General features: G+C 44.0%; 9 protein-coding genes and 1 non-coding gene across 11 annotated transcripts in view; 4 read left to right on the forward strand and 6 right to left on the reverse strand.

The window, feature by feature from the left end:
- The window catches only part of LOC101786715 (DNA helicase INO80), an 11,455-nt gene extending 1,393 nt beyond the window's left edge, over positions 1-10,062 (reverse strand). The window contains exons 1-21 of the mRNA XM_004984301.4: positions 9,812-10,062; positions 8,437-8,521; positions 7,489-8,276; positions 7,202-7,402; positions 6,999-7,109; positions 6,446-6,831; positions 6,248-6,356; positions 6,089-6,169; positions 5,773-5,939; positions 5,544-5,669; positions 5,263-5,424; positions 5,129-5,186; positions 4,781-5,011; positions 4,469-4,615; positions 3,801-4,349; positions 3,336-3,593; positions 2,878-2,985; positions 2,182-2,276; positions 1,927-2,083; positions 469-669; positions 89-217 (exon numbers count right to left, since the gene is read on the reverse strand). Coding sequence (XP_004984358.1) covers positions 89-217; positions 469-669; positions 1,927-2,083; positions 2,182-2,276; positions 2,878-2,985; positions 3,336-3,593; positions 3,801-4,349; positions 4,469-4,615; positions 4,781-5,011; positions 5,129-5,186; positions 5,263-5,424; positions 5,544-5,669; positions 5,773-5,939; positions 6,089-6,169; positions 6,248-6,356; positions 6,446-6,831; positions 6,999-7,109; positions 7,202-7,402; positions 7,489-8,276; positions 8,437-8,521; positions 9,812-9,901 — 4,239 coding nt within the window. The 5' untranslated portion in view covers positions 9,902-10,062. The remainder of the gene's footprint in view (positions 1-88; positions 218-468; positions 670-1,926; positions 2,084-2,181; positions 2,277-2,877; positions 2,986-3,335; positions 3,594-3,800; positions 4,350-4,468; positions 4,616-4,780; positions 5,012-5,128; positions 5,187-5,262; positions 5,425-5,543; positions 5,670-5,772; positions 5,940-6,088; positions 6,170-6,247; positions 6,357-6,445; positions 6,832-6,998; positions 7,110-7,201; positions 7,403-7,488; positions 8,277-8,436; positions 8,522-9,811) is intronic.
- Positions 10,063-13,243: 3,181 nt separating this feature from the next.
- Positions 13,244-17,350, reverse strand: LOC101752574 (nuclear/nucleolar GTPase 2). The gene is made up of 11 exons (XM_004984302.4): positions 16,999-17,350; positions 16,632-16,765; positions 16,235-16,364; positions 15,782-15,942; positions 15,586-15,687; positions 15,379-15,483; positions 15,163-15,291; positions 14,940-15,080; positions 14,288-14,388; positions 14,047-14,104; positions 13,244-13,858 (listed from the first exon to the last, which is right to left on the reverse strand). Exons 1-11 carry the CDS (start codon positions 17,249-17,251, stop codon positions 13,547-13,549), a joined length of 1,626 nt encoding a protein of 541 aa, XP_004984359.1. The 5' UTR covers positions 17,252-17,350; the 3' UTR covers positions 13,244-13,546.
- Positions 17,351-18,936: 1,586 nt separating this feature from the next.
- Positions 18,937-21,795, forward strand: LOC101752989 (nucleolar protein 56). Its single transcript, XM_004984303.4, has 8 exons — positions 18,937-19,227; positions 19,311-19,525; positions 19,704-19,861; positions 20,011-20,198; positions 20,287-20,539; positions 20,690-20,838; positions 20,942-21,094; positions 21,211-21,795. Exons 1-8 carry the CDS (start codon positions 19,023-19,025, stop codon positions 21,546-21,548), a joined length of 1,659 nt encoding a protein of 552 aa, XP_004984360.1. The 5' UTR covers positions 18,937-19,022; the 3' UTR covers positions 21,549-21,795.
- Positions 21,796-22,275: 480 nt separating this feature from the next.
- On the reverse strand, positions 22,276-26,502 carry LOC101753388 (SAC3 family protein C). The gene is made up of 8 exons (XM_004984304.2): positions 26,187-26,502; positions 25,900-26,000; positions 24,579-24,800; positions 23,749-23,967; positions 23,530-23,615; positions 23,206-23,302; positions 22,691-22,783; positions 22,276-22,606 (listed from the first exon to the last, which is right to left on the reverse strand). The coding sequence occupies exons 1-8, from the start codon at positions 26,401-26,403 to the stop codon at positions 22,451-22,453; spliced, it is 1,191 nt and encodes a 396-aa protein (XP_004984361.1). The 5' UTR covers positions 26,404-26,502; the 3' UTR covers positions 22,276-22,450.
- A 7,470-nt stretch (positions 26,503-33,972) lies between these two features.
- On the forward strand, positions 33,973-36,099 carry LOC101753800 (probable E3 ubiquitin-protein ligase RHC1A). The gene is made up of 2 exons (XM_004984305.3): positions 33,973-34,131; positions 35,006-36,099. Exon 2 carries the CDS (start codon positions 35,066-35,068, stop codon positions 35,921-35,923), a length of 858 nt encoding a protein of 285 aa, XP_004984362.1. The 5' UTR covers positions 33,973-34,131; positions 35,006-35,065; the 3' UTR covers positions 35,924-36,099.
- Positions 36,100-37,726: 1,627 nt separating this feature from the next.
- Positions 37,727-41,326, reverse strand: LOC101754195 (nascent polypeptide-associated complex subunit alpha-like protein 1). The gene is made up of 4 exons (XM_004984306.4): positions 41,152-41,326; positions 39,346-39,421; positions 38,301-38,431; positions 37,727-38,215 (listed from the first exon to the last, which is right to left on the reverse strand). The coding sequence occupies exons 1-4, from the start codon at positions 41,221-41,223 to the stop codon at positions 37,877-37,879; spliced, it is 618 nt and encodes a 205-aa protein (XP_004984363.1). The 5' UTR covers positions 41,224-41,326; the 3' UTR covers positions 37,727-37,876.
- Positions 41,327-44,325: 2,999 nt separating this feature from the next.
- On the forward strand, positions 44,326-50,040 carry LOC101780950. The gene is made up of 5 exons (XM_004986929.2): positions 44,326-44,787; positions 45,877-45,986; positions 46,063-46,434; positions 47,582-48,284; positions 49,465-50,040. The coding sequence occupies exons 1-5, from the start codon at positions 44,553-44,555 to the stop codon at positions 49,530-49,532; spliced, it is 1,488 nt and encodes a 495-aa protein (XP_004986986.1). The 5' UTR covers positions 44,326-44,552; the 3' UTR covers positions 49,533-50,040.
- A 1,482-nt stretch (positions 50,041-51,522) lies between these two features.
- LOC101754588 lies at positions 51,523-52,707 on the reverse strand. Its single transcript, XM_004984307.2, has one exon. The coding sequence runs from the start codon at positions 52,508-52,510 to the stop codon at positions 51,992-51,994; it is 519 nt and encodes a 172-aa protein (XP_004984364.1). The 5' UTR covers positions 52,511-52,707; the 3' UTR covers positions 51,523-51,991.
- A 2,705-nt stretch (positions 52,708-55,412) lies between these two features.
- Positions 55,413-55,484, forward strand: TRNAP-UGG. The gene has a single exon. It is a non-coding gene; the product is annotated as a tRNA-Pro (tRNA).
- Positions 55,485-56,742: 1,258 nt separating this feature from the next.
- Positions 56,743-60,320, reverse strand: LOC101754996 (superoxide dismutase [Cu-Zn] 4A). Of its 2 annotated transcripts, none has more exons than XM_004984310.3 (8): positions 60,163-60,320; positions 58,619-58,706; positions 58,429-58,530; positions 58,227-58,322; positions 58,002-58,033; positions 57,831-57,906; positions 57,180-57,233; positions 56,743-57,043 (listed from the first exon to the last, which is right to left on the reverse strand). In XM_004984310.3, the coding sequence occupies exons 2-8, from the start codon at positions 58,692-58,694 to the stop codon at positions 57,021-57,023; spliced, it is 459 nt and encodes a 152-aa protein (XP_004984367.1). In that variant the 5' UTR covers positions 58,695-58,706; positions 60,163-60,320; the 3' UTR covers positions 56,743-57,020. The 2 variants fall into 2 exon arrangements, with proteins under 2 accessions (XP_004984367.1, XP_012698421.1); XM_012842967.3 differs by having other exon boundaries at positions 60,037-60,297.
- Positions 60,321-62,451: the final 2,131 nt, after the last annotated feature.

Here is a 62,451-nt window from a genome sequence, read left to right on the forward strand (position 1 = left end):
TCAGGAGACCGCAGGTACACAGATCAAAAAAGAATAATGACTCTTCAGAGGGATATGATGTAGCTTCAAATGTATTTCACACATGTACCTTTTTGTTGGTTGCGTTATCTTGATCTACAGCTTCTGCAGTAGCATCATCCAAGTCCTCTAGTGTTAAATCTCCTTCTTTGTCGACCTTGATGCCCTTCGCTCGTCTTTTCTTTTGTCGATCCTTTGCCTAAAAGGGTAAATGGAGAGGGGAAAAAAATATTCTCACAAGACTTTCCCATTGAATTTAAATATAACTTTTTTGACAAAAAGAGGGGAAAATGGCATTATACACTAAAAAGAAGTTGGTTCTAGAAGCCATTGTTTCAAGGGACGCAGACCAGTATTTTCATAAATAAGTCTAACGGACAGGTAGAGTTTACGAAGGGTATGTGCTACAGGTGTAGTGACAAAAAAAGGGAAATGATACTGTAAAGTTACCTGCATGGATATTTCTTTCAACTTATGTGCAATTTGTGTGTCATCAAGAAGTAATGAAACAACATCCTCTTGTCTCATCAAATGATCGTCCTGGACATGTTTCCCCTTCATGACCAACTCTTGCACTGCATTTTTCTGCTTTGCTCTTTGCAATATTTTCTCCTCAATAGTATCTTTGCATATAAGTCTATACACAGTTACCTAAAATTGCATATTTCAAAGAAAATATAAGGAATTGAGCTATTATAAAATGTATTCCCACAAACAACAAAGAAATTTGGTTCCAGAAACAGTCGAGAATACAAATGGTTACAGTCAACAGTTTGCCAGGTAGCACCAACAGACTCGCTGCTTCTATGTTACCAGTTAATTTGTAAAACTTTCTGGAGCAGAACCCCTCTTCCAAACAAGCTAAGAGGACTTTGATAAGGATGATTGCTCTAGGGAATTAAATCATGGGGGTTTGATATAAATCCTCCATCCAAAGTCCAAACAGGCCCTAGATTCGGAACTATAGTTTGCAACATTGCAATGTTGTAACCCAAATTGGAACCTCAACATTACAATAATGCTGGCTGCAAATCAAGTACTACACTTAAGACATTGAGTCCACTATGCTACTACCGTCGTTATTATAGGATAAATTGAGGGAAACCTAGTTATCGACTAATGAGTAACGACAGTGCTCTCTTTCAAACGTTCAATTCCTATATAACTGATCTTTATTACAATGAAATGCTTAAAGGTGAAAAGTGACAACCAATGAATTAAATAGATTCAGTTCATCAAAGCCCCTATATCAAGTCTAGAACAGCTACTGGTCGCAAATACTTCTTGTTTGGACATCAAACTTCCAAAAATTGACGATCTATATACCCTTTTAAGCACATATACATTGAAAAACGTGAAAACCATGTATAAATTTTCCTCGAAGAATACCTTCATCACTTTGTCAGGTTTTATAAGCATATTACAACAGGAAAGCATTCAAATATAAGCTTTGCAGATCGCATCAATATCCGAGACAACAAATATTTGCTAAAAGATATGCTTTGGAATGCTATTGTAAGATTTGACAGGATTAACAGTTAAGTCTGACTTTGTTAAAATCGTCTATCTAGACAGAGTATGTGTATTATTCAGTCCATGCTTGCCTTTTAGAACAATGCACTCTAGGGCAAAAACAGCAAGATAGAGTGGTGGATACTTCCAATATAAACTGAATGGAAGGAATGATGACTAAAAGTGGACACAAGAGTTAAACACCTCACGCAATCTAACTTTTTAAATGTGAAACAAGCTAATCGTAAAATAATATCATACAGCGGTTAGTCAAATATCTGAAGCACTAATGTTTTTCATGGTAAAAAGTGTCCTAAAGGAAGTTCAATGATCATTCAAAAACATAAAAATGGTAGTCAAGGAAATAAAGTTAGCAGGAACTGAAGTTTCAGTTACCTCTTTTGTCTGACCAAGTCTGTGTGTTCTATCCATTGCCTGCTGATCTTGAGTTGGATTCCAGTCAATTTCATAAAAAATAACTGTATCAGCAGCGGTCAAATTTATACCAAGCCCGCCAGCTCTTGTGCTTAACAAGAAAACAAATACATCATTCCTACAGAGAAGAAAACATTGGTTAAGGCCATGATTCAACAAGGTTATATCATCTTATTGCAGCAGTTCAACTTGCCACCTAACCATTAATACATTTACCTATTCTGGAAATCTCGGACCATGTCACGACGGTCCGAGATTGCAGAAGACCCATCAAGTCTGAAGTACTTGAATTTTCTGAAATTCATGTAATCCTGAAATAAAAAACATATAATTATCATAATTAGAAGGATGAAACTTTAGTGTACCAGACTCAAAAGTACTTTCTTCACGAATAATGGACAGACATATCATTTTGCTGGTAGGGTTTTCAACTTTGCTGAAATATTTAGAAGTCTATTTTCAGCTCCTTAGCCAATTCAAAATGTTGGTATTAGAGATAGTGGAAACCAAATCAGCTACCATGCTTCTAAACATCATTAGGATACACATGGTTATGTAACCTTTAGCTACAAAAGGTATATGAATTATTGACTTTATCCTACAAAAGATAGCTCGTAGATTTATCTATTTGCATAAATATTTGTAGACAAGACGAATAGTCAAACCAATGAAAAAGTCAATGGTGTCGTATATTTAAGAACAGAGGTAGTACTAATTTCTGTTGAGTCCTATGCAACATGGAATGATCCCAAAAAAATGTAATTTGCATGATTATCTATCAATTAAATGTATCAAGATATTAGTTCTCATTCAATTTATTCAACTGAACTACTCCTTGGAATTCTATCTGCAATTTTGTCCAAAGAGTTGTACTTTAACAAGAACTGGAATGCATAAAGAAACAAGTAATACCTCAAGGATGTCCAACATTTTAGTCATCTGAGCAAAAAGGAGCACACGATGACCTTCAGCTCGAAGGCGCCGTAATAGCATATCTAAGGTGTGGAGCTTCCCAGAATCCTGTCATTAAGCACTCCATATTAGTAACAAGGTACCAAAATTACTAAAGGAAGGTGGAACAAATACAGAGATGAGGGCATTTATGCTAAGGAGTTCAAATGTTCTAACAATCTAAGCAGTTCGAAAGGCACCTCAAATCCACATTGATTTAAATGATAACTTCAGACCTCCATTTGGAACATTGGATGGGGGTTTCTTCTAAAAACAATGTTTTGTTCAAATTTAACTAATCTAAGGAATTGAACCAAATATCCAAACAGGCCCTAAAAGGGTGATGAATATATGCAGGTAAAAAAATAAACATAAACAACAATATGCAGCATAACACAATAGAAGTGATGAAAACTTACAGTGAGCATTTTAGCTGGATCAAAATTACTCATCGGCGGAGAAGACCCAAATATCCTATAGGGTAGCTGCAGCATCGGCTCAAGTATGGGCAAATCAGTATGTAGTTCTTGTATCAGAGGATGGAGACCAGCTGGTTGTCTAGGACCATTGAACTCGGAAGTACGAGCAAATCCCAGGAACAGTTTCTTGGCCCAAGGATCATGCATCTCATCGGTGAACTTGTAGGCAAAATTTCTATCGGCACACCAAACATTTATCTGGCAAAGGGGAGGGGAGGGGGGAGGTGTTAATGAACACTGGCAATATTTGATAAAACAGATAGATTTAGTAATAACAACTACTACTTGGAGGTTACAAACTTTTAACATTAGAGCTAAAATGTATTCAGAGATGATCACACACTGATGACCTCATGCAATGCACTATCCAAAAGAAACCAACATGGATAGGACAAATGGACTCACAGGCGGTGCTCTAGCTGGCGGAATAAAAGCATATGCTGAACGAAGAAGCCTTATGTTCGATGCAAGCCTGTCATGATGAGAAAGCACCAGTGCTTCATATGGGCAATCACCTGGGCCAGTTCCAATCTTTGTTCTAAGAAAACTGGGTTTGGTCTTTGTAGAAGAAAGCAATCGAGCAACTGCACGAATGCTTGTGGAATCATTCTGACTAAAGACATCAGGACCTTCTGAATCAATGAATGCATCCATAATTTCATCAGTGTAGTTCCTATTCAATTGCATTGCTAAAAATGCTAGTCTCTCAAACAATGAAGAAGTGGCCAAGAAGGAAGCTTCAACTGGGGATATATTTGATAAACGCGTAAAGCCAAATACACCAGATGATAGAACAGACACATCTGATGAACTAGCTTCTGGAATGGCTGAACAATGGATATTGCTGGGCAAAAATATATTAAACAGCCTGTTCAAATATCCACTCCGAAATCCACAGCCGTTTCCAGAAATTTCCATGTTGCGGATGATTCCCTCATACACTAACTTTGGAATCTGAGAAGATTGTGGTAGATAGATATTAGCATATTGTTTGTGCTCATGGAAATATATGCGGGAGGTTGTAAACTGCATGTCCAATAAAAAACAAAGGCAAAGATAAACAGAAACTATACCTCAAACGTTATAGGATTTCTCTTGCCGGCATAATATACATCTTGTAATTCCCCAAACGGGGGAGAGAGAAGTGAGTTTGGGATATCAGCAAAGTAAAAGTAAGAACTTCCCTCATTGCGCTCAAACAGCTCCGGGTGATTGCAGACCTGCAGAGGAAGAGCATCCAGTTACAAACAGAAGAAAAAAAAGAGAGAGAGAGCCAAATTTAGCTAAATTTACATTAGGGAAGGAATTACTTTTGGACAGTTGGGTTCATATAAATGATTTTCCACATGATCAAAAGTGAGAAAAGTATTATGGATATATACTACCTTCCGTAGCTGCATGACAATATTCATCAGGCTAAGTAACTTCTTATCATTTAGATTGCCGCGACTTCCATCAAGCAGCTCATTAAGAGATATCTTATTTTTTATGGCTTGATAGAAGACTTGCTGACGAGAACTCAATTTGCAGGGGACAATTTCTTCTTTCTTTTTGGTCATTTCAGCGATGACATCAATCTTAACCCGGCGCAGCATAAAGGGCTTCAAAATTGCATGCTATAGAAATGGAGAAGTGTCATTATAATCTTACAAGGATAACAAATTGTACCAAACCCCCCCCCCCAAAAAAAAAAAATCAATAAAAACAATAGAAACAGTATGACCACATCTTACCAGTCGACTAAGCTGATGTTCATTCAAAGCTCCCCCATGCTCAGCATGACCCTCAATACTGGCAAGCCAAAAATATCGTCAGCAAGTCTTAAGGATGGACATAATAAAGGTAGAACTACAGCAAAGATAGGTACCCCTTTGAGAACCACTCGTTGAATTGTTCATGGCTGTCAAATAGTGTGGGCATGATGAAATGAAGAAGTGCCCATAACTCAGCCATATTATTCTGTATCGGTGTCCCAGTGAGCAGCAAACGATTTCTACAGTTAAAGCTCAGCAATGTCTTCCAGCGCTGGCTGCAGCAGAGCGACGCAATTTGTCAAGCAAGGGAGGTATATAGGAGAATTCCAGAATAAACCAATGAAGGTTGGCATGAATTGGAGGATTTTTTTATTTAAAAAACGTGTAGAGTCACCTGCTTGAACTTTTTATAGCCTGGGCCTCATCCAGCACCATGTATTGCCACTTAACACGTCTCAAAAGCTTCTCTTCATTCACAAGTATCTGATAGTTTGTAATAAGAATGTGGAAGCTAGCATCTCTGTAGAGTTAAAGAGAAAAGTCACATGATTAGACATTCATGTTATGGACCTTTCGAGGAAAAGAGCCACCTGCATAAGTTTGTGCCCTAGCCAGCAACTTACCTGCGATAAAGACGCTTGGGGTTGATATTCTTCCGGAGAACTATCCTCTCTGGGCCCCAGTAAGGAAGTATCTTTAGGTCAGGGCAGAATCTAATCAACTCCTCAGCCCAATTATTCACAACAGATGCAGGAGCCACCACAAGAAAGGGGCCCCATATATTTTTGTCCTGCGTGATATACCAATGTCCCAAGCGAATGGTTAGTGTGCTACAGGATCGGTCACAAATGTCAAATAAATCATGTTGTATTACAATAACCAAGCACTAGCTTGACTAGTGGAAAGATAGCTTTTAGGTTAAAAAACAAATTTCCCAACCTCAGCCAAATGAGACAGGAATGCCATAGCCTGAACGGTTTTGCCAAGACCCATCTCATCAGCAAGAATGCCATTCAACCCCTGCAACAATTCGAAATTATTAAGTGAACCGAACACTCATACCAAACGGTCAGAATGCATCAGCTGTTAACAATTTACCTGCTCATAACAATTAACCAGCCACTGTAAGCCCTTTAACTGATACTCTTTTAATACACCCTTAAACAACTCCGGTGTCTGCACAGATGACTTCTCAGGCATTGTTGAACTAAAAATAAGATAGCAGCAAAGCAATCAGTTCTAGATAACTCATTCATAGTTTAAAATATTGAACCAAAATTTTCAAACAGAACTTACGGGTGTAATAAATCAATCTTGCTTGGGTCCATGCTAGATGAATCATCAGTTGGAAGACCAGACTCGGAAGTCTGACGAAGCCTCACAATTTCACTATCAAATGCATTTGTCTTCATCTTTTGTTGAGAGACAGCATGCTGAGCTGCTCTCAAGGCCTCTCGCTTTAATTGAGCCTCCTCAGGATCTTCTTCCTCATCTTCATCAGGGACATCTTCCTCATCAGGCGGTGCTGAGGCACCAGTCTTGTTTTGCATGAAATGACTATAAAGCTCTGTTTGTGAAAGCAGAAAGTTTAGCCTCTGTTGCTGTCTTTTTGCTTCACGTAGCTCCTCCTCACGCTTCAAAGCTTCAGCAGCTTCTCTTTCTTCTTTTTTCCTTAACTCATACTGATAAGATGGGGAAAACATGAGTGTCATAATCCGAAGGTGTCTTGTTTTGAAGACAACTAAAGGGAGAGAATATATATCGAACTTGATGCAAATAATGAACAGATAATAAAAAGAATTAAGAAAGCAAAAAAAAGTTTTAGCAAGGGTAAGGGATAAAAGAAAACCTGCTCTTTGTCTACTCTTTTCCAAAATATCAGCATATCCCTAGCCAGCTTCCTTGTACGTATTGCAGCACATCTCATCAGTTTCAGTGATCGGCTTACTTTGAGTTTTACCTGGATATTTCAGACATGCATACAACAAGACTGTAAGCAAGAGCACATGAAAATTTTACAGTACAGGGCAACAACATGGATGGGTAAAATACCTCCCGTTGGCAACTATCAGAGAAGCGCTTCGCATCTACTTGCCGTTTCTTCAGCAAAGCATTGAAATTCCTGTGATGCTTTGGGATGCTTTTGGTAGCAAGAGACTGCCATAGTTTGTAAGTTTTTTCGGCCTCTTCTTTCACGATTACAGAAGGTTCCTTCTTTATTATTTGCTTCTTTGGTAAGCTACGCTCGATAATCTGCATTCATGATATGGCCATGGTTAATAAATACAGAATGTACGAAATGCAAATAAAATTAAATCAGCTAAGAGCCTAAGACCAACCTCATATGTATCTCCTTTTTCCAAGACTTTAACATAATGAACCTGCAAATTGCCAGCTTCTGATATAATAAACCTCCGTATTCTCCCAGCTGCTCCTTCTGGGATTGCAAAGGGGTCCTCAGTAACTTGAAGAGAAAATTTCTGCACCTTTACCCTTTCCTGAAGAGATTCAAACTGTGGCAGAGGTTCAGATAATCCACCACGATTGGAAGCCTCGAACTTTTGGTCAGTACCAAGCATTGCTGCTAGGGTGCGCAAATCTAGCATGCCCTTTAAGAAGTGTTCCTCGACGCGTATATCAGAAGAAACAGGCAGATTAAGGGATGATGCTAACTTATCATAACCCTCCGGAATTGAATAGCGTATATTATCCCCCATATCTAAATAGGTGGAATCAAGGGACGCTACAAGCTTATTAAAACCACCATGGGTTTTAATACATTCTATCCCACTGTACTCATGTGAGGCTTCTACTTCATCCAATGTTGCAACATTCCTGAAATCGCTTCTGTGCTTCATAGTTTTTTTACCACCATTTTTGTCTTTTATTTGGGGACTTGCCACACGAGGAGGATCAGAACCAAAAGCACCCTCCTTGAACTTTGACCTCCTGTACTTCTGGACATGTTCACTGAGCATTGTACGGTAGTGCTCCTCTGTTATTCGGTTACTATATCCATCTGCCTCATCATCATCACTAGCACCATCCAGATGCCTTTTACGCTTCCGATGCAGGCCATGGGAAGCATCATTTATACCGTTGTACTGATCCAACAAAGATCCATGACCTAAAAAGGAAAAGTTGAATAAGAAAGATGGTGCACAAAGAAGCATGGCAAATGGGTAACAGAACTACTGAAGCTGCACAACGGATTTCAACAATGAGCAAGTTCAAAACAACTCTTAAACAATGAGCAAGGTCAAAAGGTAAAGATAAAGGTGGCCAACCTTCGCTGCTTCCACTCCCATTCGGGCTGCTATGCCCATAGCGGGCAAGATCTTCTGGTACAGGAACCCTGAAGTTCAGCAAAGGCTGCAACAGTATTTTCAGTACAACCCATCATCAGAATGGCATTGGTAAGATAAATAGGCCAGAAAGACGTGTCTACTTCACGAAGTTCAAAAAATTAAGAGAACAGCAGTGTTACTCTATGAAATTCTAGACTACCTGACACCAAAAGGTTAAGGAGCCTACACAGATGACAGATCAAATAGATAGATATGGAACTATAAAACTACATGAATAATAAAATGATGGATCAATAAAACAAAATGCGAATGACTAAACAACTCTAGCATGACGACCCGAAATTCCCTTAGCAGGCACAAATCAGAAGATTACCAAACTGCATAAAATCAAACCCCGCAAAAAAAAAATTGCTGACAAAAACTATGTAAGAGATAGCATGAAAAGAACTATCAGAGTACATGCATGTGGTAAAAAAATGTTTACCATGCGTGATTGCAAATGCTTAGAAGAACAGAACACAAAGCAAAACTAGTTTGTGCGAGTAGTGAGTTTAGAGAATACAAGAATAGCAATAGCAAAAAGTGATAATTGACACACTGCAAACTAAGAAGACCACAATGACACAATGCATAGCAAAAGAGCACGGATAGATCCAAGCAACTAATAAACGGGGTCTGTAAATCAAAACATAGCATAACTACATTAAGACCAACGACTTAGGTGAGCAATTGTGCTAAAAAATATGAAATGAATATAATACTATAACTTTTGACAAAAATGATGACCGCGCACAAACAAAGACAGTTGACATAAGTTAAACAAGACGATAAGCACACCAGTTGATCACATGCCTTTTTGGTTTGAAACTTCTCTTGACAATCTTGCTCCCACATTTCAAGCCTTCACTCTTTCCCAACAACTCGCAAATCCTTAATGCACTAATACCAATGCTTACACTAGAAATAAACCAGCAGAGTGCAAACTAACTACAGCAATCGATTGCTATAATCCAAACCAATTAAACAGTAACATTGAGTATCAGTCACTAGAAACTATTGGAACAGCACCGCCAAACAACACGCATTAATCCAATTCTAGCCAGCCCCCAACACCCGAACTAAAAACGAGTCTCCAGCACAAAATGCCCACTAAATTACACAGAGAAAAAAAGGCCACAAAAGTTAGTAGCCCTCCAGACGAGAATTAACCCAAAACCGAGCGACAACGAGCTCAGCAGCCCACCAATTGCATCCACCACGCAGCGCCCCGATCCAACACAACCCCTAAAGCGCAGAGAAACCCACTTGGCGAGCGAAAGAGAGAGCGGAACCACACAGCGAACAGAGCGGCTACCTCGAGGTTGAATAGCGCGGAGTAGGAGAGCCCGCCGCCGCCGCCGCCGTTGGCGCCCCCGCCGCGCGGGGGGGCGCGGCGCGGGTCCATGACGAAAACCCTAGCGCCCCTGCGCGCCGCGCGAGGAGGGGAGCCGGGGAGGGTGGACGCCGGAGGCGCGGCGTGGCGGCTGCTGGGTCGGTCCCGCGGCGTCGGCGGCGACGGGATTAGGGTTAGGGTTCGTGGGGCGGAAGGGGGTGGAGGTGGAGGGGGAGGGAGGCGGTGGGGTGGGGTGGAGGCGTTGTTGTGACGTGGTGGGGGAAGTAGTAGAAGGAGGCATGGCTTTGGCTTGGCCGTGAGGGGGGGAGAGAGGAGAAAGAGAGGGGAGCAGGGAAAGCGAAACGGGAAGGGGCTGGGTTTCCGCTCCGCTCGCTCGCCCAACCAACGTACGTACGCCCACTAGAGAGCACAGAGCTCTTGGATTTTGGAGCACGGCCTTCGTTTTATTTTCCTCTTAACTTTGTTTGTCCCCTTTCGAGCTAATTTTGGGCAAAGGATTTGTATAAACAAAAAATTTCAATGATAGTTTCAAACCCATCGGAATTCAGAATCGGAATGAATTTTCGATCTCGAGATATACTGCATAATCTATACTCATTAAAATAGGGGCGCATGTATCCATTTATAAACGAGACTATGTGACTGTATATACATGTACAGTGAATATCTACATCCGTGTTTTATAAAATAAGATAAGATTTGGTTGTTAATGGCTGATCAAGCTCAAATAAATATGCATTTAAGAAAAGACATGGTAAATATAATATCTACCTATGTTAAGTTTGTATCTCTCTAAATCCTGTCCAACACGGTAGGTCGGCGTTTGGTTTGCGCCAGACATTTAATGTGCTAAAAGAGTAGCTTTTTTATGTTAGACGATCCTATTTCTCGCCAAAAGTGCGGTGTTCATTTTGCCCGCTACACTACGACACGGTGTATTCCAGTAGGGACCAAATAAGTGTATCAATTTTTTTACCGAGCATCGTGTATTCACCTTGACTTGAAACGTTGGTTACCTAATTTTGTTTGGCTTTTTTTTATACATGCGACGCTAATTGGGCTATCATTGCAGGTGTTCACACCAATGCAACCCCACGCCCCTTCGTCTAGCTTGAAAATGTGAAAGTATTTATTTATAGTTTTTCTAAGAGCATTCTCAAGTAAACCTCCGTTCCCCAATCTTTCATTTTAAGTAAAATGTATAGTCGGTTCTTAAACTTGTCTAGTTGTCCGATTGTATCACTTAGGTTCCCGTACGCTCAAAATGCATATCCGGCTCCTTAAACTTAGGCTCGGGTGTCATTTAGATCCATATTCTCCCAAAATGCATATCTAACCCCCTAAACTTGACTTCGGATGTCATCTGGATTCATATAGCATTGTCATCTTAATTAAATTGATAAAAACTTATTTTGCAGAGATACAATTTAATTATAGTCAAATAAAGTGAATTTCAACTCAGCATGTGTGGAGAATATTGATGTGCTCAATCCAAAAGATTGATGATTTCTTACTTTAGAGGTAATATCTTAACTTGTTAGGTGCGCATGACAGGCATGCTCTAAAATCAAGGGTTTATAAGACAAGTTATTGTACGAATATTGGGAGAAGATGAAGGGGCAATAAAACAAATAAAATTTGATCTTATCAACTACATACCATGTTAGTGGGATGGCACAACATTTCAAGAGTTTAGGGATCTAAATGGTACCCGAAGCAAAGTTTAGGAGTGAGATCTGCAATTTGAGAGTACAGGGATCTAAATGACACCCAAGTCCAATTTGGGAGCTAATATGTATTTTGAGTGTATGGGGACCTAATTGACCTAGCCGGCAAGTTTAAGAACCAGCTATGCATTTTACTCTTTCACCTTTTCCAATAATTATTGGTATAAACCAATAATCCAAATCAACTCACCTCAAATAGAGTGCGAGGTATGACTCTCCCAATAAGGTGGTTGGATAAGGATGAAGTTATACTTTCTAAATAATTATTAAAGAGATATTGGGACATCCCAATTATCTAGTTGTTGGGAAAGGTTTATTGAATACTAATGGAGATACTTTAATATATGTATTGGTTTCACTACTTATACAAGTCCTATCGATCCAACTTTTTTTTTTATCACAATCCCACTTTCAAAATGCTTTGTTGTGGAGTTGTTCTTTTTCATGCCCAAATTGTATATTGTTTTAGCTTTTCTAAGTGCATAGTTTTTTCTATGCACTTAAATATAGTATATGTCTAGATGTATACAAACATCTATAAATCTAGAAAAGTCAAAACAAACTACAATTTGAAATGGAGCGAGTAGTATTATTTTCTTTTAAGACCATGAATTCTATATTTCAAAATGCTTGACTTTCATACTTATACACCTTTTTTTTTTATCATAATCCATCTGATTTGAATTTAGATAAATGTTTATAGGTATCTTTAGATTTAAGCTAATTGGGTGAATACTGGTTCGTAGCATTAATGAATCCAAATAAATGTTCGAATGTTTTAAGTATGTATATACGTGAATCGAATGTTTTAAGCATGCATATACGTTTGAGTTTGAGTTGCATCTTCACGAAAACTATTTGTTTCAACTATTAGATTAAAGTTTTCTTATTTACTAGCACAAGTTTAGAAACCAAATCAATAAAGCTAGCAAAGGAACATAAATATTTTATTTTTTAAAAAGGTACAAATGAAATCCAGCTTCTCGATACAAAATAGCTCCGACTCATCTAGAGCTCCAGGTGTAGACGTGGACAGACCCCGTAGGATAAGCCGGAGTCGCAGCACCTATCAAAAAGGCTTTGAGTCAAACTCGAACATGCTAGATGTTACTTAGGGGATGTTTGGATACCCCTGCTAAACTTTAGCACATGTCACATTGGATGTTTGGATACTAATTAGGAGTATTAAACATAATCTAATTACAAAACTAATTGCACAGATGGAATCTAATTCGCGAGACGAATCTATTAAGTCTAATAGTCCATGATTTGAACAATGTGGTGCTACAGTAACCATTTGTAATGATGGATTAATTAGCCTTAATATATTCGTCTCGCGAATTAGACTCCATCTATGCAATTAGTTTTGTAATTAGATCATATTTAATCCTCCTAATTAACATCCGATATGACCCTACTAAAATTTTAGCACCTCGTATCCAAACACCCTCTTAAAAAATTTAGCACCTCATATCCAAACACTACCTTAAACCCTTTCACCAGCCTAACCTATAATCGTGTGTTGCCACTGTGAAGCCTTCTCCACTAAGAAGTCACAACACAAGACGATTTGGAAGAAGCCAACGCCCTACCAAACAAGGATGCAAGTACGTAGCAATTCACGAAGTCGCCAAAAACAGTAAGTTCAGAATAGAAAGCGGTAGTATAAAAAAAATAAGGATGACCTGACTCGATTTTTTGAAGTAAGATATGTAACTGTAATTGTTGTACAGATAAACATTGCGATCCAACGAGGTAGGCTAGCAAACTGCTCTACTTGCCCTATTACAAGATTTAGGTACGATAATAAAGTTACAAAAAAGGAGACGAATCGCTAAGCAAATCACCATCTTTGTAGCAGCTGAACCAACATGAATCCTTTTTCTGGCACTACAGTGATAATGAGGTTAAGTAGCTACACACTCCTGAGCCCTGACATATCAACTTTAGTCCATATCTGTACCCAAGATTACTCTGATTGCTCAGGAACTTCGCTGTCTTCATTATCTTCACTTTCGCTGTCTTCATTATCTCCATCATGTTCCTTATGGCAGGGTACATTCATGTTCTGCTGCGATGAAATTATTCCTGCAATGGCTTTCATGGCAGCAGCAGTCCTATCGCTGCTTACTCCGTCCTCTTCAGTTTTCTCAACAGGCTCGGCACCTTCAGATGCACCATCGTCACTCTGTTGAGGAGGGGGTACAAAAAAGGGAATTTTACCCCTCTGCCAGTCATGAAGAACCATCTTGGCTACCGTTGTCAGGTCAGGCTCCCCACCCTGAGAACCAAAAGCATAATCATTAGGGTAAACAATATCATTACTAGGTGAATTGTCAAATAAATCACACCATGTCTAACACAGGAGTACTATAGGAAACTGTAATAAGCAGGTATATATAGTTTCCCTACAAATTAGCTGGGAGAAACACTTGGTAGAAATATAGCAAGACTCAGCACATGCAATACCTTGAGAAGTTTTCCAGTAGTCCTGCACAGCTGGACAAGAAAATCGTTATCATCAGCCCTGCAGAGAACAGATAAATTCAGCCTAAGACCGTGCCATGGGTTTAATTGTATCAAACTCTAAAGATCAGTGTCTATACATAGGAATATGCTGAAAAGGCTGTTAGTATATATGCATCAGCTCATCAGGGAGTATATAAATAATGCACGGTGTGTTCCTATCAACATGAAAGATGCAACATACCAATCTTGAATTTTGTACGCTCTTTGCAGATGCTCTTTTTTAACACGCCTCAGAACTTCACCAATGTGCTCAGCAGCATCCGCCAAATTTGTCACTCGTACCTTGTGATAATTACATAAATTAGAAAGAATACATGTATTGATGAAGGGATGATAAGAAAAACTAGTGTTTCTAAGATGGTTGACATCAGAACAAATACGAGAATATTCAATAGGACATATCAACACTATTCTCCTTAAAAAGTGTAGAGTACCGCATCATGTTGAACTAAAACACCGTCTCCTATGTGAAGATAGCTTGCTAGTTATGTGCACATCATTTAGCATAGTTATCCAATGGTCTAGCTATAACACGTTCTATAAACTACCATGAATTCAATGGGTGGTTAAATGCTGCATGGGTATTGAAATTGCGTTATAGACTGACTACTAATGAGCAGTAGCTAGCTTTTATCTCTCTTCATTTATTCACTTCGCCACGTGTGCAAAGAAAAAAAAATCAGATGTGGATCTAACTGACAAGTTACTGTTGGGGACCTTAGATATCTGTTCTATGCACAATAGCAACTAGGGGGACACTAGATGCTTGAAATAATTTTTTTTGACCAATCCAACTAAAAAAGATTAAATGTGCAGAGAGCTGAGATACATACCACACCCTTTAAAACTATATCAGTTTCTGAATCATTATTTTGATACACAACGCCAGGACAATCGATCAAAAAGATCTTTTTAGTGAGAGTGATGTACTGCCACACTTTTGTCTCTCCAGGAATGGGCGCGACCTTGCAAACCTGCAGGCATAATCCAATCCTCAGAATAACCTAAAACGATGACCAGAATGACATCTTGAAAGCATGGAGAGGAGAGAATTACACTCTTCGACCGTAGTGTGTTAATAACTGATGACTTCCCAACATTGGGGTACCCAACAAATCCAACAGATATAGCTTGTTTGTCATTCTTCAAACGAGCAAACTGCCTCAATACTGACAAAAGAGATCCCTGGTCGTGTTCAGAAAAATTAAGGGGTCATTAGATAATAGAACAGAGATGTTACACTGAAAAAGATACTGCAAAATGCAAACTTACTTTGCCAAATGACTTGTTGATGCTAGCATGGAATGCTAGGGTGGGATAGTTCTTTGACAGGGTCCTTAACCATCCTTTTGTAGCCCAAGCAGGGATTAGATCACACTAAATGAAAAATAGAACAAATAATCAATATGCCATCAGATATCAAACAGGAAAGTGACAAAGCTTTTGTACAAGGATAAGCTGCAGCGCTTAAATTGATACCTTGTTTAGTAAGAAAACTAAGTGTTTGTGTTTGCAATTCTCCTTTAGATGTTTCTCTAGATGGTAGCATCGAGTGCCCATTGGATCCCTAGCATCCAACACCTGCAGGATAAAAAAATATATATATACTTATGAAACCTTTGGTTGAGTTCACAAAGTAATTTTCACATTGACGGATACAAGGCTGTGTACTAACCTGCACAACAACATCTGAAGAATCAATAACTTTGTAGAGTTCACCCCAGATTCTTTTGCTCTGACCCTTCTCAAACATTGTATGCCTCACTAGATCCCGTAAGCCATCTTCTTCTTCCTCCCTTGGCAACTTTGAGGAAGCATATTTTTGCTCAAATGCATCTGAAGGAAGATAAAACAACAAGCATGTTCATGCAAACAAAACAGAAAGACACCAAACAAGGCTGTGCGAAAAATGACCATGTTCACTATCCAACTGGCTTAAAAATTGCATGTTCTACTCGCAATTACAGAACATCAATAACTGACAGCATTGGTGACCAACAATAGTGGAGTCAACTTAAAAGGTTAAACGGGACAAATCAAATTGCCCTATTCTAAAGTGACATACACCACTTTCGAATTCTAATTATTCAGAAGCAACAAAACTAAATCATCAACAGACATGACTCACCTTGAGAATCATCAGCTTTCTTCAGCAAAGATTCATAGTCAAGAGCAGTTAGTTTCGGGCGTTTCCTCTTGCCCTTTGGCCCAAAAGCATGCTCAAAAGGCTCAACATCAAGCAAATGGGCTCTCGCTTGCTGCATCGAGACAAGCAAACTTACATAAGAACAACTCTCAATAAAGTAGGGTAATTTATAGTGGGTAGAATAAAAGGCTGTCATGTTTCCTTATTATTAAATATCCAACCGAGACAACACTTCATCAACCAACTAGAAAGGGGAACAATATTGATACCAGTTGCATCAAAAAGTCACATGCATGCTATTGTTTTGCCCCTTTCACCAACATTTCAACAGGCTGATGACCATCATGACTGATGATAATGATATACGCAAGAGTAGCACCTTTTGATGATCCTGCAGTAGTGATAGAGGCAGCTTCCGCTCTTTCAGGATGACACTGAAGTTGTCAGAAAGATGATTCTGGAGTTCCTCCCGAAACAATGCAAGCTGTGGCTGGCCCACAACCCGGGTATTGCCTGCAATTACCAAGAACCAGATCAGCACAAGATAGGTACAAGCAATCAGCATCCATCAATGGACATATAACACGTGTGGCAAACATCAGAACAAGCAACGATTGCTACAGCGCAGCAATTCATCCTGGAGCCACAAGGCAGCATTTGACAGCTTAACTGATGCACCAGCTGAGGCCAATTGAAAGCATATAGGCACAGAGAGGGTCGGGATGGGCTTGGGGCGATTTGCTCACCGAACCACCGGCGGTCGGGCTCGATGCGGGTGTTGGGGAGCTCCTTGGACTGGAACTCGTTTCTGAGCACCTTCCCGGAGCGGTCCCTCTTGGGCCGCGTCTTGTACATCTGGAGCCGCCGCACGGTCGCCGCGGACCGGGCCCCGCCGCCGGCGCCGCCGCCCGCGCCCTTCTTGTCATTGGGGCGGTTGACGTCGTTCGAGTGCCGCGGCTTGCCCGACACGTTCACCGCCTTCTCCTTCTTCTTCGCCATGTCCCTCCCTCTTGTTCTTGATTCTCTTGTGGGTTCGCGAGGGGGGCGGCGACCGGCGAGAAGAGTCGTAGGAGAGGCGGTGGGAAAGAGGAGGAAACGAGGTAGGGAGTGCTAGGGTTTTGAGAGGACACGGATGGGAGCGGGTGGAGGGCGCGTGCGTCTCACGTGCGCGTGAGGTGATGGGCCTTTTGTGGGCTGGGACTAGCCGAATAGAAGGTACACAAACTGTTGACTTGTTGGCCCATTACTCGCACGACGGCTAGCCTGTGCTTGTACGTAACGAAGACTCGGTGCCGAAGTTGGATTATCTTGGAGGTACTCCCTTCCTCCAACCAATTTTAAAGTTTGACCAAATTTATACAAAATAATATTAATATTTATGGTACAAAATAAATATCAATAGATTAATTATGTTTTTTTATATTTTCATACTAGATCTATTTGGAGATGTGAATGTTAGTACTATTTTGTATAAATTTGGTCAAACTTAAAACTGTTTGGCTCCTTAGGAAGCGAGAGTAGCATTCTTTTTGGGATGGAGAGAATAGCATAAAGTCGAGCGTATTTTTCGATGCTACTGATCCTATAATAATTAAGAAATACTCCTTTCGTTCCAAAACGTAGGTTGTTTTAAGTTTTTTATAATTATATCTAGATTCATAACAAAATGCATGTATTTAGAAAAATCATTTGAAATGGAGAGAGTACTCTTCATATAAGCTTAATTTGCAACCAGTCATTTTTTCAAAGAATATGTGCACCGCGCTTCTCATGTCTGTCCACGCATGAAACCAAGCCTTTTGGCAGTCAGCTTTGCATTGTTGCATGTCTCCTCAATGCAAACCACCTCGGACCTCGCCAGGCTTTTTTTTCATCTCATTGTTATTCTTTGGCGTTGAGAAGATTGAGAGGCGTGGTCATTCTCAGCTCTAGGTATGATGCTCAGTTAGGACTTAGGAACAAGACAGGATAGCACAAAGATTCCTACTATACGGTGAACATTGAAGAAAATTGATATATAAACAAGCACGAGAACGATTATAATTCTTTCTTTTGAAAGTTATTTCGTTGCTATGCATGTGGTTATTATGTCCTTTTAAAGTTGGTAATACTACCTCATTAGACCTATTTGGATATGTTATTGCTAAAGTTTAGCACATTTAAAGTTTAACACTTCCACCCATTAACACTCCCGCTAAACTTTTAAAATTTAGCACTTCCACACATTAGCACTCTAGCTAAACTTCTCACTTCCACCCATTGTCACTCCCGATTGGAGGCATGGCTAATAGATAGAGCTAAAGTCCATGTAATGTCACTTTTGCCCCTTTATCTTCTCACCTCCTCCCTTTCTCTCTCCTACTTTTTATCTTTTCACAAGCTATTAGCATCCATTAGGTCTTCCCCACCAGCTAATATTTTTGCACCTTTTTGAGGGTGGCCTAAATCCCATCAGCCCTCCCGTTTCGATGGGCTAATGCATAAAGATACTAAATTTTATCACTTTCACCCATTAGCTATGCGATCCAACAGGTCTTAATCCAAACTCCAAAGTATAATACAGTACTACCTAATCCACGAATGGAGAAATAAGAAATTAGAGGAGGGTGAGAAGGAAAAATGTAAATCCGACGGCCCACACGAGCCCAGCCTGAGCCCATAAATCTGCCCCCGGCGCCAGCCATGTCTCCCTTGTCCTCCTAAAACCCTAACCCCTCCGCCGCCCCCAAACCCCAACCAGCAGCAGCCGCCGCCGCCATCCGCCGGCGAGATGGCGCTGTACCTGCTGTTCGAGTCGGCCTCCGGCTACGGCCTCTTCCACGCGTATGGCATCGACGAGATCGGCCAGAGCGTGGAAGCTGTGCGCTCCTCCGTCCTGGACCTCGACCGCTTCGGCAAGGCCGTCAAGCTCACCGCCTTCAACCCCTTCTCCTCCGCAGTCGACGCGCTCAACCAGTGCAACGCCATCTCCGAAGGTCCGATTCTCCCCACCTAATGACGCAGCCTCGCTGCGAGGCGCGTCCGTTTTGACGCGGGGTTTGGCCATATTTTTGGGCAGGGATCATGACCGATGAGCTGAGGAGCTTCCTGGAGCTGAACCTGCCCAAGCCCAAGGAGGGGAAGAAGGCCAAGTACAGCCTTGGCGTCGTCGAGCCAAAGGTCGGCTCCCACATCGCAGAGGTCACCGGCATCCCTTGCCAGAGCAACGAGTTCGTCCAAGAGCTGCTCCGCGGCGTCCGCCTCCACTTCGACCGCTTCATTAAGGAGCTCAAGGTGCTTATATTCGCATATCATATTATGCATTATAAGCTTTTGTTGTGGCTTTGAGTTGCGTAAATATTGAAGCTTTGCCCGCTGGGCGTGTGGATAGGTTATCGTAGGCCTACATTTGTGGTAAAGCTCGAAGCATGGTTGTGCTTAATTTTTTAGTTTTGTCTGTGGTTGATTGTAGGAGTCGGACTTGGAGAAGGCCCAACTTGGCCTGGGGCATAGCTACAGCAGGGCCAAGGTGAAGTTCAATGTGAATCGTGTTGACAACATGGTGATTCAGGCAATATTTCTTTTGGATACTCTTGACAAGGACATCAACTCCTTCTCCATGAGAGTTAGGTCTGTTAATTTTTCTTCTGTAATGTTTCTTGATTGTCTTATGTAGGCTGTAATCTGGAGTCATTGCATATTTGTGTTTGAGGTTATCAGCTCTGGTAGGGTACTTTGGGTGTATGGCAGTATATTGATTGCTTGCTTAAAAAATGCAGGGAATGGTTCTCGTGGCACTTCCCTGAGCTTGTCAAGATTGTCAATGACAACTACATATATGCCAAGCTTGCTAAATTTATTGTTAACAAATCTGATTTGGCGGAGAAAGATGTTCCTGCTTTGGCTGATATAGTTGGTGATCTGGACAAGGCTAAAGAAATTGTTGAAGCAGCAAAGGCTTCAATGGGTAATGCGATATGGCACTGTTGATTTAGTTCGACTATAGTGGTCATAGTAAATTCACATGTGATTTGTTTGTTCTTGTTTGTTTTCAGGCCAGGATCTGTCACCAGTTGATTTGATTAATGTCCAGCAATTTGCCCAGAGGGTTATGAATTTGTCTGAATACCGTAAAAACCTTTATGAATATCTTGTGACTAAGATGAATGATATTGCGCCGAATCTAACATCATTGATTGGTGAAGTTGTTGGAGCTCGCCTAATCTCTCATGCTGGCAGTCTTTCAAATCTTGCCAAGTGCCCTGCCTCCACTCTTCAAATACTTGGTGCTGAGAAGGCACTTTTCAGGTTGCTGTTGAAACATTTTATGATTTCCCAGTGTTTTTGTAATTCTAATTTGACTTTAGAAATAGTTCTCTTAAACTGATCCCATATGAATAAACTTCGGCAAATAGTCGCAACAATATTCCTCTTACACTTCTCTTTATTGTCCACCAGAGCACTGAAAACTCGAGGGAACACACCGAAGTATGGTCTCATATTCCACTCGTCCTTTATTGGCCGTGCTACAACCAAGAACAAAGGCAGAATGGCTCGCTACCTGGCAAACAAATGCTCGATTGCATCACGCATTGATTGCTACTCAGGTTAGTTTCAGGGAGTTCTGTTAAAAGACTCTTTCGCATACTGATTATTCTCATTCAGAAGACATTCCTCTTGATTGTTTTTCACCTGTACATGTGACTTCAGAGGCAAGTACCTCTGTCTTTGGCCAAAAGTTGCGTGAGCAAGTTGAGGAGAGACTGGAATTCTATGACAAGGGTGTTGCGCCTCGTAAAAATCTCGATGTGATGAAAGCTGCTATTGACAGTATGGTCAATGGAACCTCAATCGATGATGATGGTAATAGGCTAATTCCTTACATCTATCAGAAATGCAAGCACTTTCAATTTTAATTTCCACTGGAACAGACCCATTCCACGTTCAATGTTGTTTACGGTGTTCTTCAATGTATGCAGATAATGAGAAGACTGATGCATCTGCCAAGAAAAGCAAGAAAAAGAAGTCCAAGACAGAGGCTGATGGTGATGCAATGGACCTGGATAAGCCCTCCAATGCTGCTGATGGCGAAGCTGAGCCTGGAACCGAGAAGAAGAAGAAGAAAAAGAAGCATAAGCTAGAGGAGGAGACCCAGGAGCAGGAGAATGGCGCTGCCAATGGTGACGCTGAGGTTAACGAAACTCCCAAGAAGAAGAAGAAGAAGAGCCGCGAAGTTTCAGAGGATGCTGAACCTAAGACAGCCACTGAAGGGAAGAAGAAAAAGAAGAAGAAGTCCAAGGCCGAGGATGATGAGTAGTTTACCTACTGTATGGTGATGAATTCAGAGTATTTGTTGAAAACAGAGATGAACATCTAGGTTGTGGTCCATGCAGAGTTCGATGAAATCCTGCTCGACTATGAAGTTTTCCTATCTTCTCTATATGTGGTTTTGGTTCCCGTCGAGGGTGTGGAATCCTAGTAGACTGCGTGGAATTTTTGTTTGTTGAAGAGGCTAATGCACTCGTGATCTGTCAGCTAGTATCAGGGTTAAACCCTTTTTGCCATGTGGTGGTTTGGGATTATTTCAGTTCTGAAAGATCGAACCCGGTAGAGCCTTAGTTTGGTGTACGATTGTGAAGAATGCGACTATGCAACTCCAAATCCATTTTTAACCGGACTCCGGACTTGTTTTCGACAAGGAGCTCGAGGCGATCGGCCAGGATGCGAATGACTGCTAGGGAGAGGATGACGGATGACCGTGTGGGCTCAACGCCGGGAATTGGCCAGGAAGCATGGTTACTCGGAAATCGTTTCCTCCCTTCGGGAAGGAAAAACAAGTTGGTTCTCATACGAGCTAAATCACCAAAGACGGGCCCAAAACTGTTATGACTATTGCATCTCATGCTCAGACCAAAATCCCACTCCAACGACAAGGACATCTCCGCCCATGCGGCAAACTCCACGACTCAAGCCTCAGATTGACGATGCTACGCCAAAAGTACAGACTCTTACGTTCTGCACGTGAAGCTAGAAGGGCAAGCAAGTAGCATGAAGAGTCTCAAAATCTTAGCAGAAGTTGTACACAGTATCATTCAGACATTTTCTTGTAACAGTAGGAAGTATTTGTTTGGGGCACCTCAAGAAATGTTTTATACATAACATGCGTGACAAGTAATTTCTTGATACACAATCTATTGAACCTGAATTACAGTGCTCTTTTCATCTTTCAACCTCCCTTGAGATGTAAATGCCATTACTTCGGGGCATGGATGTTGGTAGGCTGAAGCTTGTCTGTTTAGGCGCAAAAGCTTTCATACCTTCGCTTGTCCTGATTTCAAGTCCACATATTCCACAAAGAGTTTCTAGTTCCAACTCCTGAATGATTGCACATAAGATTCAGATATTACCAAAAGGCCAACAGCAGTGCAATTCATAGGTTCTAGCTTACTGTAAGATTACCTCAATCATCAGGATTCCTGACAAATGTTCCAAAGGGTGGTGTTGGAGTTTGTAGCCGCTATGGTTAAAGTACATTAAGGCTCTAGCTCGGACCTTCAGCAGCGACGTGGTAGAAATTTGAAGTTGATGCCCAAAAACAAAATAATCAGCAATAGTTTAAGCTTGTGCACAAGGCAAAGAATATCATATTGTTTATTTTCCCTCCTAACATGAGGGTACTAGTTTTGATATAAAACAACTGAAAAACATCACTAGTGTCAGAAAGACAAACTCCAGATGGTTTTACTTTTTAATATGAAAGGATCAAAACAGAATTAAAAGTATAGTTGACAATCGAAATAACTTGAAACCATTTTGCCACGAAATCAATCATATGTTCAGTATTATATAGGCTTAAAAGGCGTTTTAGTGACAACAAATAGGCCTGTTAAAAAAAGGCTAAGAAACCAATATAGAAGGATAAGGTTATGCCTTCAACGAAAAATGCCAACCTTTGCCATCTCATCTGGACTCACCTCATTGAGAAAAGGTTCTACAAGGCGCAACTGAAGATCGGTTGCTTCAGCTGCTATCATGCAAAAGAAACGCTTGAAGTTTCCTAGCTGGTAGCATCTACAATAAACATATACAATTATCTAAGATTAAAAAAAACATGGTTCAGCATGAAAGTAGTCAGCTATGAATCAGCTACATACTTATGACTAAAACATACAACTGGATGCACAGACGGAAAGTCAAAATGATGACATAAGCTTTGGACTGAATTATGAGAATAGAAATAGGAGCATGCACAAAAAAAATGAAGGTTCACATTGGCAAGCAATACAAATAGAAGTTACCTCAATAAATTTCTCACAAATATCATTTCCTTCGATTGTCTAACTTGAGTAGCTAATCGGCTATACCACAAAGAGAGTGAATCTACCTGAAGATAAATAGAAAATCAGGCTATGTAGTATTTACTAGATGGAGTAAGGTAAAGCACAAATCACCTTAATAGGTAAATAGAACAAGTTTGAACATGGAATGGAAGCAATAAGAATGGGGAAAGAATTTACCATTTTGGGTATCTTGCAGCCTAAATGTAGAAGCACATAGAAGGAATAATATTCGGCCTCTCTTTTGCTGTGGGAATCACTCTCATGGATTACGTGATACATATCAAACAGTGAAAGCAAGCATTTTGTTAGCTGCTCCATGTTTAGGAAACACAATGAAGCATCTGAATCCTGGCAAGACCTAGCAAGTCTCTGGTGGGACCTAATATGAAATGTTACCTAGGAAGTAGACAGGTATTAGATAAAGCTATAAAGAGAAATACTTTAATATAAGTTTGCACTGGAAGCAATGATATTGCTCCAGCTGAGAAAAAAAAGTATGCAGAAATATAACAAATAACAAGGCCAATATTTTTTTTAAAAAAAAGGCTACCAAGTGAGTTAAAACTGGTAGCAAATGCCTGACAGAAATTATGACCCATTAAACAATAATTCAGAGAAAAAAAACATAATTTCTATTCCGAATTGAGAACAAAAGAGAACCTAAACAACCATTTGAGCATATCTAGTTATCCTGCCTGATATCATGTGCATGGAGTGAATATTTGGTCAACATTATAAAAAAGAATAGCAACATTCCTTCAAGAAAATAAAAAGAAAATTAAGGTTGTTTTGCAGAGTACAGAAAATATAACTTAAACCGAATGAAATATGGTTTTTGAATCAAGAGAAACTGCCATCTGGCCTCCCCAAACTTAGTGTCAAGGGTCACCAGACTAAACTCTATTGAAATTTCAATGTTAAAATTGAAGCTTCAAGAAGAACAAGACAATGTAGAATTATAAAACATTGTTGAAGAGATAAAGGGAGTTCACAAGATGGGAATATACCACATCCTCATATATTTGAACTGCTTGATCATTCACTATATTCTGCATACTGAGGTCTTGTCTTATAGACCTTGTCCTATCAAAGATGAAATCATGGATTGTCTCAAATGGATGCTCTGAAGAATCCAGTAAATGCAAAAGATAATCCATTGTTTCTCGCAAAACCGGTAGAGGACGTATATCTGATGCCATTACATTTGTGGAAGATATAGTTCTGCAGAACTAGCATGAAACCAGGGGTTAGAAAAAGAAGATTGGAATTCACAGAATACTCATGGGTAATTTCGATCTTTGATAAATAAACAAAGTTCATGCAGTCATTCAGACAAACAGAAAAGCATAAATGGCTGCCTGACATTTTTCAGTTGATAGATCAGATATACCATGAGATTCATAAATGGAACTATTTTACTACAGTAGAATACATAAAAAATATTTATGATTTTGTAGCCATCATTAGTGGCATGCATCATTTGACTCACAACTCATTGCAGCATGGGAAACTCATACTTGGATCAACAGGTAAAAAACTTACTCTTTTGATGTCTATATTGCTACCTACAGTTCATAATTTCAGCAGTTAGTAAAGACCGCAAGGATGTAGGACAGGGGATTATATAATTTTATCATCATTTGAGGAGATAAAAGCTCTGTTTTTTTAAAGATGGCCTCCTAGGCTGCTATAGAAAGGTTCTACTGATTTACTACCATCTACTCTCACAAACTTCTTTCTTTCTCTTCCAATGTGATGTCAAATTAAGTTAAGCGGAATTCTTTTACAAGTTATCAAGCCTATTCCTTGCGACCTTCCATTCTAGCCATTCAGGAACACAGGATTGTCTCTAATCCGATAACTCTAGAAGAGGAGAGAATCCCAAGCAAAAGGAAATGCAGGTCTAACTAAAATGTAGGGCCAACATGTCCTCATAAATAATAACAACCCAGCTTCGTTTTGTTCTGGAAATGATTGGACAAAAAGAATGCACATGAAGGCAGGTGCTGACATCGGTGGCATATGCAACAATAGTTTGCAAATCGCAACTAACATAAAGAGTTCGCCGGTTCCAGCACACGCGACGATCTCCCTGTAAGAAAACGTACATGGACAGTTGCATGAACGTATGCATCCAACGACATAAATCCACAGAGAGCAGGCGCTAACCTAACTACCACATGGAAGGGCCAAGCTAGTCAGGCCATTTGAATTGGGAGAAGACTACAAGCAGTCAAGCACATACAGGCAAAAGGACCAGCAAGGAAGCAAAAGCCTCACACATCGGCACGAACAAACGCAAGGCCAATCAAGAAAGGGACGGCTCACCTTCTTGACGGCGAGGGAAGGAGACGTGCGCGCGGGGTCGCCGCCCACCCGCTCGAGCACGGCCAGGTCCCTCAGCCGCTCCCTCTGCGCTCGTTCCCTCGCTGCAACGGAGACCACGGCAACCATGAGCTCAGGCGCCACACGAACGATCAATCTGGACCGCTCTAGTCGCGCGATTTCATCGAGCAGGTGGTGCGCGTTGGCGCCAGGGGAACATCAACCCGCCTGTTGCCATCGCCTTCGCCTGACCGGCGGCTAACGCGGACGAGAGAACGCAGGATGTTTACCTGGGCACATGTCGGGGCAGGTGCCCATGATCGGCGCTGCGTCGTCGACGGTAGAGGCTGGGGCAAGGTTGACCGCCGCGGAGGAGGCGGTAGAGGAAGGAGGTGGTGGGGAGGGGCGGCCTCCGCCGCCGCCGCCTCGTCCGCGTCCGCGTCCTCGCCAGTCTCGGCCGCGGGAGGAGCTCCAGCCCCGGTGGCTCGCCTCGCCGCGGCGGTCCATGGTTGCTGCCTCTGCCTGGCTCAGCGGCGTGGAAAGTTCGGTGCGGGCCTGCGGGGACTTCGATCTGGAGCTCCTGGAGTAGTTTAGAAATTTGGAGATGGTCGAGGCCTCGAGGGAGAGAATTCGGGGGTGTTTGGGAACACCTATTAAAATTTAACACGTGTCACATCAGATGTTTGGATGCTAATTAGGAGTACTAAATATAAGTTAATTACAAAACTAATTGCACAGATGGAGTATAATTTGCGAGACGAATCTATTAAGTCTAATTAGTCCATGATTTGATAATGTGGTGCTGCAGTAACCATTTGCTAATGATGGATTAATTATGCTTAATAGATTCGTCGAATTAGCACAAGGTTCTGCAATTAGTTTTATAATTAGCTCATGTTTAGTCCTCTTAATTAGCATCCGAACATCCGATGTGACACTGTTAAAGTTTAGCACCTCGTATCCAAACAGCCCCTTGGAGTAGCCGCTTCAGTCAACCGTTTTAACTGCTTGATTCGGGGGGAAATGTTTAAGGAAAAACTCACCTATTCAATTTATCCAGGTCACCCTGACCAAAATGCAGACTTAATTTACTCCCTCCTCCTATTGATACCGGCTAAACCGGATTTCTACCTGATTTTGCCTACATGGCATGATTTGCATATTTGACGTGGACTACATGTCACCTAGCCGAGTCGTTCCGAGCGCCACACTAGCTTGCGCGAGGGCGCAAGCTGAGTTATAGTGATGCGCCTCGCACGCAGCCACCCTCACGATAGCCAGACTGCAGAGCCGAACCTCGCACGCCCACTATCTAAGCCTCACACCTGGTTTCTTGCTCCACGCGCGCATGTATCTGCTACTCGTCTAGTCAAACGCTTTTGCCTGCGTTGTCGATTTGAATCAAAATAAAAAGACACGGCAACACCGCTCTACTTGCAAGCCTTCAGGAAAGTCCAGGCTTATCTGCTATCATGATAAGTGTGAGCAGCTTCACACGAGAATGCATGCGCCCTTGTCAATTTCACAAGAACACAAATGATGCAGGATAAAACTTTTTCCAATTGCGGCAACACAAATGACACCCAACGATCCGATCCATAGAGTACATCATTTAGCATTCTATTCATGCTGAATAATCAAACAAAAAATTTAACAAAAATGAGTCCCAACAGGAACACACAGGAACATGCTCTGGAAAAATCTCAGCCACCTTTTTTTCTGCATAGTATTGTTTGTTCTGAATACTTTGAAGAGGGAACATTCAAATCTGAAAAATAAGGACTATCAATGTACATTGTGTGCATAGTAACATTAAACATCCATTTAGAGTAACACAAGGACTAAAACTATATAGAAATGGAAAATAACAATAAAAAGGATTGCAGCTTTCGACTCCCAAAATGCTATCACTTTTAGGCAGTTTAAAGACAGACAAACAAGGAGAAAACAAGGAGAAAGTTTAAGCAATTCTGCCACTTCAAGTAATACAGCACACACTAGTATGTTAGATTACTGGTTGCTGGAACCTAACCACCAGAGCTTTCGATCAATCAGTTAATGCTACTGATGTGGGTTTTTTCTCTAAAGTGACAACAAATTCTCCTGAAGGATACTGGTAGTCATCAGTTTCGCAGAGAACATGAATATAAAATGCCTGTTTCAGACTTCCTGTGTTGAGAAAAAAACAATCACGGAAGGCATAATAAGCATGATATAGCTGCATATCACAATTCACAATTTCCATCTATTCCATTCCAATTTAATCCCTAATCTCACGCCTTCAACAACCGATTAATGGGATGCCTAGTAAAGCGTTGTTCCAATCATCCGGATTGCGGCGGCAGAGAAAGGAAGGGTGAAGGGGAAACTGTCGGAGGAAAGGAAACACAAGTCAATCGGGGTAGGGGTTAGCGAGGAGCTCGTCGAGTGCGTTGTAGCTTGGCTTGGGTGACGAGTGCAGCTGACCAGGCACAGGTGGCTTGGCTAGGCTTGGTGGCTCGGCACATGCAATCCATGTCAACTGAGATGGATCAAAACAATGTACACGTGGATAAAACCGGGTGGAAATCCAGTTTAGGGGGTAAATTCAATAGGAGGAGGGAGTAAATTAAGCTAATATTTTGGTTAGGGGGTGGGACGGATAAATTGAATAGGTGAGAGGAGTAAAATGGACTTTTTCTAATGTTTAAACTGCTCCACGGTCATTTCGAGTTTCCGATACGAAAACTTATTTCGAGTGCTTCAACTTTGTATAAAATAATCCGACTAAGGGCTTGTTTGGATAGAAGAGTATTAGGGTGGAATGAAGGGGATTAAGTCTAAAATGACCTAATTTCTCCTCCAATCCCTCCCATTCTACTCTAATCCGCTGCTACCCAAATAAGCCCTAAATAAAAATAATAGTGCAACCAAATCACATCACTTGATGGTTTATACGTCCTTTTAACACCTTGACAAGTGTGCAAGTCATCCCATAGAAACATGATGTCCTAGGTTCCTAGCTTCATCTTTTATGAATCAACATACGGTGATTGGTGAATGATTTTTGTTAAAACGGGGAAAACGAATTTGTTGTTTTTTAACATGGTAAGATGCACATGGAGGCACGTGTTCAAAAAATTTCCATAAATATATTAAAATAAGAAAAATGCAATATAATATATAAAATGTATTTTGTATAGTAACCTGTACGTGTACGTGAGAATGGAGATATTTCTTCGCAAGAAATGACAATGGAGATATTCCAATTAACTGATGGTCAGTTTCAGTACCATTCGATATCATTTTTCCCTTATATAAGTATCATTTCTGTGGAGCTAGTTTTGATCACCACCATCCAGAACAAGATCATTGAACGATCCAGTTGATTCTAGCGACCATGATATACACATGGTTCGGTGGTGCGGATCAATTGGCCTCAACTTTCAAGGGTGCTCCTGTGCATGATTGTGAACTATAAATTTGCTGTTAAATAAACTACGAACGCTTGCATGAACCAATAACATGTCATACCTAGAGGTGGTAATGGATCATGATCCTCGTGCCTCCTTCGTAATCCAACTCAGCCCTATGTATATTTAGCTCAAAATCATATAGTATGTTAGCCCAGCTCTTGTTGGATCTTAAATTTGTTAGGCTAAATTAGATAAATTTTTACTACACCTAATCATACCTGCCGTGTTGGTCGTTTTTCCTTTGTCCTTCCTATTACGGTAATTCTCCCTTGATTTTGCACGTTTCTCATTCTTTTGACCGCTACTTTATGCAAGATCATGATGTTCAATTCCACGATGATCTGCAATAGTAAATGTGTCAACAAAAAATCAAAAGTACAAAAAAAAATACACGTATGCAATTAGAATCTTCAAGTTTACAGCCACCAATTATTTGTTCTACACACAATGCCGTCAAACCAAACTCTTCTCTCAGTCCCTTACATCCACGATTGGACTCTTTTTTTCAAGGAACGGTCACGGACTGTGCACCATTTCTATTGATAAAGCATTTAAACTGTACACCAAAAGAGAAATCAATCACCGCTCGGAAAAGCCAACTCATGGTTCGTTGTGTTTGTGACAAAACCACAAATAGAGGGAGACAATCTATCAGGAGTTAAGATTCGATGCTATTATTAAAAAAAATACAATGCAATAAATCTGCAGTATATCACCAAGTAGCACACTGATTTATCATGTATGACGTCCATGTTCAGTAGCAGCAGGGTTGGTAGTTAATACCAAATTATAGGGAAGAAGGCAACGCGTCTCTCAGAACAACTGAAAAGCAACGTAGTTGGAACCTGTGCTAAAATAACATGGTAAAGGCAGCACAAAAGTACACAAGGATCTGAATCAAACAAAAGCCTCACCTGCCGGGCGTAGTCGATGGTGCGCGGATTTCGTGTTGCGCGCGGTGGAACTCCTAGCCAAGAGCAGATGGTGATCGACCGAGGCAGCACTCGTATCGTGGAAACCTTGCTGCGCGCAGCCACCGTAGCAAGTCGTGGCGACAGCGATGCCACATTTGCAATGCGCAGTCGGGATAGATCCTCTAAGGAAAAGAAGATGACTCCTACTAGTAAATCATACTAGGACTCGTAACAATGTAATCCTGCTAGGACTCCTACCTTATAACCGACTAGTAATCTCGCCCTCTGAGTATATAATGGAGAGTAGGAGTTCCTAGATCAATAGGTGAAGATCTCATAAAACCATAACAGAGGACCAAATCTTCAACACCAAACAACACCCGAGCGCAGGGCGCAATATACAACATCTCAAATAAAACGCAAGGTATTACGCTACTCTGATGGCCCGAACCTGTATAAATCCGTGTCCTGTGTTCTCACTTTTACCTTGAAGTTTCAAGTCCGGCGATCCCCCACCAACCAATCTACTACCTCGGGATACCTCTCAATAAGTTATCGGGTATAAAACACCGACATCTGACGCGTCAAGTAGCGGCTCTCGCCAAAGATCCACCGGCGAACTCGATGGCTTGAGTCGTCATCAAGCCCACCATCACATTCGAAGAAGGCGTGACGTTCATCTTCGGCTCCTGGGTCTGCGTCGTGGACGACACTGGGAACTTCCACCGCTACATTGCGCTGGCCTCGGAGGAGAAGCGCTACAATATCAACCTCCATCGTCAAGCTTTGAAGGATTTCGTTGAAAAATTCAACAAAATTTTCGATATCTTCCAAAGCTCAAGGGACGAGTCCGAGTACAAGATGACACTCATGTTGGCAAAAACATTGTGGCATCGCACGATCTTGATCGAGCCGGTGGGAGTTGCTATGCAGCCACTGTATGAGTCTGCAGGTGGAATACACTCATGAACTCATGGTGGTGGCGGTGGCACTGCCAAGAAATAGTCGTCACAACCTCAACATCGACAAGCTCCTCGAGCAGCGTGGTGACAGACTATGGCGAATCCTCGACAGAGACGATCCTCGAGCGGTGGCGGCGTTGCCTGTTGTGATGATGAAGGCATGCGGCCACGACTAGAAAAAGAACCTCTACTACCGGTCCTAAACTGCCCTCTAGTGCTGGTTGGCCAATTGGTACTAGAGGGGTCCCTCCAGTGCTGGTTGGAATAACCGGTACTAGAGAGTATTAAAAAATTAAAAAAATCGAATCCCCTCGCGAGCCCCGCCACCACCGGCGGCGGCCCTCCCGCCCCCACCCCCGTCGGCGACCCCCACCCCCTCCCCCACCGCTGGCGGCTCCCGCCATCTGGTCGTGCCTCCGCCGCCCCTCTCGAGTGCCTCCCGACTCGGATCCAACTCCTCCCGCCCCTCCGAATGCCACCGGCTCCTCTGCCACACACCACCGCCGGCTCGTCCTCCACCCAGCGGCGCCTCCTGAGTGCCGCCGCCATCCCGCCGCCCGCCGCCGCTCCTTACCACCGATGAGGGACGAGCAGAGGGGAGAGGGGAGGGGAGGCAGGAGGAGGGCCGGGTGCCGCCACCGCTAGCTCCTGCGCCGGTGAGAGAGAGAGCGAGAGAGGAGAGAGAGGAAGGGGAGGCAGGAGCAGAGGATAAGGAGGAGTTGGTGCGTGCGTTGGTCAGGATAAGAAGGAGCGTGTGTGCGTTGTTGGAATCTTAAAAATATCCTAAGTGTTGCTTGGGTGGACGGGGAGGCTTCCAGTACCGGTTGGGGGCTTCCCCAGTACTATCTCTAAGTACCGGTTGGAGCCTCCATCCGATACTAAATCCTCTAGTACCGGGCTCTAGTATCAGATGGAGCTCTCATCCAGTACTAGAAGGTCTTTGGGGCTCCCTACTTTGGAACCGATACTAATACTAATATTATTACTGGATCCAAATGTAATCGATACTAAATCTAGGACAAGGGATCAGTTTTCTTGTAGTGGGCTCCTCGACGGCGACAGCCCCCCACGGCAGCGACGTGGGTGACGATGGCCTGGGGCTTCTCGACGTGAAATGGAGACGACACGCCCTCAAGCGGCGTGGTTACGACAGCCTGCGGCACCTCGACCGGCGTCGACCCCTCGGGCAACGTTGGAAAATTGGAAGAAGCAATCACGCGTCAGGTGCTAATTGCCGGCTAATGTGATCTCGGGTGCACGTAGCTTTTGGAAAGTGGAAACGTGCGCTTGATCTCGGTGGCAATCAGTCCGATGCAAACTTGGCAAGTGTACGAGAAGTTAACCATGCCTTCCTTTTACAAATTGAGGCATTCTTTTGGAAACTCCAAAGAAGGAAACACAACATGATTTCTCGCTTGGGAGATGGATTTATGCGGTGGGTACGGCAAGCGGGTAGATGGTTTCATGGTGAAAAAAAAGGAAAATAGCAGTCATTTTCTAAAGTGATGTTTTCTCCCTTTCCAACACTTTCCAACACCTTCCGACAATAGGTCCTTTGTAAGGGGTACGGGAAAATTATTTTGGGTAGAAAACATTTTTAATTATTTTGGATCCTTATAGTATAGATTTGGATTCTTATAAGTATATATATAGTATGGATAGACTAGTGAGGCTTAACACTACAACGTCCGGCATATCTTATACCGAACACATGATCTATTTGATTCGGGAATGAATGCACTATGACTGTCATAGCGACTTTAACTTTCTTTTGGTCAGAGAATGCCACTCTTAGCTTCATTGGGAATATGGGAATTTTATAATTGCAGTATATGTTCTTTAGCATGCGAACCTAAGAAGATACAATGATATTATGTGGATATCGCATCTTTCTTCAAACCTCGATATGTTGTTAGATTCACCTAATAAAAGGCAACTCATGTATTTTGTTTCTTATTGTCTTCAAAGGGTGACATTGACCACCTTTTCAGTATCTATAAAATCTAATAGATTCATAATAGCACTCTTCATGATAAAGATAAACCTACATATACTATATTCCAAATATAAATATTTAAATTAAAATTTAAAAGTTTAACCGTACCTCCTCAGCACGACAAATATTTAGTTTCAACCGTATGATCAGCAGTAGTTTTTGTTTTATATTCTAGCAAGGTCCACATGGAAGCGACAGAACCATGTCCTGGGCCACGAGATTAGCGCGTCCTCCCAGCGTTACCAGCACGAAGGAAACCTCATCATAATCCGCCCCCGACACCATGACGCAGCACCACGTGACGGGACATCCCCATCCGTCCGTCCGTTCCTCCCACCGACGGTCGATCCAGCCTCGTATCGCGTGGCCTGCGGGACATTTAACGTGGGCCCGGCGTGGCATTTCCAGCTCCCACCCGGCCCCACGCCGTCCCGTACACCGACGAGTGGGCTCGGCTCGAACGCGGGACCCACGTGTCGGCTGGGGGTGCGGCACACACCCGGGCCCCTCGGCCCGGCCACTAGTGGAAGCATCTCACGGAAAGCGAGGGGCGGGCGCGCGGCCCGGGCTCGGGACCCAAGAGAGCATCGCATCGATGCGTTCCTTCCCTTACCCGCCGGGCCCACCGTGACGGCCGCCGCTGCCAAGCGGGGCCCACGTGGGAGACAGCGACTGCAGGAGGGCTGGCGGGCGGGTGGTGGGCCCCGGCGGAGTCAAGCCGGGTGTAAATCGCGGTCTCTGGCGGCCCCCTCTTCCATCATTCCGCTCCCCACACCATCTGCCTGTGTTCGTGGCGGAGTTCCTGGCTCGCTGCGGCCTCCCCGCTCCTACCCGCCTCCTCCTCTCCCGTCCGCGGCACCGCTCCTCCCTCTCGCGGGCGGGGGCATCGACGGTTCCTTCGCCCATCGGTGAGTAAACTCGAGCTTCCTCGGACGGGTACCCTTGTTGCGGGAGCCGGTCTGGTGCCTGGCCGGATCCACGCATTTCTTCCTCCCCTCTCTGTGTCCGTTGCGGGGTTCGTGTGCAACGTGGTGCGCCTAAAGATCCAAACCCGTACTTGTATCCGCGGCTGGGTTGGGTTTTCTTGGCGGTGTTCTTCAGCGCGAGAGATCGATCCGCCGATCTCAGTGGGTGCCGCGCCGTATGACACTTCGGTGTGCCCAATTGAGGTGACTGGCGTTGTTTTTTCCCCCGGAAAAAATGCTGTTTCTCTTTCACATTGATTTTTCGAGGTGTATTTGGAACACATCGGGCGCACGTATTCTAGAACCGTATCAAAAGAAACCTATTAACGTTTAGAATGAATTGTCTTGCCTCTCCCCTCGTTTTTCGTTGCCTCTTGTTGAAGAAAAAAATAGCTCTAGGAGATGCACGAGAGTTGTTTGGAAAGTGGGTTGGAGAAAAGCCTTCACCCAAAGCAACGTTTTGTAATTTTGATCGCCGGAATCATCCTAGTCTTCTTAAGATAGGTTAAGGGTTTACTTGCTTGACTCATTAGGAACAGGTGAACGCGCATCGTATCATTCTAAAAGCGAATTCTTATATCTGCTTATCTGGAAAGCTTTATTTTTGGAAATCCTTGGGTATTCAATTAAGTCTTTTCAGCCTTGTATTTTGTATGGTTCTGATCATAGTTTCTTATTGACTTTGTTATATTGGGTCTTTGTGGAAGCTTGTGTGCATGGTCTAGTTGGATCGTGTAAGTTGTGTTTGAAATTTAGTATGCTTATATGTCCTGTTGAACTTTGTGCTCAGATCTTGAAAATCTTGTCACCTTTGCAGTGCTGAGGAGGTTCGGATTCACCTTTGAATTTTCGCAAGGCGGCACATTAGTTGGAAGAAATGTCTGGTGGCAGGCAATCATACTGGTGTTACCAATGCCGACAGCGGATAAGGCCTCGTGGCCGGGAGATGGTGTGTCCTTACTGTGATTCCGGGTTTGTGGCTGAAATGGATGATGTTGATGCTCTCATGAACCACTTCGTTGGGATGGATCCTGATTTCCAACGTGACCCAAGGTTTGGGATAATGGAGGCAATCTCCGCTGTGATGCGGCATGGTATGACTGGGATGAACAGGGAGGTTGATGTTAGAGGAAGGCCAAACATCTTTTCAGACCTAGAGATGGAGTTTGGCTCAGGGCCATGGCTGCTCTTCCGTGGCCAGCTCCCTGGTCATCTCACAGAGGATAATGGTTTCGATGTGTTCATCAATGGACGGCGTGGTGTTGGCATGAGGAGGGCAAACATTGCAGACTACTTTGTTGGGCCTGGATTGGATGATCTCATTGAGCAATTAACTCAGAATGATCGTCGTGGACCACCCCCTGCCGCACAGTCCTCGATTGATGCTATGCCCACAGTTAAGATCACTCAGAGGCATCTAAGTGGAGACTCACACTGCCCTGTCTGTAAGGAGAAGTTTGAGTTGGGATCAGAAGCAAGAGAGATGCCATGCAACCATTTGTACCACTCTGATTGCATAGTTCCTTGGCTAGAGCAGCATAATTCCTGCCCTGTTTGCCGTTACGAGCTTCCAACACAGGGTTCTGCTACTGGAGCTAGCTGCTCACGCACAAGATCAACGAACCAAAGCCAGAGCTCAAGTAGTTCAAGCAGCAGTGGGAGAACCAGTGGGCGGCAAAGGAGAAGGAACCCGTTCTCGTTCCTGTGGCCTTTCCGCTCATCAAGTTCTCGCTAGATTAGTCTGGTAATCTCTCTCTAGTTCACTATACTGCTTTAGTCAATACGCTGGCCTAATGAGCTTTAATGTGTGGGATCTTGGTACTCAACCTGTACTGTACTGTATGGCTTGTTATGATCGCCACATAATATTTCTCCTTGCAAGTATATTATTTTACCACGGTATCATAGCTACTCGATTTTGTTTACTTCTGAGATTGCAAGCAATCATAAGCCTAATTGCCGTCCAACTCAATTTTAGAAGTGACTACAGTTATGATTGCCCATGTTCTGATAATTATCTGCTGTGACTGTAGAATACATTATCCTGCTAATTATTCATAAGCACTAAAAAGGTGTCACGGTTAACCGAAAAGCAAAAGGTATGATCATGATCTGATAATAGTGAAAGCAAACACCTGACCTGTCATTTATATTTGTGCTTGCTCTTTTTAGAAGTCCTTTGAAGCTACTGCTTTACGTTGGACCATTCGTTTATGCCATCAGCTCTAGCACATCTTGATTAGATAATTGTGCTTTCATTTTGGAAAGGTTTGTCCTGTGAACAAAAAAATTGGACATAATTGACTTGGTAAATGAGTCACTAGCTGTGGTTCCATTTGACTCAATGCTCTCTGGATGGTTTATGAGCTGGCTACCTTTTCTGGACACTCCTAGCTAGTTGTTTTGTTTTCACGCCATGGTACCTACCTTGTGTATTCCAACGTCCTCTGAGTTACATTATTCTGCCAATGACATGCATTCGTGTGGTTCTTTATACTGAATTCAGCGTTGTTGGCGATTTGTATACTGAGCCACTTGCAGTGCACTTAAAATTTTATCAAACATGCGGTGAGTCACTCCTGACTTATTCTAGCCAGTAGCCAATGGTGCATGTGCTCCTGTGATGGACATCTCATAGCTTGACGTGGTATTGCCCTGCGTGAGATCATTCTGAATTCATTTCCTGTTTCCTTGACTGTACGATGAACCTGCTAACACGTGTTGATTACGCTAAACACTCTGGATGGTTATCGGATACGAAAATGTAATGGGAAATATTCAGAAGAGAAGTGTTGCTGGATAGAGATATGCAGCTAAGATGCTCTCGCCAGATGGGCGACTGGTAAACTGTTTTCAGCTCTAAAGCCTCTAATTGATGCTTCATGCTTCTTTACCTGTGACTCTTATAATTGTTATCTTTTTTCTTGCGAAAATTATAATTCTTATCCCATACGGTAGCAGACTAGATTACCAGGCTGCCGTCTTCTCACGGTTTCGCAAGAGCTTATCTGCGACCCTGAATTTTGAACCATGGGCAGTTGATGGGTGGCATTGATGCCATGTGTGTGCTGTCCTTGTCCTGAATGAATCCTGATCCATCGCTGGTTTGTGCCGGCCTGCCGGGAACCTGTCCTCGTATTCCTGCGAAGCTTCGTTGCACGGGCGGGAGCATCATCCCGTGCAACTGTGGCTCTGGTCCCTAAGGAGTAGCTTAAGGGAAACTCTGCTCCAACAGATTGAGCTCCATACGGTTTACAGTTTACTCAAGCGGCCTGTCACTTCATGACCAGAGGACCACCAGAAGCGGCACAAATTGAGCTCTTATGCCCGTCTGCTGGCTCATGGAGTGCACCGAGGCCCAAAGTAGGGACCTCAATCACACAGTATTTGTTGGGCAACCCAGCGGTCCAGCTTATGAATGAAAACTTTCCAGTTCGCAATGAACACAAACCCAGCAATGAAGGAAAAAAAAATCCAGGAAACAGTGGCATGGCTAAAATATGCCAGAAAAACAGCATTAAGCTATAGACTTTTGGTGTAAGCAAGCCAGCAAAGATGAAACCATGTTGCAATTTCCTTGACCAAAGTGCAACCAAGCATGACAGTCATTATGGTCCACAGATATCGCTCCAGCTGCAGTACACTCAAGGGGGGAAACAAAAGGTTTGACAGCAATGAAAACAACACTCTAATTTGTCAGCTCCATAATGGCAGTGACAATGTCCCCATCAGCAGCCTTAAGAGCCTTGACAGCCTTGGGTCTGGAGACGGATGCCTGGGTCATCACCAGCTCAATGTCCTTGGGCTCAACACCGGTATCGTCAACCTCCTCCTCGTTGTCCTCCTGACCGAGCCCAGAAGTCTCAGGCTTGGAGATCATCTGGCTCAAGTCAGGAGCCTTGAACTGTTCAGCAGCCTGGGTCTGCAGCTGGGAGCTGAGGTCCTCAATCTTGGCCTCACCAAAGATGACATAGGTGTCCGAGTTCGGGCTCTTGAACACATCTGGCTTGGAGATGACAAACAGTATCTGGAAATGCAGCTGTGTTAGCCAAACAACCAGAAACATACCAGAAACATTAGTCAACTGGTGTGGCTGACAACAGTGAACTCACGTTCTTGCTTTTCTTCACGGTGACACGGCTGACACCAGTGATGGGCTTCATGCCAAGCTTCAGCATGGCCTTGCGGCTCTTCTTCTCGCTCCTGCTTTGCTTTGATTTGCCACTGGCATCACCTTCTTGCCCTAAACATGACAAAATGGAATCAAATACTTGTCAGGTCACAGGTGTCGTGATTGTTCCACAAACTCAACAGAAAACAAAACAGTCAGCGGCCGGTACAGCCGTACAGGGGCAATAGGAAAAAGTAAAAACAAAACCCATGGCTCATAATTTCTTTGCCCAACACAGGCTTCTGCACCAATCATCCACAAGTGAGAGTACCTAGCAACGCAGTTTACTTGCCTCCTATGCATGGTATCCATTATGCATAGTTGGCATGCAGTTTATCTTTCAAGGATATGGTTGACAGGTAGTTGATACAGATGCTAGGGCAAACATAATCAGTAACGACAAAAATATTAACTAGTTACATGAATTCACTGCAAGCTAAACATAGTAACGTAAGCATAATGCATTAACCAGCAACTAGTAACGTAAGCATAATGCCAATAACCGGCAACCTTAGGTAATGTACACGTGCATCAGAAGTAGGGAAACTCAGTTCACAAACAACTCCATTTAACACTCTAATTAAACATAGTATCGTAAGCATAACCTATTTCACATATTCCACTCCAGCCTTTCAAAGTTTACAAATGCCAATAAGCAGCAACCTAAGGCAATGTAGACGTGCACCAGAAATAGGGAAACTCAGTTCACAATCAACTCCATTTAATACTGTAAATAACATTCACATATCACGAGTTCATGACACTCGCGAATATACAAAGCCCAAACCCATAAATGCCCCCCACACTCTTAACATGTACAATATTTAACAATAAAGATGCAGACCCATAGGCTTGTAGCAGTACCATTGATTTGCCCTAACTGATTCTAATACAAAAACCATTGGAACTGCCAAACCATTTACAGAATGAGACAAAAGACAGACGAGTGACACTCTAAAATAACCAAGCGTTTGTGCATAACTTACCCTCATCATCATCCTTGTCATCATCGTCGTCATCCTCGTCATCATCGTCGTCATCCTCAACCACAACCTCCTCTGCCTGTCCGTGACATTCAAAAGAGAAGTCATCAGGTGATATAAAAATCAGAATAGATTATGCACAGCGCTATCACGAAAATAGATAGCAAATCAAATCATACGAACAGGCGAGATTAAAAGGATCATGCCGCCTCACACAAACAAACAACAAACCGCATTGGAGTGATGGGCGCTTAACCCCTCTCAGATTCACTCCCCTCACATGATGGCAAATCCACTGCCACTCACCACCTCGTAGTGGCAAACAGTTGACTATCTGGGAAAAGCGCACAACTAGAAGAAGACTAGCAGCACCAATCATTTCTGCCTGCCAAGTAATACTACAAAAGATGCAGCTTTACATAATCCAGCAAAAACCATCAAAGAAAATCCAATCTACTTCAGGCTCACGGATCTACTTGATAACATCATCCCAAGCCTACGCGAGACAGATTCCACTTCGGATTCTTTTTTTTCGAGAACGTGCCTGAGCATGTATTTCATTAAGAAGAGGATTACAAGAACGACCTAGAATTACAAAGAGCACAAACCGCTGCACACCACACACAACCCAAACAACAGAAGAGACCCACAGCACACACACCAACCATCTAAACGACCTAAGAGTTAAGACACTACTCATACAACAAAAGAGACCGCACTCCAACCCAACTAAAACGACCTAAGACACTGAAGCCCTGCAGAGACAAAGATGAGCGCTATGATCACCCCCTGAGATTGCCAAAGCGACCGACCCAAACAACAGGCAAACGAAGGTAGCGTGCGGAAGGTTATGCAAGATTGATGCCTTCACAAAGGGTGCGACGTCAAAGACGCCGCCGTCATTCGTCTGTTAATGGACGGAGTTTTCACCAAGCAAGAACCAGAAGGGAGTAGGTGACCACGACAACGCCTCCAACAAGGTGAACTGCGCCCGAAGCCGGAGCTGTTGTCGACACCAGCAGAAGCCGGGCAGAGCTTTCGCTGGTAACACCCGATCCCTAACACCACAGAATAAACCAACGGAGGCCTATCATGACCCAAACAACCAGTATGACATCGCAATCACGACGAAGGGCAGACCACAACGCAGGCAAAGAGCATACACACAGGGCTTAGTGAAGATTCCTCCTCCAAAGCAAAGGCGACAGTGGCCACCACCGCAGAACGGCGGCGGCAACGACCTCCAAGCACCGGCATCCAGCCCCCCCCCCCCCACAGCCTCCTCACCTGCAACCAAGGCACCGGCCACGAGGAGGCACCTGCAGTGATAGTCGTAGATTGGGACCCGAGGACGGCAGATCGGAGTCGGCCGGGGAAGGGGGTCCGGCGTCGGGGACCCACGCCGTCGATGAAGGTGCGCGCGTGACCAGCAACAGGGAGGAGGCGACCACGCCGGGGGACGACGGATCCGCACCGAGGGGCGACGGGAAGATCAGGCGGCGGCCGGCCGAGACACGACCGGCGGTGGCAAAGACGACCAGCGACCGGGTTGGGTGTGGTGGAGGGAGAAAGGAAGAGAGAAGAGGAGAGGGAGTGGGAGCGCGCGGACACCGACTTCGACGCCGCCGCGGGCCGCCGCGGCCGGCGCCGGAGGTGGCGGCGGCGGCCACCGGGCTAGGGTTTGAAGGGGGCTCGGCGGCGCGGCTCTGTTCGCACCCGAGTCGCCCAGGAGAGCGACGCGGGGGCCGGGACTATTAGCATTCCACTTCGGATTCGTACCATTAGGGAGGGAAGGGTGTGAGTTCTGACCTCGTTCTTCTGCTCCTCGAGCTTCTGCTGCTCGATCTGGGCGGCGAGCTCCTCAGCGGTCTGCGCCGTCATCTTGGGTGGGAGGGGATGCGGGGGAAGAGAGAGGCGGCGGCGGCGGCTTGGCAAAAACCCTAGAGCAGACTCGCGCAAATGGGGAGCTGGGGCTTGGGGCTGGGGAAGGGGCGCTTTGGACTTATTTAATCAGGTTGGATCACAACAAACACCCCCACTTGTTTGGATTTTACAAAGCACTGACAAGTTGTATAGGGCAAGGGTGATGTGAATGTCTCCTATTATGGCAATAAGGGTGGGACTCACAGCAGATGGCAGTAACTATGGTCAATCCTACAATAGTTAGAGCTTCGCGGGTATCTCCAACCATTTGAGATAGCTGCTAGCTTAATGTGAAAGAGAAAGAAAAGTAAATTAGTCTACGTGTAGGAGAAGGGAGAGTATCGGAAGACGTGCAAGCTTAGCTCTTCACTAAAAGCTAGCGGTGATATTTTTACACTGTTCATTGATTAAAATATTAACTTCACTAGCTCAACACCCTCTCGTTGGAGAGGCCCCAAGGGAAATAACGTGGATCAATGAAATCACCTTCTCCTCCCATGTGAACAGCGAATCAGCAAAAGTATTGTATTTTATTGTCTTGTTGCCACACCTTAAGCTTAAGCTTCATTTTTGATGAGCATTGACGGTGTGTTCCTACGATGGCAAAGGTCAATGACTGTAGTAGCATTGAATGCTTAATGCTACATTTTTTAGCCACATTGTGTTGCCCTAAGTATGCGTTGGCCGTCGAATAGGGAGTGGGGTGGGAAAACATTCATATATACATTTTACAAGCACTAAAAAACTAATTAGTCAATGCTTACATACTTATGTGATTGACAATTGTACTCAACAACTCTTGTAAAAAAATATATACATAAATAACTTAGTAAAAAAAAAATTCTAATGTTCATGCTAAGAGAAGTTCGTGTATTAAGGTCATGAAACACTATGATATGCTCTTTCTAAAATTAATTTTAATCTGATTTGTCGTCTCCTGATCAAGTCATAAAGAGCTAGTAACTAATTGTTTATAAGTTAATATATGCTCAAAATAAATTATAAAGAAGTAGTAGTGAAAATTATATTTTTAGATTGTGTCAAACTCTCGACGTTTAAAACATCACTTAATCGCTCTATTTTAAAATATAACATCGTGAACAAAAACTAACATAAGTGAGGAACAATGTTCCTTACCAGGGGCTTTTGTTTGTCGTATGCACATACTATACCAGCTGATTAGATGCATTCATGCATGTACTAGTCTTGTATATGTTTAGTGTGCTACCTTAAGTCCCTTCTTTGCCCTCCATCATTCTCCTTGTGGAAAAACCACTCATCCACGTATAATGTCACCTTCTTACTTGACCAAGCCATCACTGAGACGATGATAATATCCACGAGCACCACATGCTCCGTCTGTTGAAATGTCTAGAATTCATGCATGCTTGTTCGACACGTAGCTTAGTATTTTGTTTGGTAGTGTTTAACCTTGCCATAGACAGGGTGAGTGTGGCAACAAATTAAAGCCATGGTTGTCGTAAAAAGTTCGGAAAGAAAACGTATCTATAACATGTGGGTTGCATGGCTGAGGGTATGTAGCAAGTCATAAATGTGCAACTGAATCAAACGGAAACTGCAACACGTCTAAACTTTAGCATAGCAATGTCAAGCACGAAACAACACACGCTAAGTACTGAAGGCACACTTCAATCATAGCTGACCGATCGTGACATGCGGCAAGACAACATTTACCACCACTGCCATGAGCCATGAGCACATAGTGCGTGCTTATAAATAGAAGCTTGCCATGGTTGCGATCGACGCGTGTAAAGAAGGCACAACAAACATAGGGGATGTTCGCCACACAGGGGCTAAAATTTAGCCCCCGTCACATCGGATGTTTGACACTAATTAGGAGTATTAAATAGTGGTTAATTACAAAACTAATTGCACAACTCCTAAGTTAAATCGCGAGACGAATCTATTAAGCCTAATTAGTTCATGATTTGATAATGTGGTGCTACAGTAACCATTCGCTAATGATGGATTAATTAGGCTTAATAGATTCGTCTCGCGATTTAGCCTAGGGGTTCTACTATTAGTTTTGTAATTAGCTCATATTTAATCGTTCTAATTAGCATCCGAACATCCGATGTGATAGGGTTAAAGTTTAGCCCTTGTCTCCCAAACACTCCCATAGTGCGTTGCGCATGCGCAGGCGCAAGCATCCTCCATGGCTTGTGCCGCCCCGAGCGAGCTCAGGTACTAACACAACCATCGAAGAAGAGCAGCTCCCTACCGTACCATAGTCATTGGAGTTTTAAGACATCGTGACTTCTGGGCTTCCGCTTCGGCCTCCGGAACTCGGAAGTCGGTGTTCGCAGTGGAGAAATTAGAGCAAATCAGAGAGGCGTTTCTATCCTGTGGGTGTATATGCTATTGAAAATTTGATCGCAGTCACTAGTTTTCTTATTTTTTCACCCGCACCGCCTAGGTACCATGTACCCCCTAGGCCACGAGACGGAGGAGGATCAAGGCTCTGTTTGCTTCGCGTCCAAACTCGTCGTGCCTAGACTTCGGCGCGCCAGACTCGTTTAGGCCACCGTTTGGCACACGTCCGTATGTTCGACACGCCACAATTGCTTGGCTGAGCTCCTGTTGTTTTCTGCGCCAAAACACGCCTGAAGTCTGGCGGACGCTTCGCCCGCCGGACTTGCGGCGTCGCCGCACCTCAGCGTTGATTGCTGGGTCACAAGCCCAACAGGGCCTAACCACGCACGTGAGCGCATTCATGCGCGGTCACCGCGGAGCGCGGAGGCCCCCGTCCACAGACCCCGCGCCGCGCGGCGCAGGTCAACAGCTTTCAACGCCCGGGCGCCACCCGTCCCCCGTTGTCGTCATCAACCCCCGTCACGTTCCCACCAACCTGGCTGCTGCCTGCCTCTCCGCCCGGGCACTCCCCCTCCACCGCCGCCTCCGCTCGTCCCAGCCACACTCACCGACGCGCGGGGCCCATGCCTCTTTGTGCCCCACCGGTCACCGAGATGGGCTGCAGCGCTGGCGGTAGCTGCGGAAGCCGCTCCGGGATTTAACTCGCGGCAGTACCCGAGCACTCGCTCGCTGCCACTGCGCTTCGGCGGTAGTGACCTCCGCCTCCTCGCTGTCCTTCTCTCTCGCGCGCTCGCTCGCTCACTAGCGCATCCAACCCCCAATCTCTTCTCCCACCCCCCCCATTGGAGGAGCGAAAGGAGCCTGAGCAGAGCGGGAGCAAACCCTAACCGCCCGTTGGCTCGGCTCGGGAATGGCGGAGGCGGTGGCGCGGTGAGGGGATCTGCTGCCGGGTGATGGGGAAGGCGGCGGGGGACCCGCCGGACTCGGCTGGAGGAGGTGGAGGAGGAGAAGGAGGCGGCGGGGAGGTAGCGCCTGGGGAGGAGGGGCGCGGGCGGCGCCGGTGGTGGCGCTGCGCGGCCGCGGTTCTGCTCGGCGCCGCCGTCGTGCTGTCGGCGCTGTTCTGGCTGCCGCCGTTCGCCGCGCGGCGGCGGAGGGACGAGGAGGCGCGCGCCGACCCCTGGGGCGGAGGTGAGTGGCGTGCGTTGCTGCCTGCTGCTTGGGTGTAAGGGTGGGGTGTTTGCAGCTTGCAGGTCGCTTGCGATGTGTTCACCTTGTGCGTTTGGTGAGGCTGTTGTAGGATGGAGCTGTTGGGTTGTGTGATGCGAAATGCAGGTTGATTCCTGTGGCCAGGCGTGCTCAATTGGGAGTTCCCATTCGGGTTCCAGTGAGTTGAGCTTGTAATGCTGAGCTCGATGGTTTGCAACTTTGTCTAGAATTGGGGCGGGCTACACATGGTTTAGCAGCGGCGCGGTGAATTCGACACGCCTTGGTTTTAAATCGTGGACTAGTTGATGCACTGGGGGTTCGTGCTTCAACAGGTTGACCTAGCCACCTAGGAACTCTGTTGATGGCGACAATGGTAGTTGATATGGTTTGTTTGATTGAGAAGTTTGTGGTGCATTTGATTATTTGAGATTATAGCACTGTTACACGGTTGCGTTGGTTGTGGAACCACTGTCCGATTGGTTTCTGCCAAAATTATGGTTGTCCTGCTGGGGATTGTTGGTCTGCTGTCCTGACCTGCAGTTGGCGCCGATTCATATTTGAATAGGACCACTTGCTAACTTTGTAGACTGTCAAATTCATTGTCAGCTGATGGAGTAGGAAGGTGTTTAGAATAACCTAATTATTTGCCCAGAAACATCTCATAGAATTGATAGCTCTTGTTATATGTTGCAAGATTTGGTAAACTACATCTGCAAATTGTCATCCAAGAACTTTTGGAATGAATATTGACGTACCTGACAAAAGGTACAACCGTAACCTGAACAGTTCACAATCCACAAATCCGAATTCCAAATGTGCTGTGCCTGGCAATTGTAGTGCATGATAATATTCTGATTTCTCAAATTTACTCTACATTACCACGAGTACCCTATAAGCTAGCAGCTGAGACTGAGGGTTCTCGTGCGCTTCCCCTGTACCTAGTTCTTATTTGTTTATGGAAAACATGTTAGGCTTGTTTAGATGGTCCGATGTACTTGCATAACATTTCCTTTAATGAAGCATTTCTTTTAGTTCCAATTCTCTTTTGTGCTTATTGTATTTTACTTACAGCTGATGTGGTTGCAAGCTTCAGGCTGCAAAGAATGATTTATGAGCTGAGTGGAAATAAATCAAAACTTGAGTATGATATTTTTGAAGAAATTGGCATCAACAATTCTGCAGTACGTTTTACTTCACTTATTATCTATAGCGATTGTCCATGAGTCGGTCTATTTATTTGCTCTTCTGCTACTCCAGGTGTCTGTACTTTCCTTGGATCCAACTGCTGAATCAAACTGGACTACCGTGACTTTTGGAATTTGGCCCTATCCTAGTAATTTCACCATATCACCAACAGAGTTAAGCATACTGCGGTCATCTTTGGTGTCCTTGGTTATACATCAGTCTATACTCCATTTGACACCATCTCTGTTTGGGAATTCTTCTTCTTTTGAGATCTTGAGGTTTCCTGGCGGCATAACAATTATACCTCCACAGACTGCTTTTGTTCCTCAGAAGCCTGATGGATTATTTAATTTCTCGTTGAACTTTCCCATTGATGTGGTACAAGACAAACTGAGTGAATTGAAGGCCCAGATGAAATCTGGGTTATTTCTTAATGAACATGAGGTTTGTGCTACTCAAGTTCTAATTCATTTGCTTAAAGCGTTATTGATGAACCAGTTCTCATTTCGTGGATACTGGGGAAATATTTCCATTAAAGTCAGTTGGTTAATCCAAATCGGTTTTATTGGTGAATAATTGCTTTGACCCATATTCTTGCTATGCTGCTGACATTATATGGTGCATGGAAGATGTCATTGCACTTGCACAGCAATTTAATAAATCATAAACTAATGTAAATTTTTTATTTTAACATGTCTTAGCTGTACATATCTGGATTTAGTGTATCCACACATGACAAAAAGCATAGCAGCTTATGGATGCAAATTTAGTTATTTACTGTTTGGCACTAAGTCATTCAAGTGTACCTCACTCACTTGAGTGAATGCAAGAAGTTGCCTTGTTATCAATGTTTATCAGTTGTCACTGGTATTTTTTTTTTGTCGGTAGTCACTGGTAAATTTTTTGTGCTTATTTATTACTGCAAGTAGTTTTACTGTTAGGGTTTTAGGCTACCCCCTGGGCCTAGGGTACTAGAGAGGGAGGAGGAGGTGGCCAGCGGCCATGGTGGAGGTGCAGGGGGCGCAGGGAGAGAGGGAGAGGGAGCCGAAGCCTGAAAGCTGGAGAGCTTTAGGGTTTTACCCCTTAATGCTTTACTGGATTAATTTGGTACATGGGGCCTCTATTATATAGAGGGGACTCGACTTGGCTCTCAAGGCACCTTGACCTACTTGGCTTGCAAGCCATCCTAATATCTAGAACCTTCCTAATTCCTAACCTAGGTAAACGGGCGGCAGCTGCCGCGCTACAGTACCGCAGGTACTGTTCAGTACCGCATGCTCCTCTTTGGGCCAGCTTTGGGCCCCTTTGGCCCATCCGGGCTAGCTGGGCCCTCTAGACCCATAACATTTACACTTGGGGAAAGACACGTTTCTGCTCTGTTGATTGGTCTTGCTAGTTGCCAGATAAAATATATCCACTAATCCTGCATTGTATTGATCTTTTATGAGTTGAAAGCCCATTCAATCACCAATCTTTACATATTGTGCCTACTGCTTTCGAAATTTCTTTTGTTCAAACTTTTTTTCAATCTTTATACTTTTCACAAATGCTTCTTTTATTCTTGAGTAACTCTTTCCCTTCTGAAATGCAGATCTTATATGTTACATTGACAAATCTGTATGGTTCAACAGTTGCACCTCCTACCATTGTTCAAACATCTGTTCTTCTTGCTGTAGGGGCAGATAACAAACCACCATCCTTGCAAAGATTAAAACAATTAGCCCAAACGTTAAGAAATTCTTCTTCAGGAAACTTGGGTTTGAACCACACTGTATTTGGACGAGTTAAGCAGATTAGTCTGTCATCCTATCTTCAGCATTCACTGAACAACTCAGGCAACGCTCATTCCCCAAGTCCAGCTCCTCAACCTTATAATCAACCTCCCTCAATCCACCAGGATCACATTGACCACCACCACCATCATCACCACCACCACCACCACCACCACCACGATCATAGTCATCAGAGTTTACAGCATTTGCCCCCTGCTCCTGCTCCTCTTCACGGTGCACCTACTTTTCTGAGCTGTGGTTCTACATGCACACGCAGGAAAGAACATAGCACTGCTAAGCACCATTCACCTTCCATCAGGGATCCTCTGTTACGCCATATTGTGCCTGCAGCTTCTCCAAATAGTTATGGAGCTTCAGGTCCATATGCAGATCCACCATCATTTCATCCAAGGATTTCATCATCTCCGCTTCCTGCTGTTGTCTTTCCTGCAATGCCGCCCAGTATGAGAACTTTGAAGCCTCCCAACAAGTTCTCATCGATATCACCTGCAACATCTATCTGTGAGTTATTTTTCTACTGATTTTCCGTAATCTCTCTTAGATTATATATCTATTGAGGCAAATTATTCGTCTGGATCCATTTTTCTATAAGTTATAACATGAATTGCTTGGATCATTGATCTAAAAATACTGATATTGACTTCACTAACTTTAATATGCACTCCAGTTAAACAATTATTTGCTGTGTACCAAATCAGCTTCTTGTGTTGATAATACTTGACCTTGGGCAGTGTTTAAGGATGGTCTGTTGACAAAATCATATTTTGAAATTTGGACGCCAATGGTTTGTGACACTCTTGACTTACTATTTTTCTTTTTCCACAAGCTTTTAGATTTTAACAATACAATCAACTGTTTGGGACCTTTAAGTAGGTAACATGTCTATTTAATATTATAAAATCCCTATTAACTCTTTTGAACTTTGATTATTCGTTGGGAATCATAAGGCTTTTCTATTTAAAAAAAACATATGGGTAATGCATGTAGCATGACAGTTTACCACAAGAATAGTATTTTTAGTTATCAGTACCATTTTACTTACTAAGAAACTGGCACAGAAATATATAGAAAAATAGAACTTATGTCGTTATAGTGAAATGGACATGGATATTGCGTTGTTTTACACTTATGCTGAGTGACAGTGAAATGAACATTAATATTTGTGTTAGTTTTGAAATGAATTAGTGGGAAATGCGAGTTCCTGATATCTTGATGAGAATGATAAACATAATATGTGCTACAGTCATTTGTGTACCTCTTTCTTCGTAATGGAGCCTTAGGGGGCAATTAAGGACTGATGACAGTACTTAACAGCTACGTAGGAATCTGAAATCATTTAATTTTGTGACTTGTGATGTTTAGACATATGAAAGTGAAGTATTGGGACTTTGTTGTGGGCTTTCCTGACAGAGATTAGGAAAAGAATGAACAGTTGCAATAGCTTTGCTAGAGGGCGAACCTGCTTTCACTCTCTTTCATAATAACTTAAGATACATATGAAAGTGAAGTATCGGGGCTTTGCTGTGTAGCTTCCTGACTGAGATCAGAAAAAAATTGAACTGTTGCAATCTGTATCTTTGAGTTTGTTTCCTTCTGTCGATATTATCTGGTCTTCTTTTCTTATTCAGAACTTATCCGTCTGGTGTTTGATGTCTAATACATCTGCTATAACATGGTGCAGCATTTGCGCCCAGGTTATCTTCCCACTGGTGGGTCATTGCATCACTTCTATACTGGCCCCTATTATAGAGATCGAAATATCTCATCACCCAGGAGGTGAAGTTCATGCGGCAGCTTGGATCACCATTTTTCAAATGATCCTCAGCATAAAAAACTCTGGATGGTTGTCTTTGGTGATCACTTAATGGATGTAAATATGTGTATAACGCAGCAGAGGGGTGTATTTGTGGTCAAAGCCGTAATGATGGCGGGCCCTCAGTTGTCTTCCATCCCTTATGCTGCTTTGTACAATCATGCGCAGATCAAATAAAGATTTTGTGTTTTTTGTTGAGAATTATTGTGCAGCACTGAGGTCTTCAGTATTTAGAAAACAAAGGGGTCTCATGTTATTGATCCAGTTTTGCTGTTTCATGTGTTGTAAAATTGTAAATACGAGTTTGAGAGGGGATGGACTAATCTTTTCTTTTTTTGAAATTAAGAAGCAGCAATGTTCTGAATACTTATGTTTAATGAATAAGGCACCTCTATATCTCGCGAAGCATTAGATTGTTGTCCGAGATTTGGCCGGGGGCAGAAACTAAACATGTGGATATCATTCCTGAATTTATTGCAGCATGCATATGGATACATGATAGCATATTCTGTATTTTGTTTGGCACCTTCCATATTTCTGATTTGCCTGCAACCGGTCATAATTTTTTGCTCCTTTAACTCGTACAATTACAGTAATTGATGTTGCAAAAGTTGTACTAGTTTGCTATATGCTTTTCTCATCTTATTCTCCATGTGAAAAGGTTGCCTATCACTATCAGTGTCAGAATCTGAATCTGTGAAGATTTGCTCAGACCTGGGACTCTTCAAATTGAAGCAGAAGACTAATGGAATGGAATTCTTGAAGTTTCCCTCCATTTCCTCCGAAGCTGCCTGAGTCATGGTAAGTTTGTATCCAAATTGTAATGTACCTAGAAGCCAATTGATCTCTGTAGCTCTTGGATCTATTGTTGCACTGCAGGTATTTGGTGTGTTTTGCTAGAAGATGTTTCCCAGTGGTACGCTTCATTGTTAAGCTGGATTGATGCTCCATCGCTGATGTGATGTAGCTTATCTTTCCCTTTCAGGTACAAGACTTTATCTAGGATAATGGCATGGGCTAAGTGCTTTTAAACAGGATCGAGTTATATGTAACATATAGTGCAATATGCCTCCTTTCTTGGATTCCAAATGTGGTGTGACAATTGGTTGAGATTTACCCAGAATGTGTTGCTTTACAGGTGTGCTTGTGACAACTTTGACCCTACTGGTTGGCTAAGTCATCCAAGCAACTGTCAGTGACATTGTTGCAGGCAGTGGGGCTCCATTTCCAGGAACCAACATGGAAGGGGGCGGGAGGAAAAATGCAGAGAACTTGTCTGAAGGTGACGAGGCTCAGCTGAATGGGTAAGCCATCACACAGCCATCACAAAGTTTGGATAACAATGACACTTATTGACAACATAGAAATATAAAGGTGAATGGCCATGTCGGCTCCGCCCAAATCACCCCTGTTATGGAATTTGAATTAACTACCACACCATTTCATATGACTCTGAAGACAATATGACTTCATTTATCCCGTCAGCATGATCTAAGTTCCGGTTCGGTTCGCGGTAATCTTCCTCGATGCTCATTTGTTGGTGGGTGGCACTGCTCCTTCTTTGACTATCCTAGACCTTGCTATTGGATCAGGTCACAGATTTTCTAGTTGCCAGTTCATATCATTCAAGTTGTTAGGGTACGTGATGAATTGGACAGTGTCTCCAACTGAGAGCTACACATCTAACCCCGCTCCTGGCCGGTGGCCGACATCAAAATGGTTAGTTTGAGTCTTGGTCTCGGCATCTGCGTTAGAGGCAGGAGGTGCATGAACATCGCTAACAGCGATTTGATTGGGCCCCGAGAGGAAAGCAGCTCCTTAAAATTCCAATTCCTTTTGAAGAGCACAAGCAACTCGGGCACAGTGCTTTGCTTTCTTTTTTTTTGAAAGCCACAGTGCTTTGCTTTCGGTTGTACTGAACGCTGGTTTTAACAAATGCACAAGGTGTACTTTTTTCCTGTTGGGAATTCTAGAAACAGTTGACATACACTAAAGGGCACCTTTCCTTTTAAACTGGCTACTGAAAAGAAATGCTTTCTTTCCACTGGCAGCAAAATCTCTAGAGTGACAAGCATATGTTAGCCCCTGTATATTTTTAACTACACGTGTGGTGTTCATTTTTTTTTTGCCCCTGTCTTGCACCACGAAGAGAAAAAATAACCCAAAGTGAAGTGCAAGAAATAGATACAGAGTGCACACGACTTTCTGAACGAAAGAATCACTAAGCTACTAGGTCTGTTACTGCAACTGCAAACCTGCATCTTTTTTGATGAATGAATTTTGCTGACGCCAAATACACACGCTACTGTTGCAGTAACTTGCAACGACGTCCCAAGCCCAAACTTGCTGAGGCCGGCTGACTGGCGCGGCCACTGATCTGGCCGCGATCCAAGCCTCAGGGGTAGCCCGACGCCAGGCACGCCTCCCAGAACTTGCGGTCTTCCTCCTGCCGCCTGGCCGCCGCCACCTTGGGGTCCTCGTCGTCGCGCTCGCTGCCGGCGCGTAGTCCGCCCTCGGCCGCCGTGCCCCCGTTCGCCCAGAGGGAGCAGCGGCCGCCGCCGCCGCCGCCGCTGCTCTCGTGATGGCGCCACCAATCGACGACGCTCCTGCTCTCCTCGGTCTCCTCGTCGTCTTCCTGTCCCCCACAGCCACCGGCGACGAAGCTGCCGCATCCGCCATCCTCGTCTCCGCTGTCGTCCTCGACCAGCACCAGCTCCAGCTCCTGATCCTGGTCCGACGACGGGCAGCAAGACTCCGCCACCCTCTCCTGCTTCCTGCCGTGGGCGACGGCGACGGCGTCGGCGCGACCCCGCTTGCACGGGAGCCGCGGTGGCCGCGCGGCCGGCGCCTGCGACGGTGCCGCTGGCGGCGGCGGATGCCGGCGCGGGGCTACGTGCGGCTGCGCGGCGGCCATGGCTCGGAGAAACTAGCTAGATACCCGGGAGAGAGGGTGAGGCGAGATTGGTTTCCGGCTTTTGGGTTCGTTTTCAAGAGCGTGGGATATATACGGAGTGGGGGAGGAGGCAATCAACAATAGCAACAAGAGAGCTTTCCTAGGGGCCATGGCGTATCGGTGGCTTGCTTTTGTTTTGCACTCCTGCAGCTATCAACTTCCGGGGTCCGCTGCGCCCAACCGCGCGGGCCACGTCGCGTCTTTTCCGCGGGCGTCCGATCGCGGTGATCCGGCGACGCGTACTCCTAGTGGGTGGTAGCTGCTGTACTATTTGCGTCCAGCAGTTTGGTGCTAAATTAGGAACGCGCAGCAAGGGCGTGTTTGGATCCTGAGCTGAAGTTTAATCCGTGTCATATCGAATATTCGGATGCTAATTAAGAGGATTAAATATGAGCTAATTACAAAACTAATTGCGGAACCCCTAGGCTAAATAGCGAGATGAATCTATTAAGCCTAATTAATCTATCATTAGCGAATATTTACTGTAGCACCATATTATCAAATCATGGACTAATTAGGTTTAATAAATTCGTCTCGCGATTTAGCCTAGGGGTTGTGAAATTGATTTCTGTAATTAGCCTATGTTTAATACTCCTAATTAGTGTCCAAACATTCGATGTGATAAGGGCTAAAATTTAGCTTGGGATCCAAACAGCCCAAGTAATGTAGGGGCTCAGGAACGAGTCACGCGCGAGACGACCACTGCCCTTCATTTCCATTCATCATCTCCAAGCATTCTAGATAATAACGAGGCACTCTTAAAAACAACGAAATGAAATTTTCCATTCGAATTGGCCTAATACGGTTTTTCATAATTCCATGCTTTTGGTGCATTTTTTTTAGTATATACATTTACCACTATAATGTACAACTTTCTTTTACCATCGTTCCTGCCTGAATTGGTTGGTACCTTTCCTAGCTAAAAGAAATTCTTGCAAACTCTCCCCCAAAATATCCAAACTTTCCAAAGCGAAACAGAGGCGACGACAAGAAGGAAACAAAATAAGCTACTTGCACCGTTGGCCTCTCTGATCCGGGCCCCATCGGATCAAAATGGGTTGGGCACTAGCAGCGCACTGACAGCACACTTGGCATCGTCAGATGGATAACCAACGCATGATTACCATTGCGTACGGCGCGGGGGGAACAGCTAGAGCGGCTGACGCCGACGGGCAAGCCGCTGCGCCGTGCGCCCGATCCCGTCGCACCTCCTTCTAGAAGCGCATCAGCGATAGCATTTCAAATGCCACATCCTCCTGTCTGCATTTGGATCGAGGGCTGCTGGCTTCTAGAAGGAGAGGAACCGGACGCGGGACGCCCCACCCATGCCTGTCCCTTGGGCGCTTTGGATTCATTCGATTATTCACGCGCGTGCCATCTCTACTCGATCCAAATACAACAGCAGCATCAAACGAGAATCCATGGGCACGTTTGGTATGCTTGCTGGCTGCAAGATAGGCGCTGGATAGACTAGTTTGGTTGGTTAGCTAGCTGTCTCAGGGCTTGAGCTCTCAAGGTTTTTACATGCGAAGCTGAGCGAGTCAGAACCGCTCTCCTTCATTGGCAAGCTTTATCTTGCCGAGGCTGAAAAGGCAAAACTACCAAACGTGCCCTGTACATGCTTATCCTATCTTGGTTGGTCATGTTTCTCACGATGGAATCTAACCATAGCTCCATACAGGTGAGGTGCTTGTGCCCATCTAAAACGAGTCATGCGTCATGCCCGTCTCAAAACCATTCCCAGAAACAGCGTGCATTCCAGTTCCAAAGCCGGTATGATGTATTGGGGGCGGGACCGGATCAGATGCATGTCCTGATCGGCTGGTGCACATGCCGATGCCGGCAGATCGACACACAAGCATGGCATCGTTCGTTAATACCAGTAATAAATGGATGGATAAAGCAAGCAAGGCGTTACGTGCGGCGCGGGAAACACACCGCTAGCACGGGAGAGTATCTGCAGGCGCACGAGGCCCGCATGCCTTCTAGAAGAAGGGCCGGCCGGAGAGGGACACTCTTTCACGTGTTCCATCGTCGTGTCGTGCCTGCCGCCTCGGTTTTTTTCTGGCAGCTGTTGCAGTTGTAGGGACCGACCGTGTACAGTTGTAGGGACTGACCGTGTACCTGTTGTGTGTTGTGCGGTGATGCACCCTACTAAAGTTTAGCACATGTCACATCGGATGTTTGGATGCTAATTAGAAGTATTAAATATAGGTTAATTACAAAACTAATTGCACAAATAGAGTCTAATTCGCGAGACGAATCTATTAAGCCTAATTAGTTCATGATTTGACAATGTGATGCTACAGTAACCATTTGCTAATGATGGATTAATTAGGCTTAATAGTTTCTTCACGCAAGTTAGTATAAGGATTCTGCAGTTAGTTTTATAATTAGCTCATATTTAGTTCTCTTAATTAGCGCCCGAACATTCGATGCGATCCTTCTAAAGTTTAGGACCTCATATCCAAACAGCTCCTTAAGTGGTAAGTGGGATGGCGTACGGTACGACGAGGCTAGCTGGTATTTGCAGGTGCGTGGTGAATGCTGCGAGCTGCAAGGGCGCCCTTGGATTTTTTTCTCTCTCACGAGCACAGCAAGCACCTGCGCAAGTTCAATTTCGTGTCCTTCGAATTGAATTTGACTTGTCCATCTTGTACGAGGGAGGGAACCAAAGCCGAAGCCCACACGTCGAGGCGTTGCGTCGTCCTCAACTTGTCGACGTACCGCAAGTTTTTTCTTTTTTGGGTCTGGGGACGTGGTCTCTGGTAAACATGGAAAATTGGAAACGTGTAATGGCGCAGAGCCGGATGTGTTGTTAATACATTTAAATAACATTTTAAGACTAACGTTGACGTCAACAGGGCATTTGGTCTAGTGGTATGATTCTCGCTTTGGGTGCGAGAGGTCCCGAGTTCGATTCTCGGAATGCCCCCCTTTTTTGGCTTAATTGAAATTCTTTTTGTGCTTTCTTCTTCTTCTTCTTGTTTTTTTTTTTTAAAATGCAGCAGCCCGTCGCGCTGTCCATATTTCGACCGATCCGGCGCGATTCCTTGTTTGCTGTGAACCTGACTTGCTGCAATGCGATGTAGGGAGTGTTTGGTTCCTGCCAACGCTTGCCACGCCACAAAATTCGGCTTTGACGTTTAGCGTGGCAGACTCTGGCTGGAGAGCAAGCAGGCCCGTCAACGTCGCCAGCGACCTCTACGTTTGCCCGTCAATCTCCGCAGACTGCAGCAACAAGCTTATCTACTGAGCGAAAGCGAGCACCCCCTCCTGGCTCCCGTTCATAAGGCACGCCGAGATCGCCGCCGGCCATGCTTCGACGACGATGACAGTGGGAGAAGATGCCAACGGCGCGGTACGCAGGTAACCATGCGCACGCCGGCAAACCCGGTGCCACCACTGGCACGGACCAGCTTCAAGAAAGAACAGACGATGAGACAATGCACATCAACCGGCAAGACAGCAACAACCAACAGGCCAAACAGTCTAGCACACCAGAAATGCGCTCCACAGGTGCCCTCTTATTTCACTTATATCAGTCGGACGCTCTCAAAAGCGACACGTAACACAGATTCAGGAGAAACAGCGTTCACCAACACATGTTCAGTTCATCGGCAGGTGCTACAACCTTTTTTGGCTTAATTGAAATTCTTTTTGTGCTTTCTTCTTCTTCTTCTTCTTGTTTTTTTTTTTAAAATGCAGCAGCCCGTCGCGCTGTCCATATTTCGACCGATCCGGCGCGATTCCTTGTTTGCTGTGAACCTGACTTGCTGCAATGCGATGTAGGGAGTGTTTGGTTCCTGCCAACGCTTGCCACGCCACAAAATTCGGCTTTGACGTTTAGCGTGGCAGACTCTGGCTGGAGAGCAAGCAGGCCCGTCAACGTCGCCAGCGACCTCTACGTTTGCCCGTCAATCTCCGCAGACTGCAGCAACAAGCTTATCTACTGAGCGAAAGCGAGCACCCCCTCCTGGCTCCCGTTCATAAGGCACGCCGAGATCGCCGCCGGCCATGCTTCGACGACGATGACAGTGGGAGAAGATGCCAACGGCGCGGTACGCAGGTAACCATGCGCACGCCGGCAAACCCGGTGCCACCACTGGCACGGACCAGCTTCAAGAAAGAACAGACGATGAGACAATGCACATCAACCGGCAAGACAGCAACAACCAACAGGCCAAACAGTCTAGCACACCAGAAATGCGCTCCACAGGTGCCCTCTTATTTCACTTATATCAGTCGGACGCTCTCAAAAGCGACACGTAACACAGATTCAGGAGAAACAGCGTTCACCAACACATGTTCAGTTCATCGGCAGGTGCTACAAGTGCGAACGGCAAACACGCTGATCATAGATGGATCGGGTGCTCTTATTTCACATGTCCAAGGATGTTCAGACTGGTGTGGTGGTGACAAGGCAGGAGGCGACGCTTTCAGCACTCAAGTCCAGCGACCACTTTCAGCTTCAGCCCTGGAGTCCAATGATCCCTGGAAATGATAATACAATGCAATGAGAAATCCATATAGTATAACAAGGAGCATTTGGTATTTGTTATTATACAGAAAATGATGCTTGTTTGGAGGAAGGAATGGGGCTGGCCAGCTGGGGAAACAGTGAACATACCACAGGCAATGCGGCCACCAGCGTTTCCAGTGCTCTTGCTCAGCTCGTGCCCACCTGAACATACAAACACAAAAACCAACAATTATTAAACTCCATTTAATGGCACTGGATAAAACCCACAAACAGAGGCATCGGTTTGGCAATCAAAGACAAACAGGCAACACAATCTGACAAAGTGCACAGACAAGATGTTTAAATGAACAAATGTGCATAGATCAGTGACAAGCACCATACCGCAAGCAAGATTTCACAAGCATAATATACAAACTTGAAACTCCAGACAAGGTCAATAGATCACAGGACAGCCAAATAGACAACTCAGGTAAGGCACTATAACCTACTTCCAACTTATTTGAAGTTCAAATTCCTTCCTGACAGAGAGATGCCAAAAGCACTGGGGTTTTCAGGGAAATCGCAGGACAGTACAAGCATAGCCATACCTCAATTTTTTTTCCTCTGGCGTTTAATAATCAGATAGTTAGGACACTATTACATTGTCTTGCTCATGTCATCTATAAATAGAAATCTATACTGATCTTTCATAAGTCTATCTGAACTAAGAACCACTGTGTGCTAATAGACAGAACCTTAGCTCAAAACAGACTACAACACACAAAAGGCACAAGTGTAAACGATAAGTAGCAGCATTACCCTTTCCAAGATCATCAGGATCAGCGTGAACAACAACAGCTCTGCCAATGATCGAGTTCGGCCCAGTCAGTGGGATCTGCCAGGAAAAAAAATATCACCGATGTTAAAGGTAAGTAGAAGGCTAGGGCGACAGGAATCACAAGGGAATATGCTGAAGAAATGTCTGATTACCTGGCTGTCGGTAACATGGATGTTAGCAACACCTGAAAACAGAGAAATAAAGTCAGTGACTAAGAATGGTACATTCTCTCATACGTAAGATGTGAAATTGTGAATAGAGTTGCAGACTGCATCTACAGGATCAAGAAGTAATTCAGTTTCCTTAATGCAAGTAGCCAAGTACCCACTACATGGGTATGCAACAGATGGGAACAAAGAGGAGCAAGAGATCTTTACCATCTGCTCCCGCTGTGACATTTCCGAGATCTCCAGCATGGCGGTTGTCATCTTCTGGTGCTCCATGCTCCTTGCCCGCAGGATTGTAATGCGGTCCTGAAATATGAAACAAGTTCACCAATAAGTAGACAATTCAACGGTCTATAACTTGGCACAAATCCTGATCACATGAGCAAAGCCAAAGTAGGAAAGGAATAAATACCAGTTGACATGCAGCCATTTGTGGTGTCACCAAGTGCATGCACATGGAACCCGTGGAGGCCAGGCTTGAGGCCAGAGACACTTCCGGTCACAGTGGTGGGGCCTAAAAATAGATCCAACCATTTATCATCAAAAGGCAAGGGCTACAGTTCAACTGAATGAAACAGATCATAGAATATGTGATGACTTGCCATCTCCCTCTTGGGTGAAGTAGATGGTGCCCTTGACACCCTCACTGCTACCAAGCACAACAACAGCCTTCACCATTGTTCATGTGATCTGCAAAAAACTCCACAAGTAAAAAGGCATATCGGTACAGGTACAAGTAGCCTGAACTATAAGCAAGCAGTGAGGGATGTCAGTACATTTTAGAGGCTACCCCTAAGATATATAGAATATGCATACTCACATCATACTAGTGGAGATTGAATATGCTAAAAACAGACATTAAATATGGCTACATTTGTGGTATCAAGACAAATGTATGGGACAGTTGTCTACTTAGCTTTCAAAACCATGTAAACCAAGAGGGGGGTCTATGATGCACGATGTTGTAAATGTCTATTTCCACTTACTAGAAACCACACAGATCAGCACATTCATTCAAGACAACCAAGAGTTTTTCTGGGAAGATGGAACATTTTGGGGTAAAATGCCTGACTTGTTACATATATAAAAAAACCAACTCTACAAGAATCACACCTTGCACCAATGGGTGCAAGTAGTACACACGACATCAGATTTTCAGAACAGAATTTTAAAAAATAATTGTGAAGGTAGAGGTGGTTTTGGCTGGTCACCATGCTAGTCAATCATCCCCAATATACTGGCCTCCACCCTCGTATCAACTGACAAATCATAGCAGCATAGAACTATCTAAATTTTTGTGACTACTATAAGCATACTCCAAGGAATTTTTTTTTTAAAAAAGAGTACTCCGAGTAGCTAATGCTACAACGGACTGAAGCCATGGTGCCATGACATCTAAACTTCAATGGAAGTTTATTGCATGATTCAGACCCACTTTTAACCTCGGTGCAAATTATGATGCCAAAAAAATTTTAGAATTGCTCCACCATGTTCTTGAACCCTATGGCATCTATTTAGAATCAAGCCTGTCAGGGGTAAAACTGAAGGCTTGTTGATGATCCGTTCATCCAACTAGAACAGGCAAAAAAAAAAAAATCTACAACCAACACTTCCATAACAGTCGCATCAATCGCATAAACTACCTTTCCATGTATGTAGTCTACACATGTGCACAGTCCCCAAAGGCCCAAAGCAATAACAGCGTTGTGCCAGCACACGAACTGAATATGTGATACTAAATCCTTCCCTTAACAGCATGAGCTCGTGATCATTCATCGCAGGACAAACAACAAGCTCCAACCTGGGAACTAACATAACACATATCTATCGCTCAAAGCGCTTAGTCCTGTGAACAAATTGCCAAAGAAATGGACCAAATCAAGCCCCACGGGTGACACCTAGATGGAATAGATCACTCGCACAAAGATCGACCGATAGCATGTAAGATCTGTCTCGACGATCCATCGGAAGCTAACGGAAGCGGAAAGGGGGAAACCCCAAATCGAAAGAGGAACCGCACCAACGATCTGAGATCCGACCGCGACTGCTTCCACGGAATCGGAGACCGGAGTAGATTACGCGGAGCAACAGCACAGTGAGGCGATCGAAACCCCCAAAATCGTGGGGTTTTGGTCAAGCAGCATACCTCAGGCGACCCCCGCGGCGAGGAAGGAAGGGATGGGAAGGCGACGGCTTGGAGTCTTGCGCTTCTGGAAGGTTCCCGGGCGGGGCGGGGTTGCTGGACCGGGGGGTAGTTGGATGCTGGGGTGAGGAGGAGGATGGGCGCGTGTGCTGGATTTGTAGGCGCAGCCGGACCGAGGAGTCAAGTTGCGTTGCTATTCCGCAACTGTCAGCTGCCAATAAGATACTATTAGTGATAATTAATCTTTTTTGCCACTAGCCTCACCTATAAATTGCTGTGAATTTTACAGGAGCGGTATAAACCTTTTGGTTATGTAAAACTACATTCTTTGTTTTTTTATCAGCTTCTGTACTTGTAATTTCAAAGCTATAAATGGTATTTACTCTTTCCTAGCGAATATAAATTGCACTTGTTCACGAATACAACGGATAGAATACATCTCGTCAAGTGCTATAAAATTAAACATCTTGAATGTGAGCTATATAGTTCGACTAGTAGTTAGTTAAATTTTGCAAAGTAAAAATTTCAAATTAAAGTAAACTTCAAGAGTAAGATGGCATGTGACTTGTTTGTGTTTAATCGGATGCATGTTAACGACATTATTTCTGGAGAAGAAGATGGAGAAATAGTCTTTCGAGGAATTGTTTGGATACTGGAGCAGGGGACTGAAGTTTCACAGTAGTTTTTGTTTTTTGGTTGCCTGGTTGGTAGGTTTTACGATTGGGCTCCTAGGGGAATGGAAACTACAAGTGAGGGCCACGGTAACGGGCCTACATGCAGTGGGCCTTCCCGCACTGAGAAGCAGACCCGGCCTTCGTTTTCAGGCCCATGGAATAGAATCAGCCCAGTCGCGCGCCAGCAGTTTTTATTTTCTTTTTTTTTCTTCACCAAACAACTCCGTCGAAACCACCCTCGTAGGCACATACGAGTACCTGTGCTATAATAATGTAAATTATTGGAATAATTCGTGTATATAATATAACATGATGATTATGTATTTCCCTCCATCTTATTTTGGTGTTTCGAAGTTATGTATTGAGATGGAGTATACATTATGCCTAAAAATGGTAAAACGATGTAGAATTTGAGGTGGGACGGAGCAAGTACAAGTTTCCCTCAACCTCTACGTGTCATGTGATCGTGGAATGTGATTGTGGAATTTTGTAGAAACACATGCTCCTTTGAGCTCAGATCGCTCGTTGCCTTCCGTAGTTCCGTGCCCGAACTGCAAAGGAGCCGCCCTCGTAGCTCCATCGAATTCCTTGGGATGCTCGAGGGCCATACTGATCCACAGACCACACCATCTATCATCCCCACATCTCCAAATAGTAGCTCCTCTACCAATGTGCTCCTTTTTATCCACATATGATGCAAGCAAAGCAGTGTAGCGGCATGTATGCATTTAGGAGCTGTACATCACAAATGTGTTTAATTTGGAAGGTAGAATTTTATTTGCCCCTGCATTGCGTTGTATCGTGGGCACATAGAAAGTAAATTAAAGTTGCTTTGTGTAGAAATAGAACAGTGGATCGGTTGCATCATTGATCACAGCGACACAGCAATGGAATTAAAGTGAGGAGTGGAAGGAGTCAGGGGTGGAAATAACTTTTCGCATTAGTCTCAATGCTAGCATATCAATATAAGGATGAGTTTGATCCAGAAACAAAAGTTAAGTGATTAGATTGACCAACCTAAATTTAGAGACGAACTTGACCATTATTTTAAATTGAGGGCAGTGGCTACTTAGCTATGCCTGCAGATATGATATGATCTGAATATCTGAATGCACACGTCTATCCATCCAGTCGCCGAAACTGCAGTGTCGTCACGGGTCAGCAGCAAAACAGATACCAGGATTTGCAAGACCAGCGCGGGATGACAGATGATTGGCCTCTTCCTTTTTCCGTCCTGCGTTCTCACCGGACCGTTGCTGCTAGTAGTTGACTAGTTGCCGCATCTCTCCTGTTCCTTTTTTTTCACGGCCAAGTATAAATTATAGGTGCTAGATAAGGACATGAGGCACATAATATTTAGTACATTAGTTATGAATTTGACGAGTTTAAGAGCATGTTTCGGTCCATGTAGTTAGAGTTATTCGGTGCCGGGTCCAGAACTTAGAGGATGAGGTTCATTTTTCCTTTTTTTTTCCTTCTTCCTCCTTTCTCTTATTCCCCTCCCTTTCTTCCTCCTCCTCTCCATCCATAACTGAGGGAGGGGAGGGGTGATCTAGGCCTGGTTTGGTTCCTCCTACTTATTTTTAGCACCCGTCACATCGAATGTTTAGATACTAAC

The sequence above is a fragment of the Setaria italica genome, chromosome IX (assembly GCF_000263155.2).
Source record: "Setaria italica strain Yugu1 chromosome IX, Setaria_italica_v2.0, whole genome shotgun sequence".
Lineage (NCBI taxonomy): Eukaryota > Viridiplantae > Streptophyta > Magnoliopsida > Poales > Poaceae > Setaria > Setaria italica.

What these genes read in the sequence shown, in the direction of transcription:
- LOC101753388 (XM_004984304.2), bottom strand. Translation starts at nt 26,403, where the DNA reads ATGGACCGCCGCGGCGAGGCGAGCCACCGGGGCTGGAGCTCCTCCCGC. An exon ending in CTTCCCTCGCCGTCAAGAAG is followed by an intron (nt 24,801 to 25,899) that starts GTGAGCCGTCCC and finishes GTTTCATGCTAG; the next exon opens with TTCTGCAGAACTATATCTTC. An exon ending in GCTGCAAGATACCCAAAATG is followed by an intron (nt 23,616 to 23,748) that starts GTAAATTCTTTC and finishes ATTTATCTTCAG; the next exon opens with GTAGATTCACTCTCTTTGTG.
- LOC101752989 (XM_004984303.4), top strand. Translation starts at nt 19,023, where the DNA reads ATGGCGCTGTACCTGCTGTTCGAGTCGGCCTCCGGCTACGGCCTCTTC. An exon ending in TCCTTCTCCATGAGAGTTAG is followed by an intron (nt 19,862 to 20,010) that starts GTCTGTTAATTT and finishes TAAAAAATGCAG; the next exon opens with GGAATGGTTCTCGTGGCACT. An exon ending in GCTGAGAAGGCACTTTTCAG is followed by an intron (nt 20,540 to 20,689) that starts GTTGCTGTTGAA and finishes ATTGTCCACCAG; the next exon opens with AGCACTGAAAACTCGAGGGA.
- LOC101753800 (XM_004984305.3), top strand. Translation starts at nt 35,066, where the DNA reads ATGTCTGGTGGCAGGCAATCATACTGGTGTTACCAATGCCGACAGCGG.
- LOC101754588 (XM_004984307.2), bottom strand. Translation starts at nt 52,510, where the DNA reads ATGGCCGCCGCGCAGCCGCACGTAGCCCCGCGCCGGCATCCGCCGCCG.
- LOC101754996 (XM_004984310.3), bottom strand. Translation starts at nt 58,694, where the DNA reads ATGGTGAAGGCTGTTGTTGTGCTTGGTAGCAGTGAGGGTGTCAAGGGC. An exon ending in CTTCACCCAAGAGGGAGATG is followed by an intron (nt 58,531 to 58,618) that starts GCAAGTCATCAC and finishes ATCTATTTTTAG; the next exon opens with GCCCCACCACTGTGACCGGA. An exon ending in TCCATGTTACCGACAGCCAG is followed by an intron (nt 57,907 to 58,001) that starts GTAATCAGACAT and finishes TTTTCCTGGCAG; the next exon opens with ATCCCACTGACTGGGCCGAA.
- LOC101752574 (XM_004984302.4), bottom strand. Translation starts at nt 17,251, where the DNA reads ATGGCGAAGAAGAAGGAGAAGGCGGTGAACGTGTCGGGCAAGCCGCGG. An exon ending in GAAAGCTGATGATTCTCAAG is followed by an intron (nt 15,943 to 16,234) that starts GTGAGTCATGTC and finishes ATCTTCCTTCAG; the next exon opens with ATGCATTTGAGCAAAAATAT. An exon ending in CTACTGGAAAACTTCTCAAG is followed by an intron (nt 13,859 to 14,046) that starts GTATTGCATGTG and finishes TTTGGTTCTCAG; the next exon opens with GGTGGGGAGCCTGACCTGAC.
- LOC101754195 (XM_004984306.4), bottom strand. Translation starts at nt 41,223, where the DNA reads ATGACGGCGCAGACCGCTGAGGAGCTCGCCGCCCAGATCGAGCAGCAG. An exon ending in TGACAAGGATGATGATGAGG is followed by an intron (nt 38,432 to 39,345) that starts GTAAGTTATGCA and finishes TGTCATGTTTAG; the next exon opens with GGCAAGAAGGTGATGCCAGT. An exon ending in CCGTGAAGAAAAGCAAGAAC is followed by an intron (nt 38,216 to 38,300) that starts GTGAGTTCACTG and finishes CTGCATTTCCAG; the next exon opens with ATACTGTTTGTCATCTCCAA.
- LOC101780950 (XM_004986929.2), top strand. Translation starts at nt 44,553, where the DNA reads ATGGGGAAGGCGGCGGGGGACCCGCCGGACTCGGCTGGAGGAGGTGGA. An exon ending in CGCCGACCCCTGGGGCGGAG is followed by an intron (nt 44,788 to 45,876) that starts GTGAGTGGCGTG and finishes TTTTACTTACAG; the next exon opens with CTGATGTGGTTGCAAGCTTC. An exon ending in TTGGCATCAACAATTCTGCA is followed by an intron (nt 45,987 to 46,062) that starts GTACGTTTTACT and finishes CTGCTACTCCAG; the next exon opens with GTGTCTGTACTTTCCTTGGA.